The sequence below is a fragment of the Castanea sativa genome, chromosome 10 (genome assembly GCF_040712315.1).
Source record: "Castanea sativa cultivar Marrone di Chiusa Pesio chromosome 10, ASM4071231v1".
NCBI lineage: Eukaryota > Viridiplantae > Streptophyta > Magnoliopsida > Fagales > Fagaceae > Castanea > Castanea sativa.
The window spans coordinates 16,543,294-16,615,382 of NC_134022.1; the positions used below are offsets into that span (position 1 = coordinate 16,543,294).

Consider the following 72,089-nt stretch of genomic DNA (forward strand, 5'->3'; position numbering starts at 1 on the left):
CTCCAGCAGCTGGTGCACTGGCTCTCGGAATACAGTATTAACAGCCTGAGGAATTGCCGAACCATGCTACCCAGAGTAATCTCTTCTCGGCTTATTGTTGTGATATCTGTCCGACCTGAAATCCCTTTTCTCTTGCGGGATAACCTTCGCCTTACCCTTACCCTGTTGTTGGTCCTCTTCTACCCTCTTGTACTCATCAATGCGGTCCATAAGGCGACGTACACTCCGTACGGGTTTTTTAGTCAAGGATTTCCTCAAATCATGATCAGTGGGAAGGCCCACTTTAAAAGTATTAATCACCACCTTGTCAAAATCTCCGTCTATCTCATTGAACATCTCCCAATACCTGTCAGAGTATGCTTTCAACGTTTCACCCTCCCTTATGGCCATAGATAAAAGTGAATCCAACGGCCGAGGAACTCTGCTACATGAAATAAACCGTGACGCGAATGCTCTAGTAAGTTCCCCAAACGACCCGACAGACCCCGATTTTAGGCCATTGAACCATCTCATAGCAACAGGTCCCAAGCTAGAAGAGAAGACTTTGCACATCAAGGTCTCATTGTGAGAATGCACTGCCATTCTCTAATTAAAGTGGCTCACATGCTCCACCGGGTCTGTCCGGCCGTTATAAATGGTGAAAGTGGGCTGAGTGAACCGCCTGGGGAGCCTCCCATTCTCAATCCTACGCGAGAATGGCGATTTGGAGAGTTGGTGTAGCGCTCGGCTCATAGCGTCGTTCTCCAAGCCCCTAAAGGGGAGCTTCCTATACTTACGACCCAGTAGGTCACCCTCTTCGCAAGAGGAAGTTTTGCTGGGGGGCGACCACGACCTTGAACTATAACTACTTCCTGGGATTCCCCAAAGGAAGGATTAGATGGGGGTGAAGCACGCCTTTGTCTAACGCAGCGTAGCTTCTTCTTGAGGTGGTTTATCTCCCTCTGCATGGGTGGCACTGCCTCCGCCGCGGGTATGACTCGCGCCAAGATATACAATGTGAACGCTTCCCTCTCGATCCATCCGGCATTCAAGACGTTCGAAAAGATCCTCAGGTTGCGATCCCTGAGATTCTGCATGGTGTGAGTTTAAGCCTGCCATGGTGTTCCAATTCCTTCAACACTAGATTCCCACAGACGGCGCCAATTGTAAGCGCATAATTGCACCTGGACCCAAAGATAGACGTGGGCTCAGGCCCAATGAGCCTTAAATAATAAAATTTGTAGAGTGTGAATTTGAAATCTAGTTTAAGGGTATTGGAAACTTGATAAGCAAGCTAGAATGCCACAATCTTTGCAAATGATAAACAAATATGACAAGAGACCCTCCTCGGACGTAAGCCGAGAACAATTTATATATTGCTTCTCCTATATGCCAAAAATTACAGTTCTTAGTTCTTTTTTCTTGCTCACTGATGGATCTCCCTTTTCCTTTTTTCCTTCCCTCCTTAAATATTCTTTTTCTTCCCACTTACATCCACGTGTCTCACAAATCTTATCCTTCTCTGCCTCCCCCTTCCACCACCTTCTTAAAAGTCTTTGACTAGTAGCAGGAAAGTTCAATTCCACTGTTCAGGGGTCATTTCCCCATTAATGCGGCCAGAGAGGTAGGTTCAGGGTCTTTAATGTGGAGGTAGCAGCCTTTTTCTCAGATATTTATATCACGTCATTCCCTCTAGAAGGTACTTGGATCCCCCTCTTACCCAATAGTTTTTCCAAAACTCAGCCTTTAGTCTTCTTGGCAAATCCCTAGGTGTTGACCAGGCCCATCCGAGGAGACATTCATCCTCAGACGGTTCCTCGGATGTCTGTAGTGTAAGCTGACTCATGAGTTTAGGGGCCCAATGACAAAAACAAACTAGTACCAATTGACCAAGCTCACGACCCATTTATTTACTTTATAAATCATACCCCCCATAATTATTATTATTACTAGCGTTTAACCCGCACAATGCGCGGGATCATTTTATGAATTAGAAAACAATCAACTTAATATATTATACTTAATGTGATGGTAAAATATGGAAGGGGGTGGATGGTTAGTTGTTTAGATAATGATGCTAATGAGACTTTTTTCATTGCCATTAGCGTTGAAGTACTTAAAGATACGCTCATAGGTACCTTTTGCATTTAATAAAATTCTTATTTTTTTCAATAGAGGCTCACCAAAATAGGAAGTGACACAATTTTTTATTCAGGGCCTTTTACAAAGCAACAATTTGGTATAAAAATGTGCAATATATATGCACTGCCAAGGAAGCTAAAAACGCAATATATATACACACTACCATAAGTGCAAAGCAAACTAACTACGCAAGATTAATTTTTTGAGCATGGTTTTAGGATGCACAGATCCTGCCGTCCAAATAATCTCTGCCACAGCAATGATCTTGGTTATCAGCTACGGCTATTCAATCCATTCCGCATTCTCCAAAATGAAACAAAAATGAACTCAATTCAAAACAGAACAAACAATGAAACAATAAAATAAAAACTCAACTTTGAGGCTCTGTTTAATTTAAACCAATTTCAATCTGAATTTTAATCCATATCAATCAAAGAAAATTGAAATATGAAAAAGACCAAATCTATAAACGTAGTTGATGCAATGCCTTGTCATATAATGCCTTTCAAATCAACTTTCTTGTAGCTTCATGCAGATCTGAAACACACAGAACTAAAATAGCCTTAATTTTGATGGGTCAAATAATTTGGTTAAGAATTAGAACACAATCACTTCTTTAACAAATAAGGGCAAAAGATCACATCACTGTGAATAAAGTATTATTCTTCTAAATTTGTGAATTAATTAATTGGTGGCATGCATGTTATGACATAGGCAAATAGTTCCCATGATTTAGAATTCTTAAGCAAATCTAATATCCCCAAAAAGCATATATTAATCTCCAAAAGACATAAGCATAGCATTTACCAAGTTGGATAACTACATTAATAGACAAAAATTTTCCCAAAGCCAAAGCTTATCTACCCAAAAAAAAAACAGTGAAACGTGGATGGAAACACAAAATAACGGAAACACAATAAATAGAAAAACACATTCATGAAGGGTAAAGCCACAACCACCATCACTACCAACAACAACCCATTACCTTAAATTCACACACAACCAAATCCACAAATGCATTTCAGAAAAAAATCATCAGCTACATATTCACACCATCACTCCCCCAAAACACAAAAATAATCCACCAAATAACAACCTGATTTCTAGAAACTGAAATAAAAACAAACCTAGATGCACAAATGAATAAGTAACACTAACAAATTATATATACTTGCACTGAGGTTTCTAATGCTCGGCAACCTCCACATACTATGCCATTAATAAACTTTCTTTTTTCTCTATTTTACAAACACAAAACCAAATACTTTGGTTGCATCCATTATCTCTAACTTTCTTTTAGCATTTACTTCATCTATAGTTCGCATAGATATCTCAACCATGTTGCCACAATCCATTAAAAAAACATTATTAATCATGTAAAATTTTAATGAAGTAAATATATTACCTTGTAAAGAGGTACATAATAGTCGCATATCTAACTTTAGAAGATCTATACATTGCTACAGATTCTGCAATTTTAAAGCACAATCTATATTAGTAGGAAATTATATAAATTTAAACTAAATTAACCAATTTTTTTAGAGAGAAAAAGAGAGAGGGAACATGTGATACTAATGAATTTTCCAAGTACTTAATGGGACCATATCAGTTGCTATCATCTAGGTTCTTGACACTTATAACTGCAGAATCAATCAAGACTTTTGGTTGTTACATTTTTAAAAAGTGTAAGTGTTTGTTTGTAGATTCCAGCCACTGTTGCAAGAGTACTCTTAACTGATAAATTAGGAAAACAACTTTTATTGGTAAATATGGAAAAGGATAAATTTCTAAGGCAATAATTTACATCATCAATTAATTGTTAATGAAGTTACGATATGTGCTTCAGTTGCTTCCTTTTAGGCCTGTCATTCTTGTTTCAGGTTTCTCCCAAATCCAAATTTTCTATATCCTTATTTTTCAACTCTTTTCAATTCTAACATTTATGAAATCACCCAACAGGAAAAACTCAAAGATTTGTGTAAAATCAAGTCTTAATAGTCATAAATTTACAATCAATACTGTGGCATCCAAATAAAACCCATGATGATAAAACTTCAATTGTTCATTACATACTAAAAACATATTAAAAAAAAATCAAAACAACATTGTAGTGTTAGAAGTCCTAACTACTAACTTGAAGTAAAAGAAGAGGACTGTTTCCATCAATTCTGTTTTCTCTAATTGACATTGGTAAAATAGAGAATTTGAGTACTTGAATCAGTAGACAACTTCCACAGTAAAATAATATAATTTAAATATAAATCCTGAGCTATTTAATATAATATATAAAGCCATAGTCAGTTCGTTTAGCAAGTACCACTTTCTACCATGAGTAATAAAAGTGCATTCTCATCATTCCTTCTAATAATTAATATATATATGCTTTTTCGAAAATGAAGGAAAGTCAATGAAAGAAAAGATTCCCCTCATTTTCTTTCATTCCAAGAACTTACAGGTGGTTCTTAAGGAGGGAAATTCTTCTAATTCTCGGCCTGAAAGATTTGCTTTAGATGTTTCTAGTGCCTGCCTTTGGATTTGCTTGAAACAAAGGTGGGTTGGCAACACTAATTCTACTTTCACCACTTCTATCTCCTTCAATTTCATGGAAACTGGATATCACTGAAAACAGTGGCTTTTGTGAGAAATATACAATTTTAAGAAAACCCCAACACGATCGAAATTAATTAAGAAAACCACAACACATTCCAAATTAATTAAGAGAATGCAACACTTTGTACAAAAACCTCGACACAGTCCATTACAGAAACAAAAAAACCAATAATTAAAGATGTATAAGATAACCAAAAAGAAAAACTAAAATAAAATTTTGAAAGAAAGCTTATTTGATCCAAAAGATATCTTTAAGATTTTCTATTTTGAACACTTTAGGGTGAATCTTTTTTAGTAATTTCTCTAATCTATAAAAAAAATAAGACAATGTTTTAAATAATTTTTAATGCATTTAAGGCCGATTGACAACCATAATCAAACACATTCAAGGCAATTCATCAAATAACAAAACACCCAACACTTGCTATTTAATTAGTACATGTTGTTGCTTATAATAGTATAAAGATAAATTTTAATCAAGAGCCAAGCTAGTTAGCGCAATTAAGTCTTCAAGTTTCTTCAAAAACAAATCATGAACTTATGAAAATTATTTTATAAAAAAATGCAAATTAGAAAATTTCAAAACTACGGTGCTTCCTGGCTTCTCTTCAAACTTGTTTTTGCCAAAAATCTTCAGTTGGGCTTTAGCATTTTCTGTTAAAAATCCACTTCGTTCTTCAAAAATTTCTTCTAATGCAATGTGCTCCTATCAAACCAAAGTATTTCAAAGATTTGAAAAATTAAAAACAGAACTTTACAGGTAACTATTTCGGCAATCTGACTGTGTGTGAAGACTCTGATTTTTCTCTCTACTTTAAAATCTCAAATCTCTAAGTCATTATTCTAAAAGCCCCAAATTTTTCCTATTTGATACTGAAACAGTTTTTAACAGCAACTGCGGTTCTACCTTTCAACAGAAACTGCCATAGAATGGTTGCAGACCAAGAATAAAAAGTAAAAAGAAAGAAAAGAAAAACCAAAGATCGATTCAAATCTGATTTTTCAAAAAACTTTAAAAAATTTGAGGAATACAATAATATAGAGAGCAAGAAACAAATACGTGAATCTTGAATTGGAAAAAGATTGAATTAAAGAACAAACCTGTAGCCTGGATTGAAGGGATTGAATATTCTTGAAGAAAAAGATTAGGGTTCGTGAGAAGAGAGAGAGAGAGTTTGGGGATATTGGAAGAGACTATACGGATCTTCTTCATCTTGATTGGTGTCTGATTTGGGTTTCAGTTTTTGATCTCCCGATCTCTCTCTCCTTCTCCGTTCTCAGCATCGCAAATTTTTTTTGGGAGTATTGTAAGCCCTTTCAATTGTATTTTAACCGATCAGTTTTCCTTTTATACAAAAGGTTTTTAAGCGGTGTTATAGCTTTGCTAAACAATACAATGTATAGCTTTTTAATTGCAGACGTGGCAGGGTCTAAAAAGCCAACCATTATAACGTGCGGTTGTACTTTTTAAAAGCTGTATATGTGTCAGAATTTTAAATAGGTAGTTATCCTATTTGTCAGCGCGCTCTTAAATGTAGGAATTAATTTTCTCTCAGCTTTGTCTATTATATATACTAGCTTATAGCCCGTGCAAATGCACGGGATTTTTATAATTGTGCTAGTTGTTTGTTTATAGCATCATCAAAAGTACACTTCTTTTTTTATATAACATCATCAAAAGTAAATAATACTCCATCATAATAATATATATTAACATAATTTGAATAACGGGAATAAAATTAAAGTCAAATAGGTTAGCCCTTTGTTTATGGATTTCATGCTTTCTTTGTTAAAAATCTTTATGGGTCTAATGTTGTAAGCAACCAAGCCATTGAGGATCTTTTTGCATGCCTAGACATATCAAAAGATTCAAAACAAAATGTTAATGTTAAATTGATTTCAAATGAAGATCACATACAATATTAATAAGTTGAAGAAGAATGAATGATATTCTACACATTCCCATAGGCAGCTCTCATACCTACATAATACTCAACAAAGACTAAAACTTAATTAAAAATTCCAAAAGAAGAAGAAGCTGCTTCTTTTTATTTCTCCCCAAATCTTATAATTTTGTGGTTCTATTAGGCAAAGTTAGAAAACCTAAGAATGAAAATGTATAACACAAAATGAGGAAATTAGCAGAGATAGAAAAAAAAAATTATAGCAACTAAACTAATTTATGAAATTTACAAATGACAAATTTCTCGAATGAGACCAAATAGAAATTCTCCATCAAATGAATAATACCCTTCATTCTTCCTCACACCTACACTAAAATTAGAGTCCAGAAGCAAATCATGACCGGGCATGACTTTATTTTGTTTTCAAAAGCCTTAAAATTTGTCCTTTTTTTGGAGATAAAGGGTAGAAATTTATTTAATGAATATGCAAAACATTACATGTGTAAACAAAATAGGGGGTCCGGACCTCTGACCCTCTGCTAATAGCAACAATTATACATAAGAACAACAACTTCTGCCTAGCAAAAAAAACTGAACACTACCTAAATCAAACAGCAACTCTTGCCTAGACAAGAACTGAACACTATTTACAGCAAAGAGAGAAACTGATCCACTCCTAATAGCATAACAATTATGCAGAAAATAACAACTTCTGCAGAAACATAAAACAATACATCCAAAACCTTTAAAACAAAACAGGACAATCTGCTACAAAAACAAAACAATTACTTCATGTGTGTACTTCCCTACTATGAGAGATTACAAAAAAAACTACAAAAAAAAAAAAAAAAGAATCTGACTTTATGCAACTTAAAATTACATGACAATTTCAAATAGCAAATCTGCCATTCCTAAGAACCACAATGAATCACACCGAACTAAAACTTGCAAGGCAATTTCAAATACCAATCCACCATTCCTAGGTACCGCAATGAATTAAACCATGAGATTAGAGAAAATTTTACAACCAAAAAGTTTAAAAGAGAAAAATGGCTACAGGTTTATGAAATAGAAAGTCAGGAAAATATTAGTCATATAATAATGCATAATTAATAGTACATTAGAATCTCAAATTCCAAAACCAAACCAATATATAACCCTTAAAAGGAACATTGAATCCAACCTTTTAATCACAAAAGAAAAAAGAAAAAGCTATAATGAATAATCAAGCCACAACATATAAACAAAACAAAATTCCACCTACAACAAATAAAATGCATACTCAATGGTAGATGGGAATCTCAAATTCTAAAACCAAACCAATTCATAAGTCATTACCCATAAAAATGACATCGAATCTTAATCTTGGCCCTAAATTTCAATTGCAAAACACAAAAAAAAAAAAAAAAAAAAAAAAGCTCACAATCCCCAATAAGCTGCAATGATACAGAGAAAATCTATTAACAACCCATTATTATGTAATCATCTATTCATAAAATTAATAAATAAAAGTAAATCATCTATAAGTACTCAAATCCAAAACACTAAGATACACAATAAAAACAATCATACCTTATTCTTTTGAAGGTAATCGATTTTTCTCTTATATTTCTCTCTTGTGTAATCATATATTTTTTTTGTTTTATTTTAATAATCTATAGGAAGTGAATCATATGATTCACAGTATTTAGTATTGTGGAATTGACTAATCTGTGTCTTATTTACATTAAATGTATCACTTTTTGAAACCACTCAATCTAAAATTTTATGCTCAATGTTGCTCGATTTGCTTTGCTGGGTGGTTTTATTTCCTTCCTCTGCGTTTGTAAATACAGGACTTCGAGTCCATTTCCTTTTGTAACCTCTCTCAAGCCCATAGATATTACAACCAAGTAGCCTAAAGCCAGAACTGTTTTTGTCAGTCCTGCTTAAACTGTGAAGCTTTCCCTCCAAAAAGTAGCTAATGTGGAGATTCTGCATCTAGGAACTTGCAAGATGGAAAAGCACATGGAACCTGATTCCACATAACACAATCAATCAGCTTTGACCTGAGGAAGAAAAAACAAATGATAAGAGAAAGATTGGAGGGAGAAATAAAAAGTTATCACAATGAACCAATTGCAAATTATCTACCACCTCAAGCATCAGTGCTGCATAATGAAATATTGCAGATATGATTTTTTTTTTTTTATTATCCCCAAAACAAATTCCAAATTTTCATTAAAGCAGAAGAGCCCAACAATGTGACATACATCATCCAAAATATGAAGCCTATCAAACTCTAAAATGCATACTATAAGCCAATTAACAATGTGACTATTACTAGACCAGACCACCTTTCAAACCCATGAAAAACCAGAATAAAAGGCTCCCAATCAAACAGACCAAGGGTACATACAAAAAAATGTACATAACTCTATAGTGGAGGAGATGCCACTAAGAAAGTCCTCACAAATTTCGTACACAATCATAAATTAATCCCGCTTTTATCTTAACAAAAAATACTCCAATGCTAAATAACAAAATGATACCAAAAAGTATAAAAATATACATTAATATAAAAACAAAACTAATGCTTATTCCAGTAGAAAAGCCTTAAAAAATGGACTCAATACCAGTGGGGGAGGGGGAATACTACCAATAAAATTTTAGACTTTATCCCTAGTAACATACCAACCCCTTTTATCAGCAACATTTTCAAACCAAACTTTCACATAATGTGATTCAGAATCATCCAAAAGTGGAGGTAATCCATAGCATCAAAAGAAGGATTAATGAAAAAAAAAATCAGATTTGTTAATATGATGGACCCAACTTACAAAAGCCAGCAATCTTGAAGAAACAATCCAGCTATATTTACAATAGAATTTCCCAGAAAATCAATTTATTTTTACTTCTAATTGAAGAAACAATCCAACTTTATTTACAATGTAATTTTCTAAAAAAATTCATGGCAATATGTACAAATAAGATGACATAAAATAACTTAACAATACATTTAGTTTACTCTTCTTAAATAAAATAAAAAATACAAAACTTTAAATACAAAACAAAAGGGATTGAACCCACATAGGGTAACATGAGAATTGTAGAGAGCAAATGGCAGAAAAGCAAAAGCAACACAGAGTAATGCAACTAAACAGAAACGCAGTGCAGAGCAACCCCAATGAAACCGAACAGCACACAGAGTCAAAGCAAGAGTAATAGCAAAATCGAAAACAAAAGCCAACACACTATATCGTTTACCCAACGTCGATATAATTCTGGCCAAAACCCATTTAGCAAATACAACATAGTGTCTCCCTAATGAAACTTAGTCCTTGAAACTTCATCCATCTCAATCGCCAATTTGTTGGCATGCCAAAAATAGTGTATACCACCGATACTCAAGACATTGTGAATGCCAACCTAAACCTTGTAAATGATTTAAGAGGCAGAATCTTGGGAATGGAAAACAGGTGGTGGTTGGGGATGTTGGAGATGCAGAGGAAGGGTCTAAGGAGAGATTTATGAGGTTTTGAAGGGTTTATTTAAGAGTTGGGCAATGAAGAAGAAATAGAAGACGGATTGGAGGGTTTTGGGCTGCGTTGTTTCAGATAGAAGAAATAGAAGATGGGCACTAATGGTTTTGGGCTGCATTGTTTTAGATTTTGCGTTGTGATTGTTTTTAAATGGTTTTTTCCTACATGGCAGCATCTCCTAAATTGCAGGTATAGAATAACTAATATTTTGTATATCAATTATAGTTATACTATCTAAAGAACAATAATTCCTACAACGTTTATTTATTTATTTACAATATAACCAAGGACAGTATAACGGAAAAAACTTAGTTTAAAAGTAAATAAATTTTAAAATTAAAAAGAATCTTCTAAAACAACATAAACAATGTTCAGACATGTGGATAAGGGGTATTTAATCCAAACCTAATCCACAATGTATATTGTTTGTTCTTAGATGGGAAATATTGGCATGAAAATCTACAAAATCACCTCCGCAAAAACAGAAAATGAGAGTATTTAAAATGAATGGTTATGCAGTAATCATTCTTATTCAGTTTAGATGGATAAGAATTTTAAATGCAGTCTGCCTCCTACTTTAAGTCTATAAAAATTACAAAATCATAAGACTCACCAAGAAGTGGAGAATAACAGTAAACCCATTGGAAACCACTACAATAACTACCATATACTATAACATCAGAATTTTCTTTTTCTCAAATTTTAAAGGGCTTGCTTGAGTTGATCATTTTGATTTACTGAGAAATTAATCAATCCCTTCAGGCAACAAAAATTTGTCATAAGTAGCATAGTTGGTCTAGAATACTGCAAGATATATTGGTAAACAGCCTATTGGGAAGATTTTAGGGATAACCACTCAGGTAGCACCATAAGCCAGAGAACCATATCAGGGAGGAACCAAAACTTTATCATAACAAAACCAAATAATTTTATTCCCCTCTCAATTAATTAAAATAAAATCTAAGATTTCTAAATTAAAATTTATTTTCTTTCCCTCATTTTCTCAAAACCCAATATACGAAAACCCCATGACAGGGTCATATTTATTTCCTAATAAACGAAAACCCCATCACAACCAATGAAAAACCATATCTAAAAACTCAAAACTTTTAATTGTCACACACTTTCTCAACACCCAAACAGAAAACAAACACACACACAGAGATAGAGAGAGCAATACCTTAGTAGAATCATCGAACACTTTCTGAAGAAGAACTTCATAATTTGAGGGCAACTTCAATTCCCAAAATCAGAGCCACGCAATCCTCTGGTAAATCACCCAAATTGGGAGAAAATAGAAGAGAAACAGGTGTGAATTGTCAAAGAAGGATCTGCGAATAGTTTTATACAATTTAAAACGGAAATTGAATTAAAAAAAAAAAAAAAAAAAAAAGCATGCCTACCTTCTAAAATGTCTGTTGTTGCAGAGAAGGAATGGGATAGCGTCTGAATCGACTGTTGCGCTTCCTTTTGGATTTTCTTTTTTCCTCCGTTTGTTGGTTTGGAATGGAACATGCAAGCAATAAGACACGAAACAAAAAAAAAGAAACGTTTGATGAGAGGAAGATTATGTTTGTTGGTTGGAAAACACTGTTATGATCTGCCTGTATATGGAGTTTTAGAGAAAAGATGGAGGTCAGAGTCAGTCTGAACTTTTGATAGGGAAATATGGCGTTTGGGTTTTTGGGTGTGTGTTTGTTTTTTATAAGCGTGTTTGTGTTTTTATATGACTCTCCCAAAACGATGTACCGTACGGTTGTTTTAAAGAATAAATTGTAGACGTGGCAGGGTTAAAAATCCAACCATTATACCGTACGGCTTTTAAAAAAAAATTGTATACGTGTCTGAATTTTAAATAGGCAGTTATCCTATTTGTCAACACGCCCTTAAATGTAGGAATTAATTTTCTCTCAGCTTCGTCTATTATATATATATAGATATAGATATAGATATAGATATAGATTATTATTATTATTATTATTATTATTATTATTATTATTATAAATAAATAAATAAATAAACACTGTCCAAACCCAAGTCCAACCCATTCCATGTGGGTTAGACTGCGTTAGATTTTTTTTAACCCGTCATAGTAGGTTAAGTTGAAAAAAATTCATCAACTCGACCCATACATACCTCTATTTTTGATTGTCTGTTAACTGTCCATTGATCAATATTGACCAATATATCATTTTTTTTTTTTTTTTTTTTTTTTTGCCTGGATTCTGAATTTATGGCTTGTTTATCCGAGTGAGACTCCCAAAATTGACCAAAAAATAGAAAATATTTTCCTATTTAGGGATCTATTGTTCTTGATGAAAATTTATATTCATATAATTATTTGAAATTATTAGAAATAGTAATGGAAATATGGTACAAAGATTCAGATTATGATATGAAAAGTCAAGAAACATGAAAGCATGTCGCACAATATTGGAACTTTGGGTCCAATTTAAATAAAATCATTCATGGATTATACATATGAAAAAATATTTTTTTGTTGATAATTTGATAGTATAATGGGGTTAAGGGGAATTGAACCATAAATTGAATTACAAAAATCTTAGCAGTATGTACATCAACTGATTGCAACTTTTTTTTTTTAAAAAAACTTAGTTGCAACCTTAGTTGCCGCCTGTTCCATACTACGCTTAAAAGATGGCAGTTATCAGTTTTTTTTTTTTTTTTTTTTGATAATCAACAGTGAAGGCTTTATTGACAACAAATCAGAATTGCAACTGAAATAGATGGGGTTGCTGGGAGACAATAACATCTTAAAAAACAGAGGGAGCAGTCATTAGATTTACGAATTACAACAACATAGTTTTGAATCATCAACCTTTTAGAAAGGAAGTGGGGGAGTATATTGTTGGGTTATTACAAGTAATACATTAAAGTTGCAACATTATTCTCCCTCCCACCACACCCAAAAAAAAAGTGAAATGACCAAAGAAATCGAAGCCACTTACTTATAACTGCTTAATCCAGCAAACTACATTTGAAACGGCCATCTAATATAGACAGCTTCTCTGCTTTTGTGACTGCATTTAAGGGGAGGGGACTGAAACTACGAGATGGACCATAGAAATGAGGGTAGCTATTGGCACCGTCCACAACTTCATATACCAATCCATCATCAAACTACAACAAAATCCACATCAAAAAGGCCACCAAACATAATCAGACATTGGGATTAGACTTTACACACACAAACACACACACACCAAAAAAGAAAAAAGAAAAAAAAAAACCAACCAATTAAGGGACCCTTTAGCTTTATTACGTCGATAATTAAGCAATTCAAACAATGGATCACATTAGCTATCATATACATTACATGGACATCATCAATTAGTTAAGTTCTAGAACATGTTCTTGCTCAATATTCCATCCTTCAATTTAGTGAATTTAAGATTTTAGATCACTTCTCCCTGATTCTATAAACTCTATATTTGGCCCTCACTATAAGTTGGCACCTGGAACCTCCAAGTTGCAGTAACTTACTAATGAATAGGCTTCTAAGGTGCATCTACAACAAGGATACTTAGTTCCCGGGATATAGATAAACATGTTCTTTAGTAGCCTAAATACATGTCTCCTTCAAGCATATAAGCATGATTATAACTCAGATTACTTCAAGTTTTTTAACTAAAGTCTAAAACAATAAAACTTCATTAAGAAAGCTATCTAGAACCACAATCCTTTCAAGTTGGTGCCTTTCAGACACAGCCCAATCCCTTTAACCAGTTTAAATGATCTTGTACAGAGAATGCAGAGGATAAATGAGAAACAAACAGAAACATTCAACAGGTTAAATGTAATACATATAAAGCCTGTGGGAAAAACGATTGATACATTACATCTCATGCTTGGCTAATCATTGTATTAGAATAATGATTAAATAATTAAATTCATCATTTCCTAGCAGGTTAAACTTTTGGGAGAATTGATAATTTAATATGATATCATAGCAAGTGGTCCTGAATCCATACCCTGTTTCCACTCTACTTCCCGTTTAAAAAGTTAAAAATCTCACGTGTTGAGCCACACTTATTAATGAGGAGTCTGAGTCCATGTGTGAAGGGTAGTATAAAAATAACAATTAAGTGATTAAATTCACAATTTCTTAATAGTTTAAACTTTAAGACAATTGATAATTTATTATATAGCTCTTACTTTTTACACTTCTTATTGTTTGTCACCCAATAACATTATCTATACATCACTCAAATTCTCTGAAGCAACACATTTTCAGTTATATATGCATACCTTCTTAGCATCGATTTGAAGCAAGTACAAATCCACCTTAGTGTTCAGGAAAAAGTTCTGTAATGTTGCCTGAACCTGCAGATAAATCACTACATGGAATCGGTTTCAGCCGCAAAGCAAAATAGCATTAGTTAAATGTAACAGCAAATTAACCACCAGGATTCTTGCAAATGAACCAACTGGGGATTGATTAAAGAATCTTTCTTTCACTCCGCTCTGATTCTCTCCAATAAACGAAATGAAGCCCTTTCTAGGAAAAGAATATTAGTGGATGGTGTAAGAAAACCTGATGGAGATTACTCAGATGAATGAAACCAGAAGACTTGTCAAGTTCTCCACCAAAGACGGATCCATTTTTTTGCAACTCTTCCCACTCATTAGCGGTACTGATCCTGTACACAAACTCTTCTGCTTTGCTCACCCCATCTTCTGAAGCCATTAGAATGCTACAGATAGTAATTGGGGAGACCAGTTTAATAATCTTTTTGAAGCCATACAAATTCTACCCCTTTCATTCTCTTTTATAATATGAAATATCAAAGAATGCATTTTGACACATCCCCAAAACATTCTAAATTCAACTCAGGGAAAAAAAACAAGGAACCAAATTCCAGTTTAATTTGATGATAATGCCAATAAGCTCTAGCTCAAATGAAACCTTGTAAGACTCAACACCCACCAGGTGCTTGTGTAACTTATCAATAAGAAAAGTTCAATTTGATAATAATATACAAAATCAAATTTGAAATATTGTGACTACTAAGCATAAAAGGGCTTTCTAACTTGTGTTGAATACAAAATAGAAACACTAGGAATAGTTGCTAACCTCAATTGCTCCATGAATATGTTGTACCAAATAACAAATAAAAAGGTCTACTGTAAACTGTGATGGCCGAAGCTAAGCAGATTCTCTCTCTCTCTCTCTCTCCCGTTTTTTTCAACCCAAATGATAGAAAAGCCCAAATTCCAACAAGCCCAATTCCTCAAAAACGTTCTAAAATTTAATCTGAAACACATTTTTGCATGGATTCAACGTCAATCAAGTACCAGTTATAGAATTTCAATTCGTCTAATTAGAACATACAGTACATATACTCCTATCTTAGTTGCACGTATCACATTGATATTGAAGTATAGGGAGGACGTTAAAGAGAGGGAGGGAGAGAAGAGAACCTGATGGATGGAGATTGGTGATATGGGATGAACTATGAATCCTGTTTTCTCTGCCACTTTTGTTAACACCAACTCTTTTGGGGGCTTCACTGTTCACCCTCTAGCCTTTTTGTCATCTATTTTTAGGAATGGTGAATGGTGAATGGTGAACGCAGATTGGGATTGGGCCAATTTATGGTCCACGGCTATCAGCCTGGCGTGTTTGTTTTCTTTTATTTATTTATTCACTTTTTATCATAACTTATTTGGCGCGTTTGGTACAGAGTATTTATATTATACTTGCATCTAGACTTTTTTAAAATGTGATGTCTTACCCTCTAAATGCCTTAAAATATAACTATTTTTTTATTGATTTATTCGTAAGAATCTTAAAAGGGTTATTTATTTTTCTCATACTATCCTTAGATTTATAAACCCAATATCAACTTTTTAATCTTCCTCTAAATAGATAATAACAAACAAAATATAAATTAAGACAAATTCATTAAAACTATAGTTTAACATTTCAAAATGACATGTATAATACAAAAATAATTATTTAATTCTTGTTCTTTATGAAAATCACAACATTATGTTTTGTTAATAAAAATAAATATTTTATTTTATTTTAGCAAATAACCAATCCCAAATAAGAGATATAAATATTTTATTTTATTTTAGAATTTATATTGTTGTGGTGGGAAGAGATAAAAATAAAGGAATAGATATTGATAATTTGTTTTATGTTTTATTTTTATTTTTTTATAAGTATGTTTTATCTCTATTGGTAAAATGATAAGTGAAAAATAGTAAAATTGTCAATCTATAACAAATGTAATTTTTTTAAGCATGGGAGTTTGAATATCCACATATTGCAAAGGGAGTCCACATACCTAAAAGAAAGGGGTACGTGGGAATCTAGATACCCTTAGCATCTGATTTTCTTTTGTGATTTGCAACAAAACAAAGGAATCTTTCAACATTTCTGAAAATTCTAAAATATTATCCCGTACCAAACGCCACCTAAAATATATTGTTATAATTATGAGTGTTATCCTTAATATTTACTCTATTTAAAATTCAATAAATTAAATATTTATTCTAGTTACTTTATGAGTTATTGTAATTCATGAAGAGGTTAAATTCATCCTTTTTGTCTCAACAAAAGAAAGTCACTATTTTTTGTCCCTTTAAAATAACATTGTCAAACTCTAGAGTCTTGTGAAATTTAATGGTATTATTTACTCTCCTTCCTTAAGAAAATCACAGTTTAAATTCCTTATTATACATTTAAAAAAATATTTGAACAAACTAAATTTTGACACATCTCCAATCTATTAAATACATTAGGCACTAAAAAGTTAAAACTTTAAATTTGTTACGAACTAAAATATATATTTTTAATTTATCATATATTAATCAATCACTTTAAAACTCAAGATCTAAATTCGATTGTAGGATAAAGTTTTACAATACTTACCAATCATGTATTTTGGGTTTTTATGATTGATTGGAAAAGGAAGAAACTCAACTTTTTTTAATTTATGAGGTATTTAATAAAATATATATATATATATATATATATATATATATATATATATATATATAACATGAAGAATGAAATTTTGTACTTAATACTCAAATTTATAATGAATATATATGTGTGTGTGTGTGTAGAGAGATAGAGAGAGAGAGCTACACCTAATGTAATTTTAAGTAGTGTTAGACCACTTAATTTTTTTATTGGATGCAAATTTTGATAAATCGATCGTTGGATTACAATTATTTCCACTGTCTTTGCTTGTAAAATTTCAAGATAATCAAATATTGATAACTATCTAATCTATAAAATGTATAAATTTTAAGTTTTTTTTAAAAGAAAAAATGCGTAAAAAATGAATTTATGAATTGAATAGCACGAAATTTAGCATGTACGTAGAGAATAGGTTGGCAACAACTTAGATTTGATCATTGCACTTTCAATTGAGCGATTAATTCCTTAGACTTTTGTGAGAAATCATATCTTTTGTTAGTTTTTTTTTTTTTTGTTATTAATCATATGATGTGTAAATAATTTTATTGCATCATCAATAAGTTTGAATATTATTATTATTATTATTATTATTATTATTATTATTTGTAAACTAGGTTCTATAATTTAAAGGTGTATATTGTTAGAAGTTATTTAAATTTTTATCATGAAATTAGTTATGGTAATAGGTTGGGTCAAGTAGGAATGACAACGGGTCGTGTTTGGGGTGGGTTTTTTTATGCCCAAATCCAACTCACGGGTCCTCCCCCATTACCCGAACCCGGCCCGTTTAATAAACTGGTTTTTTTAACCCCAAACCTGCCTCGTGGGCCTCGCCCAGCCACTTCTGGGCCTAATCTAAAGCCGTGGCCCAATCCAACCGAATCTTTTTAAAAAAATAAAATTGATTTTACATCAAGAAATCACAACCACAGAAACAAAAACACAAATCACAAACCCAAACATAGATTGAAATAGAAACACAAATCAGCTTGTTTTTTTTTTGCTCTTCTTTGTTAATAGAAAATTTTTCACTCATCAAAAAGAAAGAAAAAAAAAAAACACAAATCACAAACCCAAACATAAATAGAAACACAAATCAGTTTTTTTTTTTTTTTTTTTGCTTTTCTTTGTTAATACAAATTTTTCACTCATCGAAAAAAAAAAAAACACACACACACACACACAAATCACAATTAGAAACATAATCCCGTCCTTCGATCATTTTATCTCTCTCTAATCTAACAATCTCGTGCTCCGATCTAACAATCCCATGCTCCTCCATGACAAACAGCAACCACCATGTGATGAGAGTGAGGGTGAGGCTGAGTCGGTGAGTGAGTGAGAGTGAGGGTGACTGGGTGAGGGGTGACTGAGAGAAAACAAGAGTGAGAGTGAGAAAGGTAAGGGACGGCGAGGCGGAGTGAAACTGTGGAGCTGAACAAGGCCGAGAGGGGAGTGTTTGAGAGTGAGAAAGAGTAGCTAGCAGTGAGAGCTTAAGAGAGAGAGAGAGAGAGATAGGGCAACTAAAAGGTGAGGGTTAGGTTTAGAAAATGAAATTTGAAAGGAAATAGAGTATTTATACTAGGGTTTTAATTTTTTTTTAATATTATATATGTATACGGGTCAGGTTCAAGTCGAGTATTCTTAAAACCCAAACCTAACCCAAACTAGCTTCGGGTTTGATTTTTAAAATCCAAACCCGACCCTATTGTTCAATGGGTCGGGTTGTATTTGTCATCCCTAGGGTCAAGGTTGAATCATAATTCATAAGTGTCCTAATATCTCTCCAAGGTAGGAGCGAAGGTAAGTTGGGGGCGGAATGAGTTTGAGATATTTTACCATCTTTAATTTTTATGGTTTCAACATTAATAAGATAAAAAAATAAAAACAAAAACTAACTGTTAGAGGGCTAAGAGAAAAACAATGATCATATATATATATATATATATATATATATATATATTTATACACACTCAATAGGGCATACAAGACGAGGCATTTTTTCATTCATACATGAAAGACTCCCTTGGTTTTTTTTTTTTTTTCAACATTAACAATCTTACGTATACAACATATTTTTTCACAATTTTTAATTGTTTATTTTTACAATATATGAGATAATAGATTGTGATTAATGCAACATTATTTTCACATGAGATCACAATTAGCATCAATTTTATTGTATATTAATGATAATGTATCACCTTAATAATTATAAAAGAAAGAAAAAGTTATAAAATTGATTGTTTCGGCATTATGCATGAAACCAATATTTTTCTTTTATAGAAGAGGGAAAATAAATCAACAATACTTGCTAGAACAACAATAAATAACTTACCATATGGTAAATTATGAGTAAAATAGGAATATATTCATCACATTTTTTTCATGTCTTATTTATTTATTTAGAGAGTTTTAATTTATGACGTCCGCTCTTAATAATAGCTTTTTATTATGTCAAATCTCTTATACAATTATCAAAAATTTTACCAATTGAATTAATTAGAACCTAATATTTTTTATGTCTTAGTTGAGTTGAGATAAAAGTGATGTAATTTGCAAGTAGCATTTAAAAAAAAAAAAAAAAAAAATTTAAATCCAAGCGTCGTCCTGTCCAAGTGCCCATGCGTCATTTCAAAGCCGAGCCGAAACCCACTTTTCGGTGCTAAATAAAAACGCATAGCGGTAAGTTCGAGGTAGGAAAGGAACTTCTTCTGTTACCTGGTGAGACCGGACCTTCTCCACTCTCCACCAACTCCCATGGCTACAATGGCGAAACCAGGTGGTGGAGCCCTTAGTCTTGGTCCCTTCCACACCCATACCCACCTCAAAGACCTCACTCTCTTTGACTTCTCTGCCCGCCCCAACTTTACACACTCCCACTTCTCTCATCACCTCAATGTCACTGTTAAGCACTCAAGGAAACCCTCAATTCTTCCCGTTATCAGAGCCCAGAACCAGACCTCTCCTGGTACTACTCTCTCTCCCATTTTTCTCAGATAATATTAATGGGTTTTCGATCAAAATGTTAATGTTACTCTGTGTCGATCATTTTTGTTGCTGTTGATTTTCTTGCTTTGCTTGCCTTTTAGGTTATGTCCCGGACTCCAAATTTTACAAAGTGGAAGCTATTTTGAGGTGCGTATAGTTCTCACCTTGCTTTGTTCACTATGCTTTTTTTTTCCTTGTTAGATTATTTTTTAAAGCGCGTGTGTGTTATGACATTGTTTTGTAAGATTTATTATATATTATGGGTTTTGTTTTGTTAATATTGAAATGAGCTTATTGAGTTTGAATTTGTCTAACTGTGTTTTCATTATCTTTGTTTCGCTGCTGAATTTGGGATGAAACAGGCCCTGGCGAGTCCCGCAGGTTTCTTCGGTAAGGCTTAATGAAACGTGACCATGACTTTGTGTAATTACAGATAGATTTTTTTTTTTTTTGTTTTTGGTTTCTGAAAGAAAATTTTCAAAATTATGCAATTATAGTATCTAGCATTAGTTGCAAAATTGAATAGTTTAAGATAAGTTTAGCCTCTCTAAGTGGTAATTAAAATCACTCTTTTATCAGATTTCTGTCAACTTCTTAAATACGCATCAATAGCATTTCCATTTGTGAAATATTTTTACTGTCATGAAATGATCAATCCAATTTAGTTGAGATACGCAAACATATTCTAGCCCACGAAATCTAACGTAGTGAGTTAGTGGTGTTTTGTGTTAATGACATTGTGTTAAAGTAGTTTGCAAGCTACAAGAATTACATGTAAAAGGCGAGAGTAGGGTCCACTGGACACAGTGGCTACAAGATGTCTCTATAACACCATGAGATGAATAGAGAAGGAAGTTATAGATTGATTTGGAGCAGGAAGAGAATTTATGGATAAATTTTTAGTTAAGACATATTTCATCTCGTGTAGAGCCCTCATTTATTGACCCTATGAATTATGTGGTCATATACTAGAATGTTTTGTCCCTGCATGTCAAAAGAACCAACCACAGGCTGTTCTATCAGTCCTTTTGTAACTATTGTCATGATTATAAAGTTGTAGGCCAAGTTATATCCTTCCTCCAGTGCCATTTCCTTAGAGCGGAGCCAAGATCCCCGCTGCTCTTCCAGAGCTCATGCTGTTCTCAGGGTTTTTAATGCCATTCTTTGTTACTGCAATTTATAGCAGCTACAAGATGCTCCCAATAGGTTCTACACAATTGGTTTAGTTTGCTTGAAATAATTACCACCACCTGGACCGCTAAAAATGACACAGCAATTTATCATTAAAACATTTAGGGCTATAACCTACAAACTACTTCCCTTGGGAACTGCATTCTACTTTACTCAGAAAAAATCGAGATTTCCCCAAAAGTTTTGTCAGCCTAACAAACTAGAACGTTGGTAACACTGTACCATGAAAAATTCTGTCTGATCCCTATTCTGTAATGGAAATAGTTTGTCCATTCTCAAAGTTGTGTAAAAGTTCCACAATAGTGACCTCACATGAAACTCTTGAAAATTTCTGTTGCCTGTTATTGCAACACGTAACATTTATTTGTGAGAGGTTGAATGAGGCGGCGGTCACAAATAGACAAGAATTATTTGGTAGTCAACTATGACATCCATTCATGGTAGTTATTTCAACGGTAAGTAAAGGACCCTATAAGTGACTTCCGCATGTGGCTATATACATCTTATATTCATAAATAAAACCTTATCTTAAAGCTATTGCTATATAATGATTTCTTTGGCTTCCGTTTGGCAATACCTTTTCAAACTATTTCAAACTATCATTTATACTTTAATGCAAAAGTTGCATAAAGGCACATGCCTTCACTGCTGTACACAATCACAGCTTTAGCCAACATTCTGCTTTACATTTTTCTCTAATTATTAAAATTCTCTAAAACATGATTATGATGAAGCTAATTAATTAAATGATGTGGAACTAATGTTCGCTACTTTTCTGAAAAATAAAGGCTCTACTGAAAATGGGAATTCGAGGTGTTACGGTATCTGATGTTCGGGGCTTTGGTGCTCAAGGTGGTTCAACAGAAAGGCAGGGTGGTAAGTTTGTTGGTTCATTATGGCTAGAAATAAATTTACCTAGTAGATTAGTTAATTTGATTTATCTCTTATGAAAGAAATTCCTTTTGCATGATTGTATCCCCTCCTATTCACAATGCTCACTTCCAATCTATCAGATTTAAAACACTTATGGCTCATTGACTGAACAACTATACTTTGATATGGATCTTTCCTTTATTATTTTCTTTGTTGGGTGTCTTTGATATTGCCTATTTTGGCATTGAAGAAAGAACTCTTTTGGTTGGTTTCATACTTTCACTTGCCTTTTTTATCTGCTCTTTCTCATATGGTTGTTGATTTGGCCTTCTTCTTTTTCTTCTTTTTTTAATGTTCTTGTTTATCGCCCTGTAGGCTCTGAATTTTCTGAAGACAAGTTTGTTGCTAAAATTAAAATGGAGATTGTTGTGAGCAAAGATCAGGTATGAAGAGCCAAAAAGTGGTATTTTTTGTTTGAACTAGAAACTGAACTTCTATTTCCCTAGCGTGAAGCTATGTGGCACATTTCTGCTCATTAAATGGAAAAATGTCATGGTATATTTTGTCACTATAATTTTACTAGTTAATACCTGCATATTATCCTCTCTTAGGTTGAAGCAGTAATAGACAAGATAATCAGGGAGGCAAGGACTGGAGAGATTGGTGATGGAAAAATTTTCTGTAAGATTGCAAATTTCTTAGTCAATTCTGATGAGTAGACTTTAACTCCTTTAAGCCTTTTTGTTGAACTTTAAAGCTAATACATAACACTGAGTGTATAAGCAGGTTAATGGAAAATTAGGCCAGAGTTGGTTTATATGCATCTTTATTTTTTGTATCTTGGTGGATGTTTTATGTAAGGTTCCATTTGGATTGAGGATTTAAAATCAAGGGATTTGAAGAACAATTGTTAGTATAAATTACTTAATATGATTTTACAACACATGATAGATTTTAGCCTTGAGGATTTTGTTTCAACAAAAATACCTGTAAGTTTTATGGATTTGAAAACATCTTATACAGTTACGCCCAATAATTTCAAATGCACATATTAATAATGCAAATCCATCCATCAATAGAAAAATCTCCCCTTTCTGGCCTTTCATACTTTATTCAAGTCGCTTGACCTAATAGTTGAAATCCAAGTCCCTCTCTTCAAATACACAAGTGCAGATGAACCAATAAATTATTTTAGGGATTTACTTGTTTCTATATTTGTCCTTTATACTATGTCTTCATAATATAGTACACTGCCTCGACTTATCAAAAAAAAAAATATAGTACACTGCCTCTGTTTGGTTTTGGGGACAGCCAGATTTATAAAAATTTTCTTTTTCAGGTAAACTATATTTTTCAAATGAATGAAAGTTGCATTTTCTTAGGGACATGGAACACATCTCATGTTAGTTTTTCCCTTAATCTGAAGCCTTACAGCTACAATGATTGGGGAAAGAAAACTCACATGCACAGTTGCAAATAAAAGTTCTTTTATTCAGAAACCCATAGCCTTTATGGCTTGCTTAGGATTCTGCATTTCTTTCTGGGCACATCTTCACAACAACCTGAAGCAATGCTACTTTTTTCATACTGCACTGGCTACAAGTAAACTAGGAGTGGATATCTAAAAATGTGCTACTCTGGAACGTACTTAAGAAATTCATGTCATCCACTCAAATATAATGCTAGGTGAAACATCTTTTCTTCAAGCAGTAAAGTTCCTACATATGCTTTATTGAAAGTCAGTTGGCTAATTAGCGATGTAGTTAAACTTTAATATGTATACTTATCAGACTATATAACTGCATTAGTATTTATCACATCATGTGGAACATTTCATACAAATTACTTCACCAAAGTCTAACAAAAGTGACCTGTATTTGAAGTTCAGGGTGGTAGATTAGCCAAGTTGGTTGGGGCTGGCCACTTAGAAAGTAAAAACCACAAATCAGGCTGGCCATTTTGAAAGAAAACCCAGATACTTGAAATTGGGTCTTCCATTATAACCAAGTTATTTGTTGCTTGCGTAATTTAATCATAGCTACAGTTAATTTTGAAACAAATCAGTTTGTGGATTCTATTAGTAATTAGTTTGCTTCAGCTTTTTTAAATCAAACCTGTAATGCATTTTCATTGATTGTGCAGTGGTTCCTGTCTCAGACGTTATAAGAGTTCGCACTGGTGAGTGATCAAAACTTTGTGATACTTTATCATTTCCTTATTTGTATTACCATGCAGAAGGTATCCAAGTAATCTTTGATATCTGATTTTCAGGGGAACGTGGAGAGCAGGCAGAGAGGATGGCAGGAGGGCGAGCTGACACGTCCGTTCCTGCATGACCTGTGAGAGTTTAAATGAGCAGTGTCGGCCTAGCGACTAAGCCTCTTTACCGCAACCTGCTTTAAACATTCCCAAATCCAATTCTGTCCATTCTCCTTGAGAGCTAAAAATATACTCTTGTTTGTTAACTGTTCTCTTGTGAAGAGTAGAAATAAAAGGAAAGAATAGTATCATTGCTCCTCCCTTTCTGATGGCCTTCCAAGTATCATTGCAGGTGTATACTTTTTACTAGAAGCAGGTAGCCACACTTCTTCATCCTCACCTCCCCAACTGAAATATCAATCAATTTTTGTTTGAATTTGGACTAACTCCTTTGATCTAGCACTCCTACAAAGAGGACCAACAGGGTGCCAAGAGTCATCCCAAGTGGAAATAAGCTTTACCATTCCCCACCCTCATATCTCATCAATTGCCTACATTCAGTCCTCAGTTGAAGTATTTTGCTCCCAACTCCAAGAACACTCAACAGGCATAGAAATTTCCCATAAAAATCTCTCTCTCAATGTAGAGTTGAGTCCAAGCAAAACCCAAATTAAACCCACACTAGCAAAAAGACTGCAAACAAATCATATCAGCTGTTTTATTCCACTCAGGCTACCTTAACATGAGCCTAACTACCCTCCTGTTTTGGAAAGGTGAGCTCATTCTAAAATCAACTTTCATTTGGAATTGTTGCCTTTATAAAGATCTAAACTAAGGAGAAAGTAAGAAGGAATAATCAAGCAGTGGTTATAGTTAATCTCAATGGATTACTTCCAATCATGCTTGAAATAATTTGATTAAGAATCACCCAAAAAAAAAAAAAGGTTAACTCAAAGATAGATTTATAATCAATTTGTTAGAAGTTAGAGGCTAAGCTATATAAAATTATAAATTACATGATTGGAAAACTATAAAATTATTTAGGCCAAGATTAGAATGTTGTAAGCGCACAAGTGCACCTGACCCAAAAACAAACGTAGGCTTAGGCCCAATGAGTCTTAAACAATGAAATTTGTAGAGTGTGGATTTGAAATCTAGTTTAGGGGTGTTGGAGATTGGATAGACAGGCCCAAGTATTACAGTATTTGCAAATAATAAGTAATTATAACAAAGGAACCTCCTCGGACGTGAGCCGATGACAATTTCTATATTATTTCTCTTTCTTCTTTCAAGGTTACGGTTCTCTTTTTCTTTTTTTTTTCTCTTGAAGCCTTTAAATAATAGCCAGGAGGTTCAATTCTACTGTTCAGGGTTCACTTCCCCATTATTGCGGCCAGGGAGGTAGGTGCAGGGTCTTTAATGTGGAGGTAGCAGCTTTTTTCCTGAGATATTTCTCTCACATCGGTGTGTCTAGAGGGTACAGAGATCTCCCTCTTAACCAACAGTCTTTCCAGAACTCCGCCTTGATCTTTTTGGCGAATCTCCAAGTCATCACGGGTCTGTCCGAGGAGAGATTCTTCCTCGGATGAATCCTCGGACCCTCGGCCTGTGAGCCGACTCGCAGTCCTAAAGGCCTTTAATCAAAAACAAACTGGTCCTTCTTGATAGAGCCCAAAGGCCCAAATACCTGCTCAGGTCTTTTTACTCCCCACAAACGTGTTAGTCATTTCCAATGGTTTCCTATTCCAGACAGTAGGGGCAGAGGTATGTCGCCCCCCTCCCCCCCCCCCCCCCAAATTTTGAAAGTTTTTTAAATATATATACAATTATTTTAATGTTTTTAAAATTTAATCTATAAAAATAAGAGTTGGCCCCCCAAATATTAGAATCAGTCCAATAATGCTCTAAAAAAAATAATTGGTATAATAGTTATAAATATATAACTTTATTTTTTGCAATTCTATTTTTTATTGTAAAATATGCTTTTATATCTGTTAAATATTTGATAAAATTTGGTATCAAACATGTTTGAATCTATCTTTTTCAACTCGTTATGTGGCGATTAACAACTCATTAACTCTTAAGAAAAAAATTTGTTACTAAAACTATACATGAAATTTGTCTTTAGTTGTCACATAATAGGTAGAGCAAGGTAGTTTTAAATATGTTTGGAACCTAACTTATTCTTCCATGTTTTGAATCATTCATGTTTTGAAAATTTCATTAATTCAATTGAAAGATTTTTTACTTACTTTAGTTTAAAATTTAATAATTGTATTTAATATGAAAGTTTTTAAGAATTTCACTATAAAAATGGAAAAAGTAGATTTTATTTTATGAAAGATCGCCATAAAAAATAATTTTAATTGAAAATACTAAGTATTTTTTTTTATGGTGTGTATACGTGTATATATATAACTTATTAAATAAAAAAAGTGTGTGTATATATATATGTGTGTGTGTATATAATCAAAAAGTGTGGGTGTATGTATATATATGTGTGTGGGGAGGTTATCTTGATAAATATATTAGCATCGTAACTTAATTTTTCCAAACAAAAATTTCTAGCAGTGACATCAGTCATTCTCCTCCCAAATAGAGCCTCCTTTCAAATTCCAACCATGCACTGTGCAGGCAAAGGGCGTCATAAGAATCATTAATAAGTCATAACAACACATTGCCGACGAGATCAAGTCATCACTACTTTCTAAAAAAAAAAAAAAAAAGATAACGTAATTACTAAATAATAATAACCAATGGTATGAAAACTTTTTATAAAAAAAAACACCAAAAGTGATTTTTTTTTTTTTTTTTTTTTGAAATGGGACTGAAATAAAAATATTCTTCATTCAATTTGATGCAAGTTTGATTATTGTCTCATAAAATTTCACTTTGTCTCTCTAAGTTTTGTGGCTTAATTAATTGGCACTTTCTAATCTTTCCAATGCATTTGAGTTTTAAATTTCTCCTCCCATTGTAACCATATAAAAAACACCCCTCATTAATTAATTATAAATAAAGTATCTTGTAAAATTGAACACCTTTTGTTTTTTTGAATTTATAAGAAAAAAATTTAATTTATCTATTTTCAATCAATCAAGAGTTTGTTGCTCAATTTTAGGGCTCGTTTGGGAGGAGGGAATGAAATGGAATGGAAAGAAATGAAAAGAATAATTTTAATTCTTTCTTTCCTTTGTTTGAGAGTTTTAATGAAGGGAGAGTTTAAGTAGGAGGAAATAGAATAGGTAAAAAGAAACACTCATTCTTTTCTATTCCCTTAAAATCTCAAATTTTCATACCCCCAAAATTGAGAGGAATGGGAGGGAATAAAACTCCCAAAATATCCCTATATATTCAATCATTTATTTTAAAAATAGGGGTCTAATTGTAATATTGTCATAAAATGATTTCATTTCATTCCATCCATATTACTCCCAAATAAGATTACTTACATTCTATTTATTTTCATTCATTTTCATTCCTTTATTTTAAAACATCCAATCAAGGTTACTTAATTTCATTCCATTCCATTCCTCTCCATTACTCAAATACATTCCATTTCATTTATTTTCATTCTTTTATGATCATTCCATTCCAATCCATTCCCTTATGAACTCCCAAATAAGGCCTTAAAGTTTTAGACTTTTTAGGGGACGTTGAACTTAACCTCTACAGGGAACTAACTGCAATAAATTTTTTTTTTTTTTAAATTAAAGCAATATCTGTCAAAATTTTTTTTTTAATAAAAGAAGTATCAAATTATCAATCTAGTCTAAATTATTGATCTAAATCCCAAAGATTTTCTATATGTAACAAATGGATGAATGAAGGGTCAAATGAATTCATTTTAAAATTTTAAAAAAAGAAATTACAATTATTAAATGTTCTTTATTTTTTGACAAAAAATAGATAAATCAAATGTAATGAAGGATTTTATCAAGAAATTAAGATTATTATTGCTTAACCAAGGGTAAAATACTCCAACAAAATTGGATATCTCAATGAGTTCAAGTGATTACTACGGGCCAATAGTAATGATATCTTTTATGATGCCCTGTGTATATGGTTTAAATCATATCTTCATTTTCCTCCCAACTAAAGTAGTTATTATTAAAATGGCAAAATTTGGAATCAATGCTCCAATGCATTAAACTTGTTATGATAGGTTACACATGGCCAAAACGGGATACATGTTGTCGTAGTGAGTTTAGTGTAGTAGAACATTATACCTTAGACAAGTATTAATTACAATGTCATTTTCTTTAATTTTTCCAGAAAAAATGATATTAATATAAATAAAAAATTGGCTTATATATTGTTTTCGCCTTTAAAAAGATTTTTTTTTTCATCTCAAATTAAAAAAAAAAGAGTTTATTTTTCGTCCCTTATTATTTTTATGGATTTTTTAAATTGGTTTAGGGGCAAAATCAGGATAAAAAATAAAAATTTTCAATATTTCAACCATTAAAAAAAAGGATTTTTAAAAAAATAAAAAATAAAAAGTGTATCATTTTCAAACATTTAAAAGAAAAAAAATTTTAAAGTTTAGGTTATAAAAAAAAAAATCATTCACATTTTACTAGTATTTTAGAGACCGTGGATTTCAGTTAACTCAACTGGTGAGGTTTTGATGGTTGAATAAAAGATTTGAGATTCAATTTTCACTTATATCAAAAACTGATTTGTGAGATTTAAAACTCAATCTCCACTTACACCAAAAATTAATTAATATTTTAATCTGATTATAAAAAATTATTAATATCATAACGAGCGGAAGCGAAACTCTATTTCTCCTTAAAAAAAAAGTTAGACACCAAAACAATATTAAGTTGTTTTTTTTTTGGGGTTGAATATACCGTTTAAATTGAATCTACGTGTAGTCTCTAATCTTTATAAATAAACAGGTCCCTCATTTCCCGTGCAAATAACGTGTGGAAGGACAGCTCTTTTACTTTTCACGCGGAGACAGAGAGAGAGACACACACAGTCGTGTACCAGATCTCTCTCTTGTCATCGCCAAGCCAAGGCAAGTCCTTTCTCTCTCTCTCTCTCTCTAAACCTGAATTTAGCTTCAGATCTTCATAATTTACGTGAAAATTTCTCTCTTTGCGTTTTTACTTTTTTGATTCTATTACTGTGACCCAACTCTTTTTTTTTATTTTTTAAAATGATCGATCTACATTTCTATTGTCAATTCGTGAATTGAATAAATGAATCGCCTTGGAATTTGGATCTGATTGGAATTATGCAATTCTGTTACCTTTTGCAAATTGAGATTTAGTTTCTCCACCGTTGAATCGGGCTGTATCAGATCGGGTTTTTCCCTGATCAGATTCGGGTTCAGTACGGCAAGACCCATCTGGGAGCTGGTGTGATGCCACGTGTTAGATGATGGTTTGTGAAATTAGTAGATCATTCTATTGTTTGCTTTTGATTTGAATTAGGGATTAAATTGTATGGGAATTGGGAAACGTTAGGTCAAAATCCTCTCTTTTTTGGGGAATTTTGTTAGAAGAAACAAAGGTGAGATTTGAAAATAGGGATATTGGAATTATGAATCTCTGCCTGTTTGGGTTTCTTCCACACGATCAGGTGAGAGACTCACACGGCGGCCATCGTATCTCACGTCATAATGCTGAACAAACCCAGATGGTTACAAAAACGTCTTCTGAAATTGAAGATCATGCCCTTATTTCTGTTATATTTTGTGATTTGGCGAAAATGATTGGATTTAAAGAATTCTTTTTGTCTGACCCAATTTAATCTGTTGAGGATCCATAACTAACACCAAATTTTGGGACTAAGGCTTCGTTGTTGTTTTAAAAAATCAAATTATGAGGTATGTGAGGCATGATGACTGGATCTGACGTATCTCACATCCCATCATATTTCGCATGATAGTATGGAAGAAATCAAAATGGTCTAGAAACTTTGCCCAGTGAAATTGAGATTATGCCCCTATTCGCATTGAATTTTGTGATTTGCTGAAAACGATTGGTTTATTTTTCAAATTTTCTTGCAAAGTTGTTTAGCCTATGCTTGTGTTCTCACTTTTCCTATATCTAGGCGTTCCTTTTTGATGTTTTGGTTGTTTAATTGTTTTGGCTAGTTTATTAAGGAAAATGCTACAATGGCTATAAATCATTGATGCACGTGTTACAAAGCTATGGGTCGTCTACTCCTTGAAATTGCTTTTATATTTTTTTTAGCAACTTGACTTTGTTATCTGGTTAAGAACCGATAAGTATTGCTTGTATATACAATGTACTTTCTGGGACTTAGTGGAGTTATGACATGATATTTGATGTTTTTTGATATAGATATAGAATACGTGAAGAATGGGGCTGTCTTTCACCAAGCTTTTCAGTCGTCTGTTTGCTAAGAAAGAGATGCGTATACTTATGGTGGGTCTCGATGCTGCGGGTAAGACTACCATTCTCTACAAGCTCAAGCTGGGAGAGATAGTCACCACCATTCCTACCATCGGTACGTTTGACATCAATAAATTAAGGGAGTCAATTTGCATTTTCTTTTAAGCTGTTTATATTGGGATTTACATAGTAGTTCCAATTGTGAGATTTTCATGCATGGAAAGGGTGTTGCAACTAGCCTTTCTAATAAAGTATGCATGTTTTACCTATCAAAAAAAAAAAAAAAAAAGTAAGCGAGTTTTCTCTTGTGCTTTTGTGGTTTTTTTTAAAAAAAAAAAAAAAAAACCATAAATTCTCTTCATTTCATACCCCTTTCAGGGTGAAAATGATTTTTGTAGATAAAGGTGAAGCAATTTTAGTAATCACTTTTGGGTAAATTAGATTCAGCAATGGAGACGAAATTGTTTTTTCTGTTTGGTCGTGTATCGACTTTCATGATTGTTTCTGACTTACTGCTATTATGCTGGCATTTTTTGCTTATCTAACTTGATTATTTTAGTGAAGTACTGTAAGTGTGACCTTGTTTTTGCAACGAGAACTTATATTTTGTTTGCTCAGGATTTAACGTGGAGACTGTGGAATATAAGAACATCAGCTTCACTGTCTGGGATGTTGGTGGTCAAGACAAGGTATGCAGATATAATTTTGTTCTAGAATATTGACTCCCTTCAATGGCTACCAATATAGTTCTATTATAGCACCTTTCAAATCAACTTCCTAGGATTTAATGAGGCCTCTTGTATTAAATCCCTTAATCTTAATTTCATAAAGAATTTTTCTTAGTAAAGACTGAAAGTGATTATCTGATTTTTGGGATGATTGTCTCAATAACCTGAAAATGGGGTGTGCTTAGAGATTACTGGTGTTGGTTTTGGATGCTTCCATAATTGTAAAGAATTTAGTATAATCTTAAGCTAAATATCTGTAATCCGGAAATACTCTATAGTTTCGTTTTTATTATTATTTATTAATAAGAGTTACGTTTGGCTATTGAAGGGAGTCTGGGACAATGACTTGTGGTTGCTGACATAATGAGGCAATCATGCCCATTTTTTTCTTCTTCATGCGCTTATTATAAGCATGCATATATGATGTGGGTGATGCATGAGGAGAATCCTCATGCTATTCATAGTTTGGTGCTGATTATTTGTCACACTTTTGCAGTTGTCATTATGCTAAACTAAATTCTAACAAGATACAATGTCATTTAGTCTCTCTCTCTCTCTCTCTCCCTCTCTTTGGGGGTGTGTGTGTGCCTGTTTGGGGCCACTGGAAGAGAGGGGGTAGGGGGGGGGGGAGTGTTGATGGGACTGATGGATATTGTGGCTTATGCTCCGGGGTTTTTGGTCTCCCTGCTTTCCCTGTATTGTTTTCTTATTTGATATTACTAATCAATTAAATTCCCATACAAATTTGTTCTTCTTTGATTTTGTCATTTTCAGATCCGACCTTTGTGGAGACATTACTTCCAAAACACCCAGGGACTTATTTTTGTGGTTGATAGCAATGACAGGGACCGTGTAGTTGAAGCTAGGGATGAGCTGCACAGAATGTTAAATGAGGTATGAGAAATTATTGGAATTTCTTGCCATCAGCGACTATGAATAGGATATAAATGCAACATTCTTGAGTAGTTGCATCATTTAGAGGACTTAAGATGCTGCTTGGTATTTTCTTCTCTGATAGTGTTATTTTTTGTCACTGTTGTCAGGATGAGTTGAGGGATGCCGTGCTGCTAGTGTTTGCGAACAAGCAAGATCTTCCAAATGCCATGAATGCTGCTGAGATAACTGATAAGCTTGGACTTCACTCCCTCCGTCAACGTCACTGGTAAAGAAGAGTTTAACCTCTCTCTCTTTTTCTCTCTCTTCCCGTCAGTGACCCATCATGTACAATCACGCATTTGCAGGTATATCCAGAGCACTTGTGCCACTTCTGGTGAAGGGCTCTATGAAGGACTTGACTGGCTCTCAAACAATATTGCAAACAAGGTTAGACATGCTTTCATACATGCTTCCTAACAGTTTTCAGCTTTTTTAAATTACTTTTTTTTGGGTCTCTTTTTGGTTAATATTTATTCATTTTTTCTATGTAATTTCAGGCTTAGATTGCTTGTTCTTGAGTTTTGGGTTCCAGCAACTGCTGGAGTATAAACTGGGAATTTTCTATGGTATTCTGGATTTTGCTTGCCTGTCTAGTGTTACCTGTTATACCATGTTAACGGTTTCCCTGGAAGACATTGTCCTTTGTTACCTGTAGTTTCAGAATAATTTTAAAGATTTTTCTTTCTCGTGATATTACCTCACTAGAATTGTTTTGTGAATGTAATGACATTTTATCTTTTGTTGGAAATTGTAGAGCTATATCATCTCTGCCATGGTTCCCCTAGCATATGGCGACCAAAAGTTTTTATTTTTTTAAATGTTTGTTTCGATGTTATACTAGTAGAAATGTCAAGGTCACTTCTCTTTTATACAAATACCCTCTCGAACTCTCATTTAGCTGATAACTGAACTCGTTAGTTTTACTTTGTGTGTGTGTGTGTGTGTGGATAAACTTGTTTATTTATTGGTTTTTGAATGGAGAAATTAAGTTATCCCTTCGGCCATCACCAAGTCAAACACCACCTTGTTTTAGAGCAAGCATCTGTGTGCTAAATGCTAAATTTCTAGCATTTAGCACACCAAACACAAACACACCCCCTATATCAGACATGTCAAATGCTAAAATATTTAGCATACACGGCAAGGTTGCTAAAAAATATAGTTTTTAACAACTCAAAACATTACTCTATCTATTTTTAACACTACTTTACAAAACATCTATCATACAACCACCAAATTTGCTTTGATTACCTTTTGTGGAATAAAATATTGTTTTTTTAACTTTGTACTATATTTTTAACTTGCCACATTGCCAATCTCACCAAGCTGTTGATCTTGTTGCCACCATCTGTCCATGCTGTCTAGATGTCTACTCTCTTGCGGTAGTTGCGGTGGTGTTTTTTTAGGTGTTGGCTGTGTCTTTTTTGGTGGTTTTCGTAGGTTGTGTTAGGTGGTAGTGGTATTTTGTGGATGGTTGTGTTTTTTCGGGTAGTTGCTGTGGGCTTTGTTTATGGAGGCTGGTGGTAGTTGGTTAATTTGAGTGGTGATTGGTTGATTTTGGGTGGTGGTGGAGGTGGTATATGAGTTTTTTAGTTATTTATTTATTTTATTTGTAGGAAATCTTTTAAACTATTTTAATATGTTGTATATATTATTTTAATGTGTTGAATGAAAGAATATAATATCTGATATAGTTGGATTGTAAAATGGCATATTAAAATACATAAAGACATAAAGTAACTTTTTAACGTAAGAAAATAACATTTTCTTAGTATAGTTGATTCTGATGCTTTTATGCTACAAAATAAAACAAATAGACAACCCTCAATTAAGAAGGGATGATTTTTAGGTGTGGGCTACTGATAAATAAAATATTAACATTATTAAAGTATACAATCAACAAAGATGGATCATAATAAACTTATGGTTCTTGTTAACAGATATTTTTCAAATATTTTTTAATTGACAATTTGAAAAGATTTGATACCACCTTTATTGAAGATATAAAAACCTATAGAAAAAATACTTTTTTTCCTCATAAAAAAATTTCTAAAAATGTTTCTCAAACTAATTAGTTTAAGACATTTATTAACATTTCCATTAACTCATCTTTATATTAATATTTCCCTTAACTCATTGTTATAGCTTCCTACCGTAGTTGTCTGTCCCAAATATTTTAGTACGAAATGATTAAACAAATATTTTCTTTTAGATTTGATTGAAAATTGAAATCAATATCAAAAAACGAGATGGAAGCAAAGCTCAATTTATATATATATATATATATATATATATATATATATATATATATATATATATATATATATATATATATATATATATATTCTTGACTGGTTCACTTGAACTCTCTTCTTTACCGATCTCCTCCATTATTTTCTTCCTCTTCCCGCACTAACTTTTATTCATAATTACCGCATTGCTGGCCCATTATTTATTTATTTTCATTTTTGCCAAAATTATAAAAATAAATGACGTACTTCCATCAAACTCCTTATAAAAAGTATATCCATATTTTTAATATATATTGAAGAGGGTGAAATAAAAGTAGACGACCAGAATTTACAAAGACCTACCATAGGTAGCTTCACTAGGTCAACATACAAAAAGATGAGGCGGCAAAACTCCTTGAAGGTGGACGGATGATCTAAAGAGAACAGGTCACCTGCAGTGGAAGGATAACGGTCCGGACGGATATCGAGGTTGACAGTGGCAAAAAAGCCACGTGGCAATGACATGGCTTACTTGGCCCTCAAGAAACTTCAAATGGCAATAATTTGTGCTCCATGATTAACCCTAGTCAGTAGAGCCCCTATATGGAATGAGTTCCTTAAATTATGCACATTTATGAGGATCTTCTCTATAAGGAAATATTTCTCTTGGCCAAGGCACCAAGGTCAGTTCCCCACTATTATAAAAAGGTCAAAACCTTAAGAAAACGAGGTACACATAATTGACCCCCCAAGCTCTAGCACTCTTGAGTTGTGATAATTTTCTAACTTAACCTTTGGAGGGTATTTGGCCGGTACTACACTGGTACTCTCTTGAGGTCTTCTTTATCGATGTTGTATAGGTGTTGTTTCGGCACGTAAGGGCTGTGTAGCTTACTGACGATTTTCGACATCATCAATTGGCGCTGTTTGTGGGAAGAGAAACAGAACGTAGGTGAGCTGCGTTGCTGCTTCCCAAACAAAGAGTTGCATGGTGCTTACTCGCTCAATGGCAACCAACAACAACCAAGGAGACGAACCACGTACCGCAATCCTTGAGAGATAGATTTAGATACTTGCTGTGGCAGTTGAACGTCTCACCAAGCAGAACCATAAGCTAGAGGAGCAATAGCGCCAAAGGGACAACGAGCCCCGAGATCAATAAGAGAAGCAGGAGGGCAACAGCCTTCCGCGCGCAAATAGTAGACAAAATATAGGAAGGACCAGAAGGCAGCAATGTTGTGAGTAGGCAGACGGCCACAAATATCGCCCCACCAAACTTGGTCGCGGATATGCAGATGATGAGGGAATAGATGGACCTGATGATGAACGTCCTTAGGGGACAAGTATCAAGTGATCTCCACAAATTGGTGCACCAGATGGATTCGCCCTTCACTACGCCTATTACTTCATTCCCTCTCCCACTGAAATTTCGCATGCTGCAAGTCGAAGCCTACGACGGGTCAAGGGACCCTCTGGACCACTTGGAGACCTTCAAAACCCTAATGCACCTACAGGGCATAGCAGATGAGATCATGTGGAAGGCTTTCCCCATTACATTGAGGGGACTCGTAAGAGTTTGGTTTAGCAGATTGACGCCGAACTCCATCAGTACCTTCAAGGAGTTGAGCGCCCAGTTCACCTCGCACTTTATTGGGGGACACAGGTACAAGAAGTCGACTGCATGCCTAATGAACATCAAGCAGTAGGAAGATGAGACGCTAAGATCTTACATCACCCGTTTCAACAGGGAGCCGCTCTCGATTGATGAAGCTAATGAAAAAATACTCATGGCCGTGTTCACCAATGGGTTACAGAAGGGGAAGTTTTTGTTTTCCCTTTATAAGAAAGACCTGAAGACAATGTCGGATGTACTGTACAGGGCTACGAAATACATGAACATGGAAGACGCGCAAACGCGGGAGGAGAAGCCCAGAAAGAGAGAAAGGCCAGAAGAAACACGACAAGAAAGGGGACGGAAGGCCATGAGGATAGAAGACTGGCGAGAGGATAGATGCTCTAAGCCTCCCACGGGAAGATTTGCAAGCTTCACCCCACTGAACCTCCCCATCGATCAAGTGCTCATGTAGATCAAAGATGAAGGATCCCTGACATTCCCTGGCAAGCTGAAGGGTGACCCCAACAAGAGGTCTATGGACAAGTACTACCATTTCCATTGAGATCATGGCCATGATACGTCCGAATGCTATGATTTGAAGCAACAGATAGAAGCCCTGATTAGACAGGGAAAGTTGCAGAGGTTCGTAAGAAAGGAGAAGATGGACTAGTTGCAAGAGCCTGTCCCCCGATGGGAAAACAAGCACCCTAAACCACCCATTGGGGACATAAGGACAATTGTAGGGGGCATAGCGATGTCCTGTTCAACACGGAAGGTGCGCAAAACTTACCTTCGGATGGTTCGACATGTCTAATTGATAGGTTTGGTCCCGAAGATGGCGTGGATTGACAACCCTGTAATAGGGTTTTTAGAGGAAGACCCTCAACGCTTCCACCATCCACACGACGACGCACTTGTCGCAAGCATATAGATCGGGAATTACAACACTCACAGGGTCTTGGTAGACAATGGAAGCTCGACCGATATACTATACTACCTGACTTTCCAGCAGATGAATATTGAGAGAGAGAGTGATTGATTCCAACTAACGCACCTCTCGTTGGATTTAGGGGGACGAGAGTGAACCCGCTCGGCGCGGTCACGTTATCCATAACCATCGGCGATTATCCTTAACAGACCACTATGGACATTACATTCTTGGTTGTGGATTGTTCATCGGCTTACAACGCCATCCTGGGCCGACTGACCCTTAATTCGTGGAAGGTAGTAACATCCACTTATCACCTAATGATAAAGTTCCCCATTCAGTATGGGGTAGGAGAAGCACGAAGAGATCAGGTGGCGACATGTGAATGTTACATCACTATGCTAAAAATGAACTACCATGTATTCACGATGTGCATTGGAGAACATCGAACAGTATCATAGCCATTGGAGAGGCTGGAAGAAGTACTCCTCGACGACTCAAAACCCAAACGGATGACAAAAATTGGTACTCTTGCTAGCCCGCTAGTCCGTCAAGCCCTAGTCTCATTCCTAAGAGAGAGCCAGGACGTATTCGCTTGGAGCCATGAAGACATGCTCGGGATCGACCCATCAGTTATAGTCCACAAGTTGAATGTATCACCCTCTTTTCCTCCCGTCCATTAGAAGAAGCAGGTATTTGGTCAAGAACGGGACCGTACTATAGCAGAGGAAGTTCGCAAGATGTAGGAGGTAAAATTTATACGGGAAGTGTACTACCTTGACTGGTTGGCCAAAGTGGTGATGGTCAAGAAAGCCAATGGGAAATGGAGAATGTGCGTGGATTTTACGGACTTGAATAGGGCATGCCCTAAGGATAGCTACCCACTCCCCCGAATTGACATCTTGGTGGATTCAACAGCAAGACACCAGCTGCTGAGTTTCATGGACGCATTCTCTGGATATAATCAGATCAAATTGGATGAAGCAGATCTGGAAAAGACTTCTTTCATCACAAGCCAAGGTCTCTTTTGCTATAAGGTGATGCCGTTCGGCCTCAAGAACGTAGGCATGACATACCAAAGACTAATGAACAAGATGTTTGCACACCAGATTAGGAGGAATGTCGAAGTATACGTTAACCACATGCTTGTGAAGAGCTCACGGGAGGACAACCACCTGGATGACCTCTAGGAAACTTTTGAGACCCTTAGGCATTACAACATGAAGCTGAATCTAAATAAGTGCGCGTTCAGAGTGACGGCTAAGAAGTTCTTGGGGTTTATGGTGTCCCAGAGGGGTATTGAAGTCAACCCGGACAAGGTATGGGCCATCATGGAGTTGGCTCCACAAAAAACCACAAAGGAGGTACAGAGTTTGAACGGCAAGATTGCTGCTTTAAACCGGTTTGTTTCAAGAGCAACTAATAAGTTCCTTCCCTTCTTCTGCGTGTTAAAAAAGAGTTTTGAGTGGATGACCGAATGTCAATGTGCATTTGAAGATTTGAAGGCATACCTTTCTTCTTTACCTTTACTAAGCCCATCCAAATCAGGAGAAGAGTTGTTCCTCTACTTAGCCGTCTCTCTAGCCGCTGTCAGTGCCGCCTTAGTTAGGGAAGAGGACGGGGTCCAGAAACCCGTGTATTTCATGAGTCAAGCGCTTTGAGGCGCAGAAGAGAGGTACCCACCTATGGAGAAGCTTGCCTTTGCGTTGGTAACCACAGCACGCAAGCTTAAATCGTATTTCCAGGCCCACACCATGGTTGTCTTGACAGAGAAGCCAATGCGGAGAGCAATGAGCAGTCCAGAGGTGGCTGGACGGATGGTGCTATGGGCAATCGAGCTGAGTGAGTTTGACATACAATATCGCCTGTGACTAGCCATAAAAGGACAGATTATTGCTGATTTCATTGTTGAATTCACCAACACGGATGGGCAGGGGGCAGAAGGATGCCTCAAATGGATGATCCACATGGACGGATCCTCAAATAAACATTCAGAAGGGGTTAGGGTTGTACTCCGCATCCTAGAGAGAGACGAGGTTGAGTGCATAATCTGACTTGATTTCCCCACAACAAGCAATGAAGTCGAGTTCGAAGCCCTGTTAATAGGACTGGATCTCGCACAAGTTGCAGGGGCCACGGACATATTTGTGCATTGTAATTCCCAAGTGGTCACCAGTCAGATTAATGGCATTTACGAATGTAGAGGGGAATGGATGAAAGAGTACCTCGAGCAAGTGAAGAATCGGATGCACAGTCTCAATGCAAAGTTCGTCCAAATCCCAAGGGAGGAAAACGAGCGAGTCGACCATCTTGTTAAGGCGGCATCAACGGAGCATATGTCTTTTCCTTGTCAGGTACTCTTTTTTGTCCATAACTCACCAATAATAAAAACCATCAATGTGCAGGAGGTAGGCACTGAGAATAATTGGACGACACCAATCATCTCCTACCTAAGGGACATTGTGTTACCTGACGACAAGGAAGCTGCAAGAAAGTTGAGAGTTTACGCTGCACGGTTCGTACTACTCAAAGATGTCTTATACAAGAGAGGTTTCTCCTGCCCGTACCTAAGGTGCCTTATCCTCGAGAAAGCGGACTATGTCATGAGAGAGGTCCACGAAGGAGTGTGCAGGAACCACTCAGGATCGCAATCCTTAGTTCACAAGCTGATTAGGGCCGGGTACTATTGGCCCACCATACAAAAGGATGCGCAGATATATGTAAGAAATTGTGATAAGTGTCAAAGGTTTGGCAACCTCATTAGGCAACCGACGAAGGAAGTCACCCTAATGACGGCCTCATAGCCTTTCACCCAATGGGGGTTGGATATCATGGGACCGTTTCCTACAGTAGCCCGGCAGCTGAAATTCCTCCTAGTTGGCATAGACTACTTTACCAAATGGGTAGAGGCTGAAGCCCTAGCTGCCATCACGAAAAAGAATGTACGCTATTTTGTATGGAGATACATCGTTTGCAAGTACGGTATACCTAGGGTCTTGATCTCGAACAACGGGAAACAGTTCGATAACGACGCATTCAAGGATTTCTACTCACAGCTGGGGATCAAGAACCACTATTTGTTGCTTGCACACCCTCAGGCCAACAGACAGGTTGAGGTCACGAAACGATCCTTACTAAAAATCATCAAGACTTGGCTTGAGTGGGCAAAGGGTATCTGGCCAGAAGAGTTGCCAAGCGTCTATGGGCGTATAGGACGACATCGAGGACACCTACAAGAAAGACACCGTTTCGACTTGTGTATGGCAGTGAGGCGGTCATCCTAACTGCGGTAGGTCTTGCAAGCTACCGAGTAGCAAACCACGACGAGGAGAAGAATGATGAGGTGATGCGCCTACAGCTCGACATTGTAGAGTAGGTTAGAGCGACGGCTGAACAAAGGTTGGCACAATATCAAAACCTCATGGCTAGACACTATAACTCCCGGGTGAAACACAAGGACTTCCAGATTGGAGACCTTGTCTTGAGGAAAGTAACGGGCGCCACCAAAGATCCCTCTCATGGGAAGTTATGACCCAATTGGGAGGGACCGTATAGAATCATGTCATGGCATAAGAAGAACACCTTCTACCTCGAGACACTGGACGGAAAAAGGCTGCAGCATCCATGGAACGTGGAATACCTGAAGAAATATTACCAGTAGATAATGGCGCAGGCGACGACACTCTTCATTTCTAGTTTATCTTTTTTAGTTTACCCTTTTAGTTTTTATTGTCTACAGTACTTTTGAAGCCCAAAGGGAAATTTTCTTATTTGCATGAAAAAATTCTACTTGCATATATATCATAATAAGAGGAGTTTATTCAGAACACAATTAAATGTTTTTCTACAGGATTATAATCACAAAGTCCACAAGAGTGGACGGGTTCATCCTAAACGGATGAGTTTTATTTACAAAGTCCATAAAGTGGACAGGGTCATCCTAAGTGGATGAGTTTTATTTACAAAGTCCACAAGAGTGGACGGATTCATCCTAAATGGGTGAGTTTTGTTTACAAAGTCCATAAAGGGCATGGGTCATCTGAAACGGATGAGTTTTGTGTACTAAGTCCATAAGAGTGGACGGGGTAATCCTAAGTGGATGGGTGTTATTTACAACGTCCATAAAGTGGACGGGTCATTCTAAACAGATGAGTCTTGTGTACTAAGTCCATAAAGGGGACGGGTCATCCTAAACGGATGAATTTTGTGTACTAAGTCCACAAGAGTGGACGGGGTCATCCTAAGTGGATGAGTTTTATTTACAAAGTCCATAAAGTGGACAGGTCATCCTAAATGGATGAGTTTTGTGTACTAAGTCTACAAGAGTGGACGGGGTCATCCTAAATGGATGAGTTTCATTTACAAAGTCCACAAGAGTGGACGGGTTCATCCTAAACGGGTGAGTTTTATTTATCAAGTTTATAAAGGGGACGGATCATCCTAAGAATGATGAAAATTAATTCATAAGTCCATAAACTGGACGGATCATCCTAAGAAGGATGAAACTTATTTAATAAGTCCACATAAGGATGGATCATCCTAAGAAGGATGAAAAATTAATTAACGAGTCATAAATTGGAAGGATGAAAATTAATTACCAAGTCCACAAACTGGACGTATCATCCTAAGAGGGATGAAATTTGTTCAGTTAATCCATAAATAGGACGGACCATCCTAGGAAGGAAGAAATTTATTTAGCAAATCCATAGGCTGGACGGATCATCCCAGAAGGACAGTTCATTCACAAAATGAAAAGACAATTCATTTAATGGATGAATGTATATTATGAAACATGTAGTGTAATATCATAAAGGAATGTCTACATAAAAGACTATGATTGGCAATGGTTAAAAAAGGGTACTGTTCTCCCATACATTTCAAAGTCTAAACAAAAATAAAAATAATAAAAACTAATCTGGGATGACAGGGGTTTCCTCCTTATCATCCATCGTCTGGACCCCGGGCAAACGGGCTCTTTTGTTTTCTACTTTTTGAGCATCGCCATCGCTGGGGTTGTCACCAAAGAGCTTGTCCGTCGCTTCAGAGTCAACGGGGTGGGCAGGAGTCTGGCCTTTAGGATTTATAATAATGTGTGAAAGATTCAAGTCTGGGAAAGAAGCCTTGACTTGACGGAGGCAATCGTTGAAACTGTCAGCAAAGGATGTGCCCAGCTCACTTAGAAGAGCATCAAAATCTCGATACTCTTGAATAACGTCCTTCTTTGCCTGATAGAGACTATCCTCCTTGTCTTCTAGGACTTGTCCTAGCTCCTTCACTTGCCTCTCCAGCTCACCCTGGAGTTGCTCTGACGCCTTGAGCTTCTCTTTCTGACGGACCTTCTAGGCTTTCAGCTCCGTCAGCTCCTCCTCCGTTGCTTTCACCTTTGCATGGACACGCTTTAATACCATCTCATGGGAAAGACAGCGCTCCATCAACCCCTTCATCATTAGGACTCCTTGCACCAACCATAAAATAAGATTGGGAAAGCAATAAACAAATACAATGGAAAGATAATGGTACGGATACAAACCTGTCTGAGGTTGAACAAACCCATCTCCCCCCATAGCTTTAGTGGCGTGGTTGCCAAGGTCCTCATAGTCCTCGTCCTTTACAATAGATGTAATTTGCTTGAGGGCGTACTGGGAATCCTCGCGAAGAAGGACGGGTGGTTTCTCCTTAACGGGGTTCGGGCTAACCATCAAGCCCTTACCCTTCCCTAGGCCAAGCTTAGGGGGCATTTTGAACGCGTCGGAAGCTTGCTCGGTAGCTAGCCCCGTCACCACTTTGGGCTTCTTAGCATGGCGGTCTGGTTTTTTGGACAGAGGCCTTTTAGTGGACAGGTGAGCCAAGCCTGTCTTATGAGGAATGCTCCCCTCCTGTTTTTTCTTAGTAGCAACTTGCTGCTTGATGTAAGCTCTTCTCCTGCTATCTTCCATTTTTGAATAAAAGTGGACTGATAAGAATCTAGGTAGTTGATAAGAACACAAAAACATATAATGGGCAATGGACTTACGTTCGTGAATTCGTGTATCATATCGACGGGCAGCGGTAGTAGGTTTAGGGCCATTGCAATACCAGTGGAGGGTATCTAAATTAACTAACTTAACCTACATTCTCTTCGACAGCTTGGTGGTCCTGAAGATTCTTTCTAAGAAACCAAATTTCTCAGTGGTAACCTATGGACGGTCGCGAGCTACAAAAAGAGATGGTTAGAGCGATTAAACAAAGTGAAAAATTAAACCTATGGAGGACGGACACCTACCAGACAGGGGCATTATACCCCATGTCTTCTCCATAGGCATGTGTTCCTGGTCATTAGGGTGACACATCCAGTCGTCCATTTGGAGGAAAAAGTATCGACCCTTCCAGTTCCTGTTGAAGTCTGGGGTCTTGCATACTAATCTAAGCAATGGACTCCTTGGCAGGAAACTATACATCCCCTTGGATTGGGCGATCTCAGAAGGACGATAAAAATGGAAGAACTCCTTCTCTGTTAATCGGCGTGCCCTGTTAGACATCAACTTATACAAAACTTCTACACCCAGGAAGACCCTCTAGGCATTCGGGGAGATTTGGGTGACAGCCAATCCTAAGTATTGGAGAAGACGACGGTGAATAGCACTCAATGGGAAGTGAAGCCTTGCTTTTAGCATCTGCTCATATACTTTGACGTCTTCAAGACCCCTATAGTAGCATTTTTCAAACTTGAAGGGTAGATGGATAGGTATGTGGTTAGGTATCTGGTACTTCTCCCTAAGTGTATTGAAGTATGTTGGTTTGATGGTGGAAACAAAGTCATTAATTGTCCACAAGGGAAGTAGGATAAAGTCCCTAAACCCATCAGGACCTATGACAGATTGGATAGGAGGGTCTACACCGTCTAGATTGTCATTTGAATCATACTCTGACCCATCCTTACCCTGCACCTCATCCTCCATTATGGAAGGAGAGTTGGCTGACGGAACCCTTTCCTCACTAGAGGTGCCGGGGTCTGCTTGACCTAACGGAAACACCTCATCGTAGCCCACTCCTTTGCAGATAAACGATTGACCACTTGATGCCTCACTAAATATCTGACACCTACAAGTGACGGGTAAAAATCCTAAGACTAAGTCTACGCAGACGACAGATAAGCGAATAGAATGAAAGAGGAAAAACTTGAGATAAGAGGAAGAATACTTACAACTTGACGGTGTAAGAAGGGCGATGGCTCGAGAAGAATGGACGGTAGCACTTTGATCAACAAAATTTTTTTGAAATGTAAAAATGAAAGGGATGAGCAACATATATATAAAGGGAACGGCGTGGAAGACGAAGGGACGCTTTGATCCAAGCAATTAACCACTAAAAGCTTGCCATGTGTCCCTACCGCATTAATGGCCTTAGGCTAGCCTATCAATCAACACATGCTTCTTAAGGATAGGGACAAACTGTCACTCCATGGATCTGTACAAAAATAGGTGACAGATCCATGGAGTGAGGGGGCAATTGAAAAGGGTGAAATTAAAGTAGAGGGTTAGAATTTACAAAGACCTACCATAGGTAGCTTCACTAGGTCTACGGACAAAAAGATGAGGCGGCAAAACTCCTTGAAGGTGGATGGATGATCTAAAGAGAACAAGTCACGTGCAGTGGAAAGATAAAGGTTTGGATGGTTACTAAGTTTGACGGTGGCAAAAAAGCCACGTGGCAATGACATGGCTTACTTGGCCCCCAAGAAACTTTAAATGGCAATAATTTGTGCTCCACGATTAATCCTAATTAGTAGAGCCCCTATATGGAATAGGTCCCTTAAATTATGCACATTTATGAGGATCTTCTTTACAAGGAAATATTCCTCTTCGCCAAGGCACTAAGGTCGGTTTCCCACTATTATAAAAGGGCCAAAACCTTCAGAAAACGAGGAACGCATAATTGACCCTAGTTGTGGTACTCTAGAGTTGTGATAATTTTCTGACTTAACCTTCGGATGGTATTTGGCCGGTACCACATCGGTACTCTCTTGAGGTCTTCTTTATCGATGTTGTACAGGTGTTGTTTTGGCACGTAAGGGCTGTGCAGCTTACTAATGATTTTCGGCATCATCATATATAAAGACTAAAGAGTAGAATTACAAACTAAATCCTTGTGGTATATTGTAATGGAACGTGGATAAAAAAATGATGCACAACAATGAAATTCTTACTACCATCAGAAAATTGTCAACACTAGGCAAGATATAATCATGTATGTAGGCAAGTCTTCAATACAGTTAAGTGTGCTTATACACTGTGTCCTTAATATACATTTAAAAATTAGACAATGAATAAATCCCAACTGGAATGCTCTTTAGACAATGAAATTAGATACGTGATTATGAAGGATCTTTGCTAACCTTAGGAAAATCCCTGCAAGGGAGGGGGGTGAAGGATCTTTGCTAACCTTAGGAAAATCCCTGCCAAGGAGGGGGGTGAAGGATCTTCGCTAACCTTAGGATATTGTCCAGCTGATCCATAGTAATTTTTCAATGTTAATTTACTCCTTCAGTTGAACTTGCTGAAGCTTTGGCAGCACGGAGGGCTGTGGTTTTGGGTAAAGAATTAAGCTTGTTCAATGTCATCATAGAAGGGGACTTTCTTCGGATTGTTCAAGCTTTGGAGAGTTTTGGCTTGTATAAGACTGTTTGGTCAGGTTTTCAAAGAATCTATGTGGTTGGGGCACACGTTGCATTGCCATTTTCAACATGTCCGTCGATAGGGGAATAGGTTGGTTCATAACCTAGCTAGAAGCATGGTTTTCAGACCCGGACCGTTTAATGAACCGAAAAAAGGAGAGATTCAAGGTTTTTAAGGTTAGATCGAGGTTCAATTGATGTCGAATCGTGATGATATCATAATTAATTTAATAATAATAAAATACAAATAAAGGTATTAAAATGGAAAACATTAACAAATTTTTACTAAAAGTATGTCTAAAAAAATTAAACAACTTTCAAATGAATTTTCACCATTTTTATAAGGTTAATAGAAAATAATATAGCATAAACAAGTGTCAAAAAATTGTGTATAGTAATCTTTCAAATAAAAAATTATCTAAAATAAAATCATTTTCAGCATAAATTAATAAATTGTATATTCACATGTAAAAAGTATAGTTATTGAACCTCTAATAAAATGATCAAATAATAATATATTAAAAGGGGTAATATAATAAATTGGAAAACTATAATCTAAATTGTAAATAAATAAAATATTAAATGCAATAATGACACAACAAAGGAGCATAGCCTATTGGTTATTGTATCAATAGTTGACTTACCGATCTGCCGGTCCGGGTCATGTATAGGTAGAAGATCTGCTTGGTGATCTGGAGGATGTATTCTAGTTTGATTTTGTTTAAGTTTTTAATAAAATTTTGCTAACCTTTTTCTCAAAAAAAAAAAAAAAAATATATATATATATATTGACATTTTTATTTTTTTTTAAAGTAAATTGACATTTAACATGATGAATGATAAAATAATGTTCGAATGAAATAGATTAAGTTACCGTGCATGAAGATTGAAAAGAAGTATAAAAATCATTAAGAACTATCACACATGAACGGGTGTCTTCTCTACCATTCAGGATTAAACTCTTGCATCATTTTTAGTCCCAACAAAATCGATTTGGGCAACACTTGTTATCCAAACTATATAGTTCCTAAATTTAAATTTCAAATTAATTGACTAAAGTATTACGTTAAATGTAGAAAATAATATACTTAACACATGCACAAAATAAAAAATAAAAAACTCCCATGCAAATCATTGCAAAAAATCAATGACTATATGTGTTTGCATGTGCCTTATTTGCATCTAAATTAGAGGAAACTTACGCAACTTTTGACAGGAACAGTCATGGAAACAAATAAACAACATGTTTTTATGGTAATTTAGAGTAATCTTTTTTTGAACCATGCTTCTCATCTCAACCCTCCTAAACTTAGATTAATGCGGCATCATAGGAACCTTTGCAAACCCTATAAGAAAAACGTATAAAAAAAAAATTAATAAAAAAAACCTGAGAGAATGCCATACCAAAAAAAAAAAAAAAAAAAAAAAAAAAAAAAATATATATATATATATATATATATATATATATATATATATACCAATTCATAGAAATTAGAAGGAAAACCTTGGCCAGGAAAAAAAATCCATCGAACCTGAAATTCTAAATACATAGAAAGAAATACGTGAGCTGAGAACATGAATATATACATTGAAGAAATATGTGAGCTAACCTCAAAATGATGACAACCATTTTGAAGCTCATAGAAAAAAAAAAAAAATCAACCTTTGGCCACAAAATAACTGTTCAACCTGAAATTCTAGTTACATAGAAAGAAATATATGAGCTGAAAACATGAAAATACAATGAAGAAATATTTGATCTTCGAACATGAAAATATATCAAAGAACAAGGTTAGAGAGAAATCAAGAATTAAAGAGAGAAATCATTGATGGGCGAGATAAGAAATATGTAAAAATCAGTGGTGAATCTAGTTTCATCATTGCAATTCCTAAAAGTCAATGAAATAATGCAAATTTGACATATATATACTTGATTTTGTATGTTTAGTTGAGGAAGAGGAATGGTCGTAGAAGAGTAAGAGTTTCATATGTGTTGGTAACAACCATGTCAATCAGGGATGGACCTAGGATTTCAAGTTAGGGAGGCTGAAGTATAAGAAGAAAAAAATCCAAATAAGTATCCATGTAATACTAATAAACTATCAACCAAGATCAATACACAAAATTATTGTTTCTTAATGCATTAAGATGTAATCATTTACCAACAAAGACAAAAAAATACAAAATAATATTGTTTTTTAAGAGTATCAACTGTTGCCAAAAAAAAAATTCACAAACTAAAACTTACTTTTGCTATTTTAATATAGCACTTTAAATGTCTCGTACAGTAATGTTTTTGGTATTTGGTGTTCTAAATACTAAATATTTACCACTTAGAACACCTAATGCTAGTACTCTAATGCTAGTACTCTAATACTGGGCTGACTGAGATTTTTTATTTTTTATTTTAAAATTTTGTTTTTGTTAAGTTTTTGAGTTAGGTAGTTGCTAGTTGGACTAGGCTAATTAAAAGGGAAGGAGTCTAAGTTTTTGGAAGAGTGAGGCACAACTCCAGAAAAAAAAAATATAATCACTAAATTTTTTTTTTTTTTTCTTTGTGTTAGTGGGGCCCAAACTTTTTTCCTTTTTTTTGTCTTTGGGCTAGGGGGGGCCTGGGCCCCCTTGACTTCCCCTGTGGATCCGTCCCTAATGTCAACATATGAAAGGTTGGGATAAACCCATAAATGTTGTAAACACTCGATTTTGCACCTATAATTTAATCAAGAAAGATGACTGGAGTGACCATCCATATACAAAAAACTCATTCTTGCATTACATGCATCATTTGTCTTTGCATCACATGTATCAATTTGTTCTTGCATTGCATGCATCAATTCATTCATTGCATATCATAAAAATGATCTTGAGATTCTGAAGATAGCAACGGTGTGTCCGATTTCTAAATCGAACCACCATTGGATCGAAAGATATCTCATGATCAATTTTGCATGGTCCAAATGCATTGTGCCTAGGAAGGTCAACCACACACGATTAATTTAAGTTAATTATGATTGGTCAAACAATTAAAATTAATTAAACAATTCTATGATTGGTTGATAATTAGTGTTTAAGATAGGGATGCATGCATAAGAATAAAAGAGATGATTGGATAACAATAAAATTATGGATAATCTAAACTTTATCAGGATTTATTTTGAAGGATTTATCCACAAAATAATTGTTCTTAAAAAGCCTGAATTATCTAGAAAAGAGATAAAAAAAAATCATGGACGGAGGATGAAAACACGTCTAGATAAAAGGATCGGTCAAAAAACCCTAAAAAGAAAGTCCAAATGGCACCCGAACACAAAAGTGCGTTTGGCATCCAAGAGCCAATTTGACACTTTTAAAGTGCCGAACGACACTTTAGGAGTGCCGAATTGCACCTTGTTGGGCTTTGGCCCAATGGCCTTTGGGTGACGATAATGCACACTCTTTTCAACTTTTTCACAAAAGGATGAGTCCGGATTTGCATCATAATCATCCGTGCCTATTTTTTTGGAGATTTCTGGCCTCTATAAATAGAGTTTGGATCTCATAATTCAAGACTTCTTTTGGACGCTTTGAGAGGCATACGTTTTAAGACTTAAAAGATTACTAATATTCTTTGATCCTCTCTGAGATTTGCTACAAGAATTAGGGTTTTTAGGTTTCAAAGAGAACTGAATTAGTTTCTTTAAACCTTAAAAAACATCCTCTCAAGTAAAAGAGTGCTCATGCAAGAGGTTGCTTTCTAACCCTTTTGTTCTTAATGCTTCTCTAATCATGATCATGTATGCTTTCTTGTTTTTAAATATTCATATTCTGATTTGCTAAATTAGATTATCAAAATATGCTTTTGATTCTTTTATTGTTACTATAATCTGTTTCTTAGTTTTAGAAGTCTGCATGTACTAAACTAATTTTTCTTCAAAATAATACAGATCTATATCTTCTTAGATGTAGATTTGAATTTTTTCTTCAAAATAAAACGGATCTACATCTTCCTTAGATGTAGATTTGAATTTTTCTTAAAATAAAGACGGATTTTGTATCTTTTTAAAATAAAGACGGATTATGTAAAAAAGCATTTTTTTATCATCACCAAAACAGATCTGATCTTTTACAAAACTCAAAACCATTTTTTTTATCACTTAAAAAATATATTTGAATTTTTTTAACAAACCAAAAGGCTGTGTTTTATTAAATAAAAATATATTTGAATTTTCTCTTCAAAAATCATTCTTTTCTTTTCGAAAATCATTCTTTTTATACATACAAAAATAGATCTGAATTTTCTCTTCAAAAAACCTTCTTTTTACACATACAAAAACAATCTAATTTGTCAAAGTCATTTTTTTTTTCTAATCATTTAAATATATTTGAATTTTTAAACAAAAAGAGGATATATCCATAAATGGTTTTGTGTTGTCTAGTTTATTTCACATGTTCAACATATCATTTATGACATGCATAAAATGGTACATTGGTCACAAGAGTCTAGAAGACCACACTCTGTCTGGGTAGAATAGGTGACTAACGCCTTCCCATTCCGTAACCTAGCCCCTAGATTTAGATTTTTGGTTAAGTAGATCTAGCTTTATCTTTGATTTTATTTTGGGTAGTTTGTAACTAGGACCAAAGCCATGTATATTCGGTAGATTGTAACTAGGACCTAAAGCCATGTAAAGTTCAAATTTTCAAATTTAAATTTTTTATGCAATCAATGAAACAATGCAATTCAGTCATGTATTGTATTTTTTATTATTTAATTTTTCTTATTTTTTATACATAAAAAATAAGTGGCGACTCCACACTACTTACCCAAAAAAAGAGGAGCCCTAAAAAGCACTCCAAAAAATCTCTCTCTTTTTTGAGGGGCACGCTTTGGGCAAGGTCTCTCATAGTGGCAACTCCACTGGGAATGTCAAGAGCTAAGCTTCGTGTTAGACTTAAGTGACCAAAAGTGTACCATTGTTTTGCATTATATAGTTGTTGTTTGTTTATTTATGTCTAATGGGATGTTGCATGATATTTTGTTGTATGTATTATTTGTTAAAATCTTTCCCTAACTATCATAGTGTGTGCCATTTGAACAATATGTATGCACCCCTTCTCAAAAATTTTGTGATAGTAGTAACCATGGATCATTGGTCTTCATTAGATTCGGGTACCCAGTGGTGAACTCACCAACTCATAGCCGAAAGTCACTAGATAATTTCCTGTTGACTGTAGAGGACAAACCATGCCGTTTGGACCAACGTAATGTTCATTACATTACAAGTTGGAAGGTGTAACGTCCTAGCTATGGGAAACTGTGAGGGATTTCATAATTCGCTCCAATACCAATGGGCTTGGTCTGCGATTGAATGCTATAAAAGATTTGTGCCCCCTTATCCTTCACCAATTGGTCATTGGATGGATCGGTAAGGCACACGGTCTGACAAATGGTATTAGAGCTCGGTCATAGGTTCGAGTAGTTAGAGCCGCATTGTGAGGGATTTCACAATTCACTCCAATACCAATGGGCTTGGTCTGCGATCGAATGCTATAAAAGATTTGTGCCCCCTCATCCTTCACCAATTGGTCATTGGATAGATCGGTAAGGCACACAGTCTGACAGAAACAATGAAACAACAAACTCACCCTACAAATTAATGACTTAGAACCTATCCTTAGGTTGGTCCCCATGAAAAACTGCATTGCATGTTGTGTGTGTTTGATTTGGTTGATTTATGGATGGGGTCTTAGCTTTGATTAACCTGACCAAGCCTGTCATTGGAAGGCTGCAAAGAGAACCTAAGTCTGACACTTAAGCTAATAGTTCCAATTCCAAGCTTGTCACTCCCATCACGGTACTGAAGCCTGTAAGCATAGAGGACACTCTGCTGCTGTAACATCATAATCCCATATCAGACCTACAAGATACTTTAAACCCTAACCAAATCACCCAACACCCACAAATGGGGGGAGAGACTTCAAACCCTAAGTAAATAACCAAACATCCACAAGTGAGGGGAGACACTTCAGACCCAAATTAAACTACCAAGCACCCACAAATGGGGGGGAGACACTTCAAACCTCAATCAAACAACTCAATACCCACAAATGGGGGGAGACACTTCGAACCCCAAAATACCGACCAAAATGACCCAGCAAAAATTGTCCACACCACAAATGGGGGAAGACACTTCAAACCCCTGTATTTTGTGACCGACAAGCCTACAAACATGGAGATTGAAGAAAAAGCTACGAATTATATGGATATAGATCTCGTAGTACTAATGTTGAGGGAAGAAGGAGCTTACTGGGAGCCACTTACCATTGTGGAAGCCATGACTAAGTTGAAGAACTGGGCATGGGAGGGAGCCGCCCACCCTATGGAGGACTCCATGAGGAAGATCAAGACCATCAAGTCACTCACCTTTGCCAAGAAGATCAAGACCGCTGAGCCAGTCACCCCTACCAAGAACATTGTTTCTATTCCTATTGAGTCTATTTCTGCTAGTATTTCTATTCCTATTGTCTGTTTGTGATAGTATTCCAGTTGAGTCTACTTTAGTTGAGTCTGTTGAGAACTCTTTTCCTTTTAATATGATTTTTTATTCTACTTATTTCTGGCTTTAAATGTTTTTATTTATGAAATCGGTATAAAAACTCTTAATAATAAGGAATTAAAACATGGATACCTAGAACCTATAAAAGAAGAAACCCAACTTATTAACCTGGGAATTGAGGATAAGCCCAAAATAATCCAAGTGGGCAATACCACTTCAAAGAAAGATGCATTAGTGGCACTACTGACATAGTTTAAGGAAGTCTTTGCCTGGTCATATGAAGACATGCCTCGGATTGATATAGATATAGTACAACAATACATTCCCACAAATCCAACCATGAAACCGGTCAAGCAGAAGTTGAGAAGAATGAAGCTAGAGTGGACTCTCAAGATGAAGGAAGAAGTAGAGAAACAGTACAATGCTGGATTCCTAAGAGTGGTCAACTATTCAGGATGTTTAGCTAATGTGGTCCTGGTGCCAAAGAAAGATGGGAAGGTTAGAATGTGTGTAGATTTTCAAGATCTGAACAAGGCCACCCTGAAAGGTGATTTCCCTTTGCCTCACATCGACATCTTGGTTGACAACACAATGGGTCATGCTCTACTATCATTTATGGATGGATTTTCAGGATACAACTAGATCAAGATGGCTCTAGAAGATATGGAGAAAACCTCCTTCATTACACCATAGGGGACATACGGCTACAAGGTTATGGCATTTGGTTTTAAAAATGCTGGTGCTACTTACCAATAGGCAGCCACTACTCTATTGCATGATCTAATCCTCAATGAAGTAGAAGTTTACATTGATGACATGATAGTGAAGTCCAAAGACCATGAAGGGCACATACCAGCTTTGAAGAAGTTCTTTGAAAGAATCCGGTTCTACAAGTTATGATTGAATCCCAAGAAATGCACTTTTGGAGTTACATCCGGAAAACTATTAGGGTTTATGGTAAGCCAAAGAGGAATAGAAGTTAATCCTGATAAAATCAAGGCAATTGTGGAGATGAAACCTCCAAGAACTGAAAAGGAGATCTAAGGATTTCTAGGGAGGATATAGTACATCAGTAGGTTCATAGCCCAGCTCACCATGACATGTGAACCAATCTTTAGATTGCTTAAGAAGGAAGTCCCTATAGTGTGGAATGAAAAATGTCAAGAAGCCTTTGAGAAGATCAAGAGTTATCTGATGAGACCACCAATACTTGTCCTACCGGCACTTGAAAAGCCGTTGTTGTTGTATCTCACCACTACAAATATAGCAATGGGGGCTCTACTTGCTCAATACCTAGAAGAGACTAGAAGGGAGAATGCAATCTACTACATCAACAAGAAGATGTTGCCTTATGAAGAAAAGTACTCATCCTTAGAGAAGACATGTGTAGCACTTGTTTGGGCAACCGCAAACTCAGACATTATATGTTTGATTACAAGGTTTTGTTAATTGCAAGGATGGATCCTTTGAAGTACTCAATGGAAAAACTCGTGCAAGATAGGAAGACTGCTAAATGGGTCTTGCTTTTGTCATAATTTGATATTAAGTATGTGACTCAGAAATTTGTGAAAGGAAAGACAATTGTCCATTATTTAGCCCATTGTTCACCAAAAGAAGTTGAAGAGATCCAAGGAGACTTTCTAGATGAAGATATCATGGTGATTGAAGTAGAATCATGGAAGATGTATTTTGATTGAGCTACAAATCAAAACGGAAGTGGAATTGGAGTTCTATTAGTTTCACCAAAAGGGACACACATTTCATTTTTTGGCAGACTTAACTTTCCTGCCACCAACAATGCCATAAAATATGAAGCTTGCATTATGGGCCTACAAGTAGCCTTAGGCCTAGGAGTGAAGGAGTTGAAGATATATGGAGATTCAACTCTAATAATCTCTCAGATTTAGAATAAATGGAAGATCAAAGAAGAAAGGTTGGTGCCTTATCATGAATGTCTTCAGATTCGGGTATCAAAATTCAGCAACATCTAATACCCGTATGTGTCAAGGATGCAAAACCAAATTGCAGATGCTTTACCAACCATGGCATCCATGATGGATGGGCCGAAAGAAGATGAATCTAGACCGATAGTGTTGGAACAGAAAGAAGAACCAGCCTACTGTATGATAATAGAAGAAGATGAGGGAAAGAATAGGGAAGGTCAATAGTATTCAGACATCCTACAATACCTCAAGGATGGGACATACCCGCCATCTACAAACAAGAATGACCAATTGACCATCCGAAGGTTATCCACGAATTACATTATTTGTGGTGCAAGGCTTTACAGAAGATCATACAATGGAATTCATCTACTTTTTGTAACTGCTAAAGAGGCACAACAAATAATTGAGGAGGTTCATGAATCAAGTTATAGGCCACATATGAATGCACGTATGTTGTCAAGGAAGATAATAAGACAAAGCTATTACTGGACCACCATGGAAGCCGACTATGAGGCTCATGTTTGAAAATGTCATCAATGCCAAGTCCATGGAGATCTGAAGCACATGTTGCCCATGCCACTACATACTATGACATCACCTTGGCCCTTCTCTACATGGGGGATAGACATCATTGGGAAGATTCATCCAACTGCATCGAATGGCCACGAATTCATACTCGTTGCTATAGACTATTTCACTAAATGGGTAGAAGCTGTGTCCTACAAAGTTTTGAATTCAAAGAAAGTTACTCAATTCATTCAAACCAACATCATCTGCAGATATGGAGTGCCATATGAAATTATCTCCAACAATGGGTTACATTTTAAAGGAGAAACAGAGAAGCTATTACGACAGTTCAATATTCAACCCCATAAGTCTTCACCTTACCATCCTCAGGCTAATGGAGCAGTTGAGGCTGCTAATAAAAATATAGGGCGAATCTTGAAGAAGAGCACAAAGTATTACAAGGATTGGCACCTATAATTACCCTATGCACTCTGGGGGTACATAACATCAATTCGATCTTTCACAGGAACTACTTCTTATTCATTGGTGTATGGGATGGAAGCAGTCCTTCCCATTGAAATGGGTGTCCAATCACTAAGGACAGTACTGGAAAGTGAAATCCTTGAAGCGAATTGGTTGCAAAGTAGATATGACTAGTTATGCATGCTGAATGAGAAAAGACTCAAAACCTTGAATCACATTCAAGGATACCAAAGGAGACTTAGGAAAGCCTTTGATAAGAAAGTGAGAACCAGATATTTGAAGTTAGGAGATCTAGTGTTGAAAGAAAATCTGAGCCCCAGTTCAAGATGCAAACGGGAAATTCAAACAGAATTGGGTAGGCCTATACATTATTAACCAGGTATACTCTTAGGGAGCAGTAACGTTGATGGACTTAGATACAAATCCTTTCACTGAGCCAACCTACATGGATCAATTGAAGAAGTACCATGTCTGAAGTGGTAGTTGCAAACCAAACCATAAAAAAAAAAAAAAAAAGCTTGCTAGGCTGAAAACATAGAAGGGCAGTCTAGGCAAAAATTAGAGCAATAAAAAGAAAAAATAAAAAAAAGAGAAGAATAGAAAAGGTAGGTTGAAAACCCGAGAGGGCGACCTACGCAAAAGGAGAGTAAAAAAAAAAAAAGAGTGAGAGAGCCTGCAAGGTTGAAACCTGAAAAGGCGGCCTAGGCAAAAATTAAGGCAACTAAAAATCAATGAACTATGTGATGACCTGATGCTTCTATGAAAGGGGGTATGTAGGCAACCATGCATTGGTCCAGTCACAATTTCCTAAAACCCACCGTTTGCCCATTAACCAACATTACCAAAAATTAAACCATTCCATTAAACCATGTCATTAAAGCCTACACCATAAGACAGAATCCCTAACCTACAAACCCATCCTTCTATGAAAGGGGGTACATAGACAACCATGCATTAGTCCGGTCACAATTTCTCAAAACCCACCGTTTACCCATTAACCAAAGTTACCAAAAATTTAACCATTCCATTAAACCATGTCATTAAAGCCTACACCATAAGACAGAATCCCTATCCTACAAACCCTATATAATTCCTAAATAAGAGTTTTTACATCAACTTCTAAATAAACATAATCAAAGCCAAAAAAATAAGATGGTCGCTCTGTCTTCAGTCCTTTCTTTTTCTTCTGATCATTAATTTCTTTTGTGTTAGTTGCTTCTTCATCTCTGTCTCTTCTTTTGAATTCATAGTTGTCTTCGTCGAGACTTTCCCGGTTGTCTCTAAGAAATTGTTCTCTCATAGCAATTCTCTCACCTTCCTTGTCAACGATCTTGTCTATCAGCCAATTAGAATATCCTGTAGTCATCTTGTGAAAATGAACCTTGACAAAAGATTGGTCCACCCAGTCAGCCATCTCTAAACCCAATAGCATGTTCTTTATAGTAGTAGGATTTGTGTTCATAGGAGAGAAAGGTCTTCTTCTTTTGCCACTTGGCATTCCTTGTTCATATTTGAATTGCCTCAAGAGTCTATCTGCTTTGTAGAAAGTTGCCCTCCGCAACCCAACAAGGAAGATGTGATTTGATCCTAGAGACTGTAGTAGAGGGGGTGGGCACTTCCACCAATAATAATCCCATTGAACTGAAGTACTAAATTTCTTGTCTAGAAACTTCACCAAATGACTCTTAGTGTGGCACTCAGTTTTGATTAAAGCCCTGCTAAGAAAACTACAAGGCCCATAATTACTGGTGGTAGGTTTGGCAATCATGTCCAGTTGCTCCATCAGCCATATTTGCAAAGTCAAAGGACTCCCTAAGAAGTTTTGAGTTTCTCCACCATGAAATACAGCATCCAATCCTAGAAGAGTTTCTGTCGAGATTGAAGAAACAGGATTGTCATCCTTAATTTGGCTCACAACACTTATGGCTCGAGCATGTTGGATAAAAATACATGTTTATATCGCATACAAAACATACTCAGCAGAAGAATAACGGATCTACTTCATTCGCAATTGATAACATATACTATGTAAGTTTCAGAATTTAAGAACAGGAGAGTGTACCTTGGTGCGGTAAATTTCAAAAACAAAGATCAGAAGCACTTGGGAACACTTTTAATCTTCACTCCAATTCCACTAATGCCCAAGAGGTGTGGTCTCTCAATAAGTTTTTCCAAGGGAGAATTTCAAAGTATATAACACTCATACACACACCATTTCACAATGATGTCACACTTCAAAATTCTGTATGTTTCTCCCTTTATATTTAACTGATTATCTAATTGTGTTGGCCTTTTGGATCTTTTCAATTGGGCTTAAGTGTGTGGCTGGGAGTGGGACTAAAAGGGACCAATAAGACACTAGCTCTAATGGGTCTTGGGCTTTTTTGTCAACTCTTGAAAAGTCCAAAGTTACCATTAGCTATATTTAATACCACTATATAAATATAGTTACACTCTAGGCCTTATTTATAAATTATATCTCAAGACTTTATTGTACATGTAACCCTTTCATAAAATATTCGTATTAATACAAAACCATACATATAGATTGCCACTTTGAAGATTACTACATCTTAATTCCTTGAGTACCCAATTTAATCCTTTAAGTTATTTATCATATATTTATGAAATCCAATTTCATAAATATATACTTTAGTAACTCCTTACTAAAGTGGTTAGACCTAACACTTTGAATAACCAAACCCATTAAACTTATCTCAAGGGAATATTTTATATCTCCGTTAAGAGACTATGAATTCCATCTTGAGAATATATGTTTCATCAATACTAAATGTGGCTGTCCAACATACTGAGATTTTGATCGTGACTTTAGACCTCACTCTTGATATATCAAAGCAACATACACTTCATGATCAAGTCCATTATCCTCTCAGGATTAAGAGTTCATGTAAATAAAAGTTGTGAGTTTATTATTCATTTGACAGTCATTAGGAGAATAATAAATTTCACAGCGGTCTAGTTCAATATGTTATAACTCTTAAAACATATCAACATACCAACTAGAAATCTCCATTTCTATGACCAAGACAAATCATCTTAGTTAGTATGTTATAGTCTTCGCAGATGAAATACCCAATTTCATCACCGACTACAAACTAAAATTCCGAGTTTACAAAGAACTTGTGATTTATATTTTCTGTGACTAAATCACATACTATGGATCTCATGGACTATATGATAATGTCCCAATATTCATGTTACCATCATTTTAGATAATAATAAAAACAACTTTATTAATCACAACATTAAGTCATACATAATGTCATACATAACATCATACAATAGGATTTAAGGGCACACATCCTAATAGAGCATCCACAAAACCGTGCCTCCTAAAGCAAAGTAAAAATTCTCCCACGAAGCATAAGGCCAAACCGAAGTTTTTCTGCATATTGTCAGCCACTTCGTAAGTGCGTTTGTCAATCAGCCGAGAGATATTGCACAAAGATTCACCATATGGCCTTTGATCATACTATCAGTAGTAATTGAAGTAGGAAGACCGATAGCATTAGACAAGGATTCCTTATGCCTAGGTCACAAAAAGCTGCAACAAATTTTCTGCTTGGATCATAGCCTAGGGTAGTGGAAACTCTTCAATTGTCGGATAGAGTTCAGCAGTGTTAAACCGAAACACATGATCTTCTGGATCCCAAAATTTCATAGCAGCACGAAGGAAGCCCCACTTGATCTTGACATTCCTTAAAGCCTTAATTCCCTCTAGTTTGAAGGTTGTAAAATTGGCTTCGGTGTTGAAATCAAAGCTATGTACCCATCTATTGATATCATGAATTGTTGGATTAGAAAAATTTTGATTGCTAGCTATGGATGACTTTTGCTTGTGATTATTGTGTTTTGCTAACCTTTATGTAGAGAATTGTAGTAGGAAAATCCATTTATACAAGCTACAACAATACCCAATCAGGTTTGAAATAGGTTTCATAGAGTTTGTAATTGACTAGGAGAGTGTTTCATGATCACAAACAAAGTAAAAGTTTTTCAAAAAAACGCGAAAACGTGAAACATGCATAGGAAAATCATAAGGAGTCAGCCCACCATGGCACGAACGTCATAACGTGGCCCAGTGCCATTCGGCACTCTAGTTGTGCTAAACGACACTTTTAAAGTGCCAACCAACACTCCAAAAGTGCTGAATGGCACTCCTCACGTGGCAAGTGACACACAACCTCTCCATCGTGCACCTATGCAATTCCATGCAATTTCACGTTCTCAGCCTTTTTTTAGATCGTTTGACACCCAAAAAGATTTCTTTTAGTCGAACTGGGGCACTTTGACGTGTCTAACTCACTTGTTTTAAAAAATCATCACTTGCATCATCGTTTTAAAAAATTGATCAAATCAAGTTTTTTTAAAGACTTATGAATTTATTTGGCAATAATGGCAAACAACCTTAAATTGACCTTCACTAATCTTTATTTTTTCAAAATGATTCCAAGTAGTAGAATTTTTCCTATTATTACCACAATCAACGGCTATCTCACTTACCTTGGCTTTACCATTAGGTTTAGATGGAAGTGCCTCAGCATTAGTTGGAGTGGCAGCAGGTTCAGCTTGGATAACGGGTGTTGTTTGGGAAGGAGGTGCATCACGAGAGGGTTCCATAACCAAAAGAAATTAAATTTAAGCATTAGCAAACTACCATAACAATGATATTACTATCCCAGTAACAAGAACACATACAAGTGACACAAAAACAACAACAGGTCAAAGCAACAAGAAAAACAACAACAAAAGTAACAAACAAACAATAACAAGAAGTTAAAAGAGAAACAACAGAAGAGAAATGATACCTTAGAGAACTCTTAGTTGTTGGGGATTTGACCTTGAAAAGGAAGCAAAAGGAGTAGCCTACTTGAACAACTTTCAACTCCTGTATAAAAATAGGATTTCAAAATTTTAAGTTAGGAAAGCAAAATGAATCAAACAAATGAGCAATGAAATACAATTAGATAAGAAAATAAGAATGTGTTTGGATTTCATCTTTTTAAAATAGGGGTTCAACTTTTTCTTTTTATGTTTTTTTTTTTTTGGTGAAAATACAAGTATATTGATCATAGGGGGAAAAAAAAAGGAATAAAACAAGCAAATAACAAAATAAAAATGTGTTTGGATTTCATCTTTTTAAAATAGGGGTTCATCTTTTTTTTTTTTTTTATATTTTATTTTTTTACAGTGAAGATACAAGTATATTGATCATAGAAAAAAAAAAACAAAACAAGGAATGAAACAGGGCAGATACAAATCACACTCAAAGCACACTAAAATAATAAATCAAATTAACTATATTGTCTGTTGGTAAAGAGTAAACACAAAGTAAACACAAAGCATACTCAAAAAAGTGATAACTCAAGTCTTTGAAAAATGATAACACAAACAAGCATGCTCAAATTAGGGGATCCATCTTTGAAAAGTGATAAATCAAGTCTTTGACCAAACAAATCAAATAAAAAAAATTAGGGTTTCATCTTTGAACCCAATCTCTAGGTCAGTTTTGGTCCCTAATCTTCATTTATCTACCTTTTATAATATATGGATTGCCTCAACTATTTTTCTAACTCAAATGGTCTTTGATACTCTATTATGCAGCCTTCAACAACAGAAAATGGCCTTTATGACTATACCAGAAGTGGAAATCCTACACAGGATGCTCTAGAAAGGTGAGATTTTTTGTTTGGTGTACAAATGCAGCTGAATTAACTCTCTCAATTTATTTTGTGCCTTTTCTATTTTATTTCTGATAAGCTTCACATCTCTATATTCTTAGCCTTCTAGCAAAGCTTGACAAAGCAAATCGAGCTTTTAAGTTTTATCATTTGAACAAGATCTCTTAAGTTGCTTTTCATATGATTCTTATTACTTATAAAAAAAAAATCATATGAACAAAATGATAAATCCATATCACAAACACAAAATACTAGAAAAGAGGGATGAAAAAGGAAGAAATTTACTTGATCTGAGACTAGGAAGCCGAGACTGAGAGGCTGAGAAGACCCATGGTGGAAACAAAGTGAAGTGGTGGGCATGGATAAGCTCACACTAACCTGTCAATTTAGGATCCAATTCGGGATTTTCCTTGGGTGGTATCGGGAAGGAATTGGAATGGTGTCAGGTGTGGTGTAAGTGTGAGGCGGAGGCAGCAACAACCAAGGTTTGATCCGGTGGAGTAAAGAAAGGTTTTGATGTAAAGGAATTTGTTTGTTTCAAAATAAAAAGAGGGACTTTGAAATCAACCCTTGAGACTAGAGAGACTAGAGAGCAGAGAGAACGGAGAGAACTCAAAGAAAACTGATTTATAAGAGAGAGAGATGAGGGTTGAGAGTCTTGAAACCTTGAGGTTGAGCCGAGTAAGGATTAAGGAGGACTTATCATGGCCATGGGCATGGGGAAGTGGAAATCTAATTTTGACTTGAAGTGTAGCTGTTCTAAATCTTCTAATGAAGATTTTCTTTTGCGTGGAACTTGTGTAAGTTTAGTGCTTTTAGCCTTTTAGTCCCATCACTCTTAGTAACTCAAGGATTTTGATTTGAAACTTAGCGTGTAGCACTAAACAACTCAGTGCTTTAGTCCAACCAGTACTCTTCTCTCTTCAGTCTTCACGTGTTCTTGAAATAACCAAAATTAAAAAAAAAAAAAAAATCTGAAACTATCGGTCTAGTCGAGTAATACGGGTTTTTAATTCCTTAACCTGTTACCCAACCCGAATTGTCTTTTTTTAAGAGATAGACTCGAATCCGACCAACTATGGGTTTCGGGTTGACCTGTTGGGCTTCGAGTCGGTTGGGTGGGTCAGTAAACCGCTGGACAACAACTGTTAGATTGCTTAGAAATTTACAGTGGGAAAAATGTGTAACCCTTGTAAAGTTACACCAAATGTAACTTGAATCCATAGAAAATTTACAGCTGACATGTAACCAAAGATGTACTAGGATAAAAACTTGAACTACTACAGGGAGCGACACGACCAACTTTGTTGTTAGATTCACCCCAACATGGTTTGTTGACATGCATTGTAGTGCGAGTAGTACTGTGGATATGCACTTATCATCATCATCACATGCAAATTGGACTTTGTTCATGATGTTAGAACCGGTTTTCTCTTGCAAGGGGGACTTCTCAAAAAGTAAAAGCTTTGCTGGTTTACCCATGTTTTCAAACATTCGCTCGAATATTGTAGGGACTATGTCACTTGTATATAATAGTGATGGTCCCATTTTGTTTTGAATCAATATTGAAAGAAGTGAATCATAATTAAAATATATGATATATAAAAATTAAACTCATGACATATATGTGACAAAATAAATATGGTACAAGGGAAAAAGATAAAGAACACTAAAAAAAAAAAAAAAGAAATAATAAAAAAGAAGAAGAAAAGAGCAAGAAATTGAGCATGAGTGTATATACCTCTCCTTCTCTCAATCAATATGGTATAATTGCATTATATTTCGTAAATCTTTGGTTACATGTTTTTTAATAATGAACTGTAAATTTTCGTTTTGCTAGACGGGTCAATAGAAAATGCATTAATGACTTTCTTGTTAAAGGATTCAGTTTTTTGCACATTAGCTTGGTACAAGTCACTGTTAAACCTCTTACCTGAAAAAGTATTAACGCTTTTGTGCTTCTGTGCTTAAGAGATGCTAGATTTAAAGATTTTCATACTAGTATTCTTGGCATCATTACTTCATCTTTGTTTGATGGTCCTGTCTATTTTAACTGTTATCCTAATCTTACTCTTGCTTTGGATAATCCTATTATTGTTAAAGTTTTAACTTTAAATATCTTGACATCTAGTTATCATATGGATGGAGGTAGTAAGCATCTTGCTATCATTTATCACATTTATTATAGATTGTTAAAAACTAATCTTAATCCTATTGCTAGACTAAAAAATAATAGTGACAAAACTTTGTCAATCCGATGTTCCACTCCTGATGCTAAGGTTCAAATCCCAAGAATGATTTGTTGGAAATATATTACTCTTTCCAAAGAATGCTTGTTGGAACAAGAAGCATAGCCTTCTAAATCTGCTTCCGATGAACTAAATCTTGATCATATTCAACAATATATTGCTGGAACTATCAAAATAAATTTTGGCAATAACAAACCTCTAATGATTAATGAAGGAAGACATTCTTTCGCTAGATCTACTACTTCTAGAAATATTTCAAAACGAGATCAATATCTCAATGATTACAAAAGAATTTTGAAAAAACTAATTTAAAGGTGAAAGGAGTTGCAAGTGATAACTCCTAAATAAGCACAGCTTATTATTCTACAAGAACGAAACATCTTCTATACATGGCAAGTATGTCATTGAAGAAGAAGAAGAGACCGAATCTAGGCCTCTAACTGCTCCCGATTTTCAAACCCCTATTATCCATACTCAACTAAGAGATTTAAACAAAACTTTTGAAATTGATATGGTCGCTTTATTTGACAAATTTAGATCTGCAAAAAACAAGGAAAAGAGAAAAACTTATCATCCTATTTTGGAACAAAAAGAAAAAGATCGTGTTAAAAAAAAGTGGAAAGAAAAAAATGCATGAATTGTAATACATATTTTGTTTTTTGAATTTGTTGAGAACTATTATATTTCAAAAAACAGTTTGAATATGGTAAAAAAATCAAATTTTATTAAAGAAGGTAATACTGTTGGTCGGTCTACCCATCCGCCACTTGATACAGTTATTATTAACTGTAAAGGGACCGAGATAAAGGCCTCCCCTTTCAAAATTATTGAACATGATGTTAACACCCCTATTTCTACTAAAATGAAAATGATTGAACAATTTTTTTTTGTTAATAATTCCTTACATATTATAGGTCAACAACTTGATTGTATTGAAGAGAAAGTTGAAAAATCTACTTCTTCTATTAAAACTGAAAAACCTCTGATTGATTTACTTGGTCAATGGCAAAACCTGAGTCTTAAAACCACTCAGACTAAAACTATCGAAAAAGTTGAACAAATACTTTTTGATTTACAAAAGATAAAAACCTAGAATAATACTTCTATTAGTACTGCCCATGCTATTTCTAGGAAAGGAAAGGAGATTTCTTCTTCAAAAGATTCAGATACTTACTCCTTATCCTCTACATCTAATTTTGAAAAATTGAAAAGTTTTGATAAATTTGTTTTTGAATTGCTTGACGTTAAACGATTTTTTTGGAAAACCCAATCCCATGTTTTTCACAAAAAATTGGTATTCAAAACCTACTCCTCCTGATATGCAGTTTGAAGAAAGATTTTTTCAAACCCAGTTTTCTGTTTCTACTGATAAACTTTATGAATAGAATATTGATGGTTTACTTGAGCAAGAAATTATTTAAAAAATGGGTCATATGTCTATGGTTGCTAATTCTTATATTACCAATCATTATCTTGACTATATTGAAATTGTTGATCTTCTTACTACTAGTTATTCTGAAACCCTTCGTGGTTGGTGGGAAAAATACCTTAGTGAGGATTCTAGAGAATCTATCAAAAAGGCTATTAAAAAAGATGATGAAAGTTTACCTATTTTTGATGAAAGAATTTGTCAAGGTATTCCTGATGGAGTCAATACTCTTACCTATACTATTATTAAACATTTTGTTAGAACTCCTAATATTTCTTCACATATTAGTGATTATTTAAAAAATTTGCGTTGCCCTACTATGTCTGACTACAGGTGGTACCAAGATGTTTTTATTTCTAGAGTGATGCTCCAGAAAGACTGTTTGAAACCTCATTGAAAAGAGAAGTTTATTGTTGGTTTACCTCCTCATTTTGCTCATAAGGTAAAAGAAAAATTAACTGATAAAAATGGTACTATTAAATAAGATGATTTAACCTACGGTGACATTTTTAGTACCATTAAAAAACTTGGTATTAACATGTGTAATGATAAAAAAATGTAAAAGCAATAGTTAAAAAATAGTAAAAAAGCTATATATACACACAGATAAATATTAGCACAAACAGGTCCTTATTTGTTATTTGTTTATGATAACACCAAGAGTTAGTAATTGAGTTACAAGGAAATTGGCAGACCTAATTTTATTATAGATCACATATACATTATGCTGACATAATCTCACCAACTATAACGAAAGTAATATTGATTAGCTTCTGCACTTCGAGAGTGTCATCTGATAGTGGTGATTCACGTTTTGGGGGGTTCAGTGTGTATTCACGATCACGTTCTACAGATTGCTTGAATGCATCCATAATAAAATATAGCCCTTCTAGATATTTGTATGCAGCTGAAGCTACGAATGCAGCATTCAGTTTCACTTGTGCATCACTAAAATCGAATTGGCAATTTTGAAGTCGAGTTTTATCCAATGAGTCTATGGCCAGTTCAATAAGATCTACAATTTCACTAATGGTAGTATGTACTAGATTCATGTTTGTGGAAATAGAAATGACGACAGGACCATTTGGATCAGCAGTATAAGTACTTTCGTCTGAACGTAAAGTTCACAAGCATAAATCATAGTCCGCGGACTTGTGGCAAATTTCTTCCAAGAAGTCTTCGTCAAACCACCCTTGGTCTTCTGCGTTAGAAACATGGTAGAAAAGAGAGGTGACTAGTGGAGGGATTACCAAGATTGATTGGCAGCTAATTGGAGATGCCATTTTCTTTTTCTTTTTTCTAAGTTCTTTGTCAAGAATGATACTATTGATTCATGTATCTTTTGACTTTGACCAAATATTTTTTTTATATTACCAAGCATAGGAAAATGCAGAAAACCATCGAAACAAACATTACATTTTTGGAAAATGAATTTTTTTCAACATCAGTTTTTAGAAATCTATTTCATTTTTTTATATTTGGTAGCAACCTTAAAATGAATTGAAAACTATTGTTTAATTTCTTTTATTTAACTTGGCATGAGATAGAGTTGTTTTGCAAAAGGAAAACAACTTTATCCAAGTTTGAATTTTCTATTTTTAGTTTGGCATGAGATATAGTTGTTTTCTAGAAATCAACTTTATCTTATGTCAAGCTAAATAAGGAAGCCAATAGATGGTTTTCTTTTTTACACATTTTTTTCCCTTTTGCTGACACTACCAAATACAGAAAAATGCAGAAAACTATTTGTACACAAGATTTTTCATCAAAACAACTAATTAACAATTCATGCAATGCATAAGAAAGTTCAATAAAACATGATATTAATGAAAAATGCAATGAACTTATCTCTCTTTTATTTTTTTAATATATAAATATGAAACGTGATAATTATGATAGTTATTAATAGACATTTATTTTTATTGTGTTTCTATATAAAATATAAAATATGAAATTTGATAAATATGGTATTTATTATGATTGCGTTTTTATGTGGAACTATTAAAAATGAAATTATAATAACTATTAATAAATATTTTTTATGAGTATTTTTATATTGAACTATCCATTATATATATATATATATTTTTTTTTTGTGTGGGTAAACTACATATTTGGTCCATAACTCTTACTTTAAATGTCAATTTGGTCATTGGCTTTTCAAACGTATCAATTTAGTCTCTAACCTTTTAGTATTGTGTCAAAATGGCTTTGCTATTAAGTAGAGGATGGAAAATGTTAATGTGGCTGTAGATACCGTACTTTGTTCGCCTTCAATTTCTGTGTCGGACACTGAAAATTCCAAAAATATTATATTTTCTCTATGGGGCTACGGAAACATCTAGATTGACGTGGCACAACCCGTTTAGGCATCGAAGCACTCGAAGTGCCTTTTCCAGTCAAATTGATCAAAATGTCCCTAGTCAACCCTGAGTTGACTGAAAGTCAAACGAGGTCAAAGTCCTCTCAAAACAACAGTTTTCATGCTTTTACATCATACTCGCGTCACTTAGAAAATTTTGTCAACTTTGACCAAGTTTGACTCGATGTTGACTCCCAAGGGCACTAGAGACCTTAATTTTGATCCGATCGTCAGAACGGGTTGGGACTAGCACCATTGTGAAGATTATCAAATTTCCTTTCCAATGACTATTCATGGATCAAAATTGGAGTTAAAATGGTTGAAATATCCAAAAAACAAAGCGCGTTAACATGCTTCCTGAAGCCATAACCTTTGATTTGACTGTTGATTTCCAATTTTTTTTAGTTTTTTGCAAACTAGACATCTAGAGCTTTCTAGGGATACCAAGATCAGCTTAATCTAAGTTTGGGAAGACCTTCAAATACACATCTAAAGATGGACTAAAAAAAGTTGAAACTGCTAATGTTAGCAAAGGTGGCCGGCGGCGATAGGTGGCAACCACCCAAGGGCCGCCGAAAGCTGAAGGGTTAGATTTCGACTATAAATACTCCTAAACCCCTCATTTTGCAACCAAAAAGAGAGAGAGAGAGAGAGAGAGAGAGAGAAGATTTTGGGTAGTTTTCTGGACAAATCCTCTCTTTTCCTCTCTAATTTCTCTCCCAAACATATCCAAATACATCCAAACACCTTTGATTCTTCTCTTTTCCCCATAATCACAAGGTAGTGTTTTTGCACTCAATCTTCCTCTCCTTGGTTCCATATCTTGGATTTGAGGTTTAGGGGTGTAAATGTAGCTTCTTAGCTACAATGCACACCTTTTTTTTTCATAACTTTTTCTAATTTTTTCTCACTCAATAATATGCTTTATTGCTTTTCCTAGCATGTTCTTACTTTTTTTTTTTTTTTGGTTGCTTCCTAGCATGTTTTATGGTTTTTCTAACATGTTTCCTTACTTTTTTTTTCCATGATTCATCACTTTGATGTTGTTGGCTTAGCCTTCTTCGGCTAAGGATATGTCGAAATTTAATGCTTGTGCTTAGATCTACATATCTATGCCATGTTTATGTGTTCTTGGACTTTCCATGATCTACATACCTATGTGTTCTTTGCCATGTTTATGTTTAGATCTACATGTTTATACTTAGATCTATGTGCCTATGTTTAGATCTATATGTTTATGTGCTCCATACCATGTTTGCGTGTTTAGATTTATACATTGGTTGCTAATGCCATATGCTTCTATAGCCCTTTTGTCCCTTGATATCTCTCTCTCTTGTGTTTTGGCCCTTATTGGTGGGGTGTAGATCTAGATCCCGTGGTCTAGGTCTACATCCACACACCTAGGCCTATATCAAAGGGTTTGGATCATTTCCCTATATGCATGTGTAAGTTTTCTTGCTTCTATGCTTTATGTATATGCTTGCTTCTCTAAATCTAGGTTTTGCCATGCTTTGTGCCCCCTATGGGCTTGTTCTTGTGTGGTAACATCCATCCCCTTCGTGGCTTATTGGGGTGTAACCACTTGTGAGACGCATTCCTATGATGCTGGTTTGCTCGATGCATACCCTTTCTTTGCCCCGTGCGATGTTGCTTGTCATGCTTGCTTTGTGCCACCTTTTTGGCTTTTTTTTTGCTTCTATGCATTCTTTTTGCATGCTTGCCTACATGTTCATGTGTAAGTCTTTGCTTGCTTGTGTCATCAAGCCTAATTCCTACTATCTCATGTGGGTTCACACTAGTATTTGATACACGAGACCCCGAGTCCCTTTTAGGAATTTTGCTTGACGACGCATGTGTCATCCATACTTCAATCTAATGGAACTACGGACACTCGATCCAAACCTACATTTGTCCTCCTAGGACACCTTCTTTTGTTTGATAACATGCTTGTTTTCCCTTTCATATGGCATGCTTTGTTTGCCCCCGTTTGGCTCTCTTTGTTAGTATGTTCTTTGCATGCTCTTCCTTTCTCCTTTGTTTCTTTATTTGCTTGTCTGCTGACTTGTTTCCTTGTTCGAGGACACTTGGAATGAGGGCATGACCTCCTAGACGCGAGCAAAAAGGGCAAAGATGCAAGTAAGAAGACGCAAGCCCAAGAAGAGCAATGTTCAGTAGATTGGAGGCCTAGCCTCCTCGAGTGGTTATGCCCTTCTATCTCCCTCTTTTAGCCTCTTTTCTAGAGCATGTAGTAGGCTCCCCCTCCATGTACCCCCTTTACTTGTCCTACTCTTTGCTTGGGCCACGTTCCTTGGGTGAGGCAATATCTGTTTTATATTTCCTGTACCTTGCTAGGGCATACTCTTAGAACGTTGGCAATGTTTGATTTACTTTCTCGCTTTGTGTGGTTGCATTATGCATAATGCATGTATATCTATATCTAGACATGGCAAACGGGTTAGAATTTTCTAACTCGACCTGACCCAAACCTGATTTTTTTAACCTGAAGCAAAACGGGTTGACTCGTGACCTGACTCGTGTTTTTTATGAGTTAACCCGACCCAAACTCGAATCACTTTTAAATTTTTTTTTTTTGGTAAAAAAAAGAAAGTAAAATTAAGATTATAGTAGTTTAATTGTTTATTGTGAGCTTTAAAAAAACAATTGATACATTTACATAACTACATGCAAATTATGTGAAAGATAAATGGTTGATCATTTTGTAATGAGTAAAGATTTTTACATATTAAATAACAATGTATATGCTAAGAAAATATGGTTACAGTAGAGTTAAAAACACAGATTTAAAATTGTTGAAATGTGAGAAACATCCACAAGTGTGAAAATAGTAAAGCCAAAGTATCAAATTAGCATAAATTATGAATACTTAGACCCATTTTTTAACAATTTATGTCCAAAATAAACGGTTTTTCAAAATAAATTATGATATTTCTTAAAGTATATGTTGCTTAATAATGATATGATATTCATAAAAGAGACCATATATAAATAAGTAAGCAATTAAACTTTAATGTATATCTCAAATTGAAATACAATGCCAACTACAATTGATAATAGATTATAAAATTAATTTTCAAGATTGTAAATTTCTTATATGTTTCTATTCTTTATCAAATGAGTTATCCAATAAGTTATTGTAATTTTGTTTTATATTTTGGAATGTTGATATTGTGTAGAAATAAAACATGTGTATCTGTTTTACTTATCTTTGTGTTATTTTGTTTTAGATAGCAATGTTAAGATTTGTATAATTTTAAAATTATTGAGTAAGTATTAATAAGTTTAATTGAGTTCATTCTTGACATAAGTGGTGAATTCAAAACAATGCATTTTACATCAAGTAATTTGTTGCATAACTTTTCAAAAGGCAAATACATGCTATTTTCTTTATAAAAATAAAAAATAAAAAATTCATGTGAAAAATACGAGTCAATCAGACTCGTAACCCGATTGACCCGAATCGAACCTGACCCGACCCGCTCATTTTGCCATGTCTATCTATATCTACTTGTATATGGGTGATTATGCACTTTGTATGATAGACTCTCATGATTACGTGAGTGACCCTCTCTAGTTATAAGAGCTCTTGACCTTGTAGTGTGAGTATGTGTTCAAGGCGATTGTCGTAGGTGCATATTCATGCTATATTCTGTGCATGATCATCGTGGTGTGATTGTCATGATCCATGTCACCTAGTGACACTTGTTTCCCCGTGTATGAGACACGCATCAACACGCTTAATGCTTTGAAGGGCTTCAGCTTGTCTCAGTACAAGCATGTTGATATGCGTTGTATACACAGATGCGAAACCCTGCTGGTGCGCCATAGAGCACCAAACTCAAAACTCTGCCAGATTTTTGCCATGAAAATGAGGCACCTTGTTGTTGTATTCTCACAACGAAAGATTTGTGAGAATAGTGTTTTGTGTGCTATAATGCATTTAAGGCAAAGTGTTGCCAAATTTCCGCCACGAAAATAAGACGAAATGCTGCCGGATTTTAGCCGTGGAAATTTGGCATCAATTCCAAACGCACTAAGAAAGCATCGACTAGGATCATACCTATTCCAAAATCAAACCTCAAAGCCCAACACGTTTAAAGCCCTATAAGTTAATGCCAATATTAAATTAGGAAAAACGATAATTTTCTTAGCTTAGGATCGGTAATGAAATTAAGTAGAGTCAAGTGACTAATTATACCTTAGAAAAACCCAATGATTGGTAGCGACTTCACTTACCCTTGATAATTCCTTAAAAATTGAGTCAAATTCCAGTCATACACCAAAGGTAACGACCCTTTTTCACACAAGCACCTACAAAGGCTCCTGGAGAAAGCCCTCTGCGCAAGCATCGCCACGATGGGTGGTCAAACTGCTGCAAGGCGTGGACAATGGCTAACTGTTAAAATAAAAAAATAAAACTATTTTTAATGACATGATGCCACAAGGCCTAAAATAATATTAAAAAAAAAAAAAACCAAGAGTAAAACTTTAAGATAACATCAAGATTAACAAAAAAAAAAAACATTAAAATTGAAGATTGGGTAAAAATTCAGACTTTTATAGACAAAAAATCATCAATGACATAAGAACATATTGAAATCTGCAATATTTGAAAATCTTTAACAACAACGAAGTCTTTCCCTTCCTCACTTTCCAACCTCTTCTCCACTCTCATGGTTGCCTCTTCTTCTTCCATCCCTTTCCAATACCTCAAACCCCAAAACCTACCTCCCAAACCCCAATACTTCCCTATCAAAGCCTCCACCAAACACACTTCCCACTCCCTCCACAACCAAAACCATATCCCACTTCAAAATTCGTCGCCCAGCCAACCAAAACATTTGCAACAAAGCTCGCCACAAAAACCCAACTCACCCTTGCATCTTTTACACCAAATGCATCCCTTTTAACCCAAACCCATCTCACCAAAATGATAATGAATACTACTTTGTCTATAAAATCATGTACTGCTCTCGATTCAATGGCATCCTCAATTGCCAACACAGTTTCTTCGTCTTAAAAAACTACGG

At 35.2% G+C, this 72,089-nt stretch overlaps 3 protein-coding genes and 3 long non-coding RNA genes across 13 annotated transcripts in view; 2 read left to right on the forward strand and 4 right to left on the reverse strand.

The window, feature by feature from the left end:
* Nucleotides 1-2,118: 2,118 nt before the first annotated feature.
* On the reverse strand, nucleotides 2,119-6,072 carry LOC142611711 (uncharacterized). Of its 3 annotated transcripts, none has more exons than XR_012840092.1 (4): nucleotides 5,833-6,072; nucleotides 4,575-4,740; nucleotides 3,527-3,590; nucleotides 2,119-2,424 (listed from the first exon to the last, which is right to left on the reverse strand). It is a non-coding gene; the product is annotated as an uncharacterized LOC142611711 (long non-coding RNA). The 3 variants fall into 3 exon arrangements; XR_012840091.1 differs by lacking the exon at nucleotides 2,119-2,424 and adding an exon at nucleotides 2,472-2,658; XR_012840093.1 differs by lacking the exon at nucleotides 2,119-2,424 and adding an exon at nucleotides 2,472-2,673.
* Nucleotides 6,073-8,096: 2,024 nt separating this feature from the next.
* On the reverse strand, nucleotides 8,097-12,337 carry LOC142612681 (uncharacterized). The gene is made up of 3 exons (XR_012840170.1): nucleotides 11,560-12,337; nucleotides 11,337-11,487; nucleotides 8,097-8,683 (listed from the first exon to the last, which is right to left on the reverse strand). It is a non-coding gene; the product is annotated as an uncharacterized LOC142612681 (long non-coding RNA).
* Nucleotides 12,338-12,867: 530 nt separating this feature from the next.
* Nucleotides 12,868-15,755, reverse strand: LOC142612682 (uncharacterized). Its single transcript, XM_075784814.1, has 4 exons — nucleotides 15,599-15,755; nucleotides 14,712-14,871; nucleotides 14,426-14,500; nucleotides 12,868-13,297 (listed from the first exon to the last, which is right to left on the reverse strand). Exons 2-4 carry the CDS (start codon nucleotides 14,862-14,864, stop codon nucleotides 13,136-13,138), a joined length of 390 nt encoding a protein of 129 aa, XP_075640929.1. The 5' UTR covers nucleotides 14,865-14,871; nucleotides 15,599-15,755; the 3' UTR covers nucleotides 12,868-13,135.
* Nucleotides 15,756-19,731: 3,976 nt separating this feature from the next.
* LOC142614116 (nitrogen regulatory protein P-II homolog) lies at nucleotides 19,732-24,686 on the forward strand. The gene is made up of 8 exons (XM_075786663.1): nucleotides 19,732-20,082; nucleotides 20,204-20,249; nucleotides 20,465-20,492; nucleotides 22,082-22,169; nucleotides 22,542-22,609; nucleotides 22,778-22,847; nucleotides 24,309-24,344; nucleotides 24,438-24,686. Exons 1-8 carry the CDS (start codon nucleotides 19,872-19,874, stop codon nucleotides 24,500-24,502), a joined length of 612 nt encoding a protein of 203 aa, XP_075642778.1. The 5' UTR covers nucleotides 19,732-19,871; the 3' UTR covers nucleotides 24,503-24,686.
* A 4,507-nt stretch (nucleotides 24,687-29,193) lies between these two features.
* Nucleotides 29,194-33,275, forward strand: LOC142613624 (ADP-ribosylation factor). Of its 3 annotated transcripts, none has more exons than XM_075786057.1 (7): nucleotides 29,194-29,391; nucleotides 30,686-30,851; nucleotides 31,355-31,425; nucleotides 32,239-32,358; nucleotides 32,508-32,626; nucleotides 32,706-32,787; nucleotides 32,898-33,275. In XM_075786057.1, exons 2-7 carry the CDS (start codon nucleotides 30,704-30,706, stop codon nucleotides 32,901-32,903), a joined length of 546 nt encoding a protein of 181 aa, XP_075642172.1. In that variant the 5' UTR covers nucleotides 29,194-29,391; nucleotides 30,686-30,703; the 3' UTR covers nucleotides 32,904-33,275. The 3 variants fall into 3 exon arrangements, with proteins under 3 accessions (XP_075642172.1, XP_075642174.1, XP_075642173.1); XM_075786059.1 differs by having other exon boundaries at nucleotides 29,247-29,391; nucleotides 30,692-30,851; XM_075786058.1 differs by lacking the exon at nucleotides 29,194-29,391 and adding an exon at nucleotides 29,409-29,759.
* Nucleotides 33,276-63,774: 30,499 nt separating this feature from the next.
* The window catches only part of LOC142612913 (uncharacterized), a 12,448-nt gene continuing 4,133 nt past the window's right edge, over nucleotides 63,775-72,089 (reverse strand). The window contains exons 3-4 of one of the 4 annotated variants that reach the window (XR_012840201.1): nucleotides 71,296-71,455; nucleotides 63,775-63,789 (exon numbers count right to left, since the gene is read on the reverse strand). This is a non-coding gene — a long non-coding RNA (uncharacterized LOC142612913). Of the gene's footprint in view, nucleotides 63,790-65,358; nucleotides 65,881-71,257; nucleotides 71,456-72,089 lie in introns of those variants that run through there. The other 3 variants (XR_012840199.1, XR_012840200.1, XR_012840202.1) reach the window with 3 other exon arrangements.

Bases quoted from the DNA above. Each gene is read 5' to 3' on its own strand.
- LOC142614116 (XM_075786663.1), top strand. From the start codon at position 19,872: ATGGCTACAATGGCGAAACCAGGTGGTGGAGCCCTTAGTCTTGGTCCC. The intron at 20,083-20,203 runs GTACTACTCTCT...CTTGCCTTTTAG, and splicing joins CCAGAACCAGACCTCTCCTG to GTTATGTCCCGGACTCCAAA. The intron at 22,848-24,308 runs GTAAGATTGCAA...TTGATTGTGCAG, and splicing joins TGGTGATGGAAAAATTTTCT to TGGTTCCTGTCTCAGACGTT.
- LOC142612682 (XM_075784814.1), bottom strand. From the start codon at position 14,864: ATGGCTTCAGAAGATGGGGTGAGCAAAGCAGAAGAGTTTGTGTACAGG. The intron at 14,501-14,711 runs GTTTTCTTACAC...ATTTATCTGCAG, and splicing joins ATCTGAGTAATCTCCATCAG to GTTCAGGCAACATTACAGAA. The intron at 13,298-14,425 runs GTATGCATATAT...ATTTTGTTGTAG, and splicing joins TTCAAATCGATGCTAAGAAG to TTTGATGATGGATTGGTATA.
- LOC142613624 (XM_075786057.1), top strand. From the start codon at position 30,704: ATGGGGCTGTCTTTCACCAAGCTTTTCAGTCGTCTGTTTGCTAAGAAA. The intron at 30,852-31,354 runs GTACGTTTGACA...TTGTTTGCTCAG, and splicing joins CACCACCATTCCTACCATCG to GATTTAACGTGGAGACTGTG. The intron at 32,627-32,705 runs GTAAAGAAGAGT...ACGCATTTGCAG, and splicing joins TCCCTCCGTCAACGTCACTG to GTATATCCAGAGCACTTGTG.